At 58.7% G+C, this 69,440-nt stretch overlaps 2 protein-coding genes across 2 annotated transcripts in view; both read left to right on the forward strand.

Moving 5' to 3' along the window:
- Positions 1-17,309: 17,309 nt before the first annotated feature.
- On the forward strand, positions 17,310-52,952 carry TMC3 (transmembrane channel like 3; the record flags this gene model as incomplete). The annotated part of the gene is made up of 22 exons (XM_080651575.1): positions 17,310-17,398; positions 19,361-19,504; positions 23,866-23,941; positions 24,706-24,787; positions 25,432-25,538; positions 27,094-27,192; positions 27,289-27,431; positions 28,254-28,401; positions 30,427-30,470; positions 32,158-32,305; positions 34,810-34,919; positions 36,520-36,598; positions 38,595-38,831; positions 40,477-40,605; positions 40,839-40,906; positions 43,438-43,566; positions 45,624-45,734; positions 46,765-46,887; positions 48,479-48,557; positions 49,459-49,501; positions 51,293-51,548; positions 52,187-52,952. The coding sequence occupies 22 exons, from the start codon at positions 17,310-17,312 to the stop codon at positions 52,950-52,952; spliced, it is 3,210 nt and encodes a 1,069-aa protein (XP_080507701.1).
- Positions 52,953-59,663: 6,711 nt separating this feature from the next.
- The window catches only part of STARD5 (StAR related lipid transfer domain containing 5), a 12,061-nt gene continuing 2,284 nt past the window's right edge, over positions 59,664-69,440 (forward strand). The window contains exons 1-5 of the mRNA XM_080651483.1: positions 59,664-59,854; positions 60,440-60,489; positions 61,578-61,710; positions 65,734-65,851; positions 66,900-66,993. Of these exons, the coding sequence (XP_080507609.1) occupies positions 59,756-59,854; positions 60,440-60,489; positions 61,578-61,710; positions 65,734-65,851; positions 66,900-66,993 (494 nt within the window). The 5' untranslated portion in view covers positions 59,664-59,755. The remainder of the gene's footprint in view (positions 59,855-60,439; positions 60,490-61,577; positions 61,711-65,733; positions 65,852-66,899; positions 66,994-69,440) is intronic.

Consider the following 69,440-nt stretch of genomic DNA (forward strand, 5'->3'; position numbering starts at 1 on the left):
GAAAAAAGTCAATAAAGATGATAGAAATGGGGAGTGAGGGGAGCTGAGGGAGCTGGGACCGGCCTCCCCGGCTGCGCGGAGCATGCATGGTCCGCAGGGGTAACCACACGCCCCCTCTGGCACCACGGATGCGTGTTCCGATGGCCTCATGGCTGAGCTATGTTGCAGCCGCGGGAGAAATCGCTGCAGGAAGCGGAGCCCTGGAAAGGGAATAAAGATCGCCCCATCTGGGTCAGGCGATCGGCTATCCGTGAGGGATCCCTGCTACCCTCTCCCCTCTCCCCTCCCTCCTCCCTCCTCCCTCCTCCCTCCTCCCTGTGCTGGGCCGGCTCCGGGAAGGGCTGTTTCCAGAGCCGTGCTCACACGTGCGCTGACCGTGTTCCTCTCTCTGTGCCTTTCTGAGAGCAATAGCCCAGCTGCCGGTGCAGCCACGCAGGGACACGGAGACCGGGGCGTCCCGGGGTGGCCTTCTCTCCTTCAACTGAGCTCAGCGGGCGAGGCTGCCTGATACCCGGCCCTCACCTGGGGAGCTTGTCAGCCCCCGGATGCTTTTTAAAAAAATATATACTAGAGGCCCGGTGCACAAAATTCATGCACGGGAGCGGAGAGGGGGGAGTTCCCTCAGCGTGGCCTGCACCCTCTCCAATCTGGGACTGCTGGCTCCTAACTGCTCACCTGCCTGCCTGATCGCCCCTAACCACTCTGCCTACCTGCCTGATCACCTCTAACCACTCTGCCTGCCTCATCACCTCTAACCACTCTGCCTGCCTGCCTGATCACCCCTAACCACTCTGCCTGCCTGCCTAATTGCCCCTAACCACTCTGCCTGCCTGATCACCCCTAACCACTCTGCCTGCCTGATCACCCCTAACCACTCTGCCTGCCTGATCACCCCTAACCACTCTGCCTGCCTGATCACCCCTAACCACTCTGCCTGCCTGCCTGCCTGATTGCTTCTAACTGCTTCTGCCTTGGCACCCACTGCCGTGGCTTCATCCAGAAGGATGTACGGAATGACATCCAGAAGATCTAATTAGCATATTACTCTTTTATTATCATAGATTTTATTGATTTTTTTACAGAGAGGAAGGGAGAGGGAGAGAGAGTTAGAAACATCGATGAGAGAGAAACATCTATCAGCTGCCTCCTGCACACCCCCTACTGGGGATTTGCCTGCAACCAAGGTACATGCCCTTGACCGGAATCGAACCCGGGACCCTTCAGTCCGCAGGCCGACGCTCAGGCCTTGTCCTGGACCAATGAGACCTTGAGTGAGGCTGGTGAGCGGAGCCCTGGGAGGGGCTGAGGGACACGCCCTCTGGTGGCCACACGTCCCAGACCCAGAGCCACGGTATTTTCCAGGTCGTGGGCACAGCGTCTGCTGCTTTCACAAACTGTATCTCCTCTAACGCTGACTGCAAGCTAGGTGGTGGGCCTTATTCCCGCTGTTTTAATTTATTTTCTTTTTTAAAAATATATTTTATTGATTTTTTACAGAGAGGAAGGGAGAGGCATAGAGAGTTAGAAACATCGATGAGAGAGAAACATCCATCAGCTGCCTCCTGCACGCCCCCTACTGGGGATGTGCCCGCAATCAAGGTACATGCCCTTGACCGGAATCGAACCCGGGACCCTTCAGTCCGCAGGCCGGCGCTCTATCCACTGAGCCACACTGGTTAGGGCTAATTTATTTTCAAATCAAATGATTGATTCTTTTTTTTTTATTGGAAAGTATAATGTTTATTATTTTTTAATTTATTTATTGTCTAAAGTTTTACATATGTCTCCTTTTTCCCCGCCTGACCCTCCCCCCTGCCAAGCCATTCACACCCCAGGCAAGCCCCACCGCCCCAGTGTCAGTGTCCATCGGTTATGCCCGTGGTCGGTAAACCACGGCTCGCGAGCCACATGCGGCTCTTTGGCCCCTTGAGTGTGGCTCTTCCACAAAATACCACGGCCTGGGAGAGTCTATTTTGAAGAAGTGGCATTAGAAGAAGTTTAAGTTTAAAAAATTTGACTCTCAAAAAAAATTTCAATAGTTGTCCTGTTGATATTTGGCTCTGTTGACTAATGAGTTTGCCGACCACTGGTTATGCTCATATGCGTGCATACAAGTCCTTTGGTGGCTCTCTAACCCCCCACCCGCTCCCCTGCCATTTGTGTCTGGATCTTCTCTTGTTCATCAAATTATGTTGGTCATTATATCCCACATATGAGTGAGATCATGTGATATTTGTCAAATGATCGATTCTTTTTTAAAAAATGTATTTTATTGATTTTTTACAGAGAGGAAGGGAGAGGGAGAGAGAGTTAGAAACATTGATGAGAAACATTGATCAGCTGCCTCCTGCTCGCCCCCTACTGGAGATTGAGCCCGAAACCAAGGTACATGCCCTTGATGGGAATCGAACCCGGGACCCTTCAGTCCACAGACCGACACTCTACCCACTGAGCCAAACCGGTCAGGGCTAACTTTTTTGCTTGTTAATCCTCACCTGAGAATATTTCCCATTGATTTTTAGGGAGAGTGGAAGAGAGAGGGAGAGACAGAGAGAAACATCGATGGGAGAGAGACACATCGATGGGTCGCCTCCTGCACGCGCCCTGACCAGGGCCCGGGCCGGGGAGAAGCCTGCAACCGAGGTACTTGCCCTTGGCCGGAATCGAACCCAGGACCCTTCAGTCTGCAGGCCGACGCGCTAACCACTGAGCAACACCAGCCAGGGCTTCCCCTGTTTAACAAACGAGGAGATTAATGTTCCAATGAACCTGTGGATGTCAGACCCCGTGTGTGAAAAGCTGGGTCCCCTGAACTGGGCCCTCCCCCGGCTCCTGGGGCGGCACCCTCACCGCCCAGGCTGAGGAGCTGGGACAGGCCCCCTCAGCGTCCCTGTCTCTCCTCCTCGGACAGATCCTGTCGCTCGGAGCCGGGACTGAGTTGTTGGCAGGATCAGAATTCTTCCCAGACTCACACAATCCCTCTTGCTCGGCGGAGACACATGGCGAGAACCAACAGGATTCTAGCAACGCTCCGTTTGGGTGAGTGAGGGTGGTGGATTCTGTGATAATTCACTACGTTAGACATTTATGTTGGGCGCACTTTTCTTTTTCTTTTTTAAAAGTATTTTTTAAATTGATGTCAGAGAGGAAGGGAGAGGGGGAGAGTGAGAGAGAGGAGAGAGAGAGAGAGAGAGAGAGAGAGAGAGAGAAACATCAATAATCAGAGAATCATGGATTGGCTGCCTCTTGCACGCCCCCTGCTGGGGATCCTGGGCATGTGCCCTGACCAGGAATCGAACCCTGACCTCCTGGTTCACAGGTTGATGCTCAACCACTGAGCCACGCCAGCCGGGCCGCATTTTCCTACAATATCCATATTTCACAATCAATAGTATTTTTATTTCTTTATTTATTTTTAACCTTTTTTTTATTTCTTTATTGATTTCAGAGAAGAAGGGAGAAGGAGAGAGAGCTAGAAACATCCATGATGAGAGAGCATCATTGATCAGCTGCCTCCTGCACGCCCCCTACGGGGGATCGAGCCCACAACCCGGGCATGTGTCCTTGGCCAGGAATCGAACCCGGGACCCTTTAGTCTGCAGGCCGACGCTCTGTCCACCGAGCCAAGCCAGCCAGGGCTCAATGGTCTTTTTAATTGTCTGGGGCAGGGCACTGAACCCCAGTTCCGACTGCACTGAACCTCAGTTCCGGGCGAAACCCTGTGGACCCAGGCTCATACAGGGGGAGTTTGGACTGTCAGGTAGAGAGAAAGGCACACGGAGACTCGGAGACTCCGGAGCCGCGGTGGCAGGGGTCTGGAGGCGCGAGTGTGCACAAAGACTGACTGCGGAGGTTGCCACAGGCTTTCCCTAGCGGAAGGGAGTCAGAAGCTCCTGACTGCACTGAACCCCAGTTCCGGGCAAGCCCCTGGGGACCCATGCTCTTACGGGGGAAGTCTGGACTGTAAGGCGGAAACTCAGGAACCGCGGAGGGCGGAGGTCTGGAGACTCGCGCAAGGGTAGGGCTGATGGGAAGCCAAGACTGTCTGCTCTGCCCTGAGACTCCACCCCTTCCAAGCTGAGCACAGAGGCTATTGCAATTTGGCAAGTCTAATCCTATAAGGCTGTCTCCAGCACCAAACTTCTCCCAGTGTAGACACAGCTGATCCTCACAGCCAACTGGCCTGCAGGTCAATTCCTCCCAGTGATACCAACAACAATAAAGACTTAATTACAACAAGGCTGTACACACAGTCCACAAAGGGGTGCACCAAGAGTGTCCACCTCAGGTTAACTGGGGAGGCCGACCCACTGGGCCATATAGAAAACCTAGCACACAGAGCTACCCTACCAACTCAGGGAAGCAGTGAAAAATGGGGAGACGAAGAAACAGATCACAAATGAAAGAAATGGAGGAAAACAAACGACTGGATATAGAATTCAAAACCACGGTTATAAGGCTTTTCAAGAATATCCTAGAAAAGGCCAATAAATATAACGAGACCCTCGAAGATATGAAAAAGGACCAACTAGAAATTAAACATACACTGACTGAAATAAAAAATATTATACAGAGACCCAGAAACAGAATAGAGGAACGCAAGAATCAAGTCAAAGATTTGAAATAAAAAGAAGCAAAAAACACTCAACTGGAAAAGCAAAAAAAAGAAAAAAGAATCCAAAAAGTTGAAGATAGTGTAAGGAGCCTCTGGGACAACCTCAAGCGTACCAACATCAGAATTATGGGGGTGCCAGAAGAAGAGAGAGAGCAAGATACTGAAAACCTATTGGAAGAAATAATGACCGAAAACTTCCCCACCTGGTGAAAGAAATAGACTTACAAGTCCAGGAAGCGCACAGAACCCCAAACAAAAGGAATCCAAAGAGGACCACACCAAGACACATCATTATTAAAATGCCAAGAGCAAAAGACAAAGAGAGAATATTAAAAGCAGCAAGAGAAAAACAGTTAGTTACCTACAAGGGAGCACCCATACGACTGTCAGCTGTTTTCTCAACAGAAACTATGCAGGCCAGACGGGAGTGGCAAGAAATTTTCAATGTGATGAATAGCAAGAACCTACAACCAAGATTACTCTACCCAGCAAAGCTATCATTCAGAATTGAAGGGCAGATAAAGAGCTTCACAGATAAGAAAAAGCTAAAGGAGTTCATCACCACCAAACCAGTATTATATGAAATGCTGAAAGGTATTCTTAAAGAAGAGGAAGAAGAAAAAAGTAAAGAGAAAAATTATGAACAACAAATACATATCTATCAACAAGTGAACCTAAAAATCAAGTGAATTAAAAATCTGATGAACAGAATAAACTGGTGAATATAATAGAATCAGGGGCATAGAAAGGGAGTGAAATGATAATTCTCAGGGGGAAAGGGGTGTGGGGGGTTCAGGAAGAGACTGGACAAAAAAAATCTCACACCTATGGATGAGGACAGTGTGGGGGGAGGTAAGGGCAGAGGTGGGGTGGGAACCGGGTGGAGGGGAGCTATGGGGGGAAAAAGGAGAAACAATTGTAATAATCTGAACAATAAAGATTTATTAAATTAAAAAAATAAAAAATAAAAAAATAAAGATGGAGATACTAAAATAATAATAATAATAATAATAATAATAATAATAATTGTCTGGGGGAGGGAGAGGGGGGATCCATGAATTAGATGCACTTCTGTTTCCTTAATCATTTCCATAATTGTTGATATTTCTCTGCCTCCAACTTTTCATTATCCTTAACAACATCACAATTAACATTCTTTTTTTTTTTAAATATATTTTATTTATTTTTTACAGAGAGGAAGGGAGAGGGATAGAGAGCTAGAAACATCGATGAGAGAGAAACATCGATCAGCTGCCTCCTGCACACCTCCTACTGGGGATGTGCCCGCAACCAAGGTACATGCCCTTGACCGGAATCGAACCCGGGACCCTTCAGTCCGCAGGCTGACGCTCTATCCACTGAGCCAAACCGGTTTCGGCATAATTAACATTCTTGTGTGAAAATCAGTTTCCAGATTTTTTTATTAGGAACGTGGGCTAGATTCATCCTGGTGGGACGACAGAGTCGAGGGAGTCGGATAGTTTGCAATTTGGTACTCACCCCTCAACTATGGCTTGTCTTTTGTTGTTGTGAATCCTCCCCCGAGGATATTTTTCCATGGATTTGTAGGGAGAGTGGAAGGGAGAGGGAGAGACAGAGAGAAACATTGATGGGAGAGAGACACATGCGTGGGTTGTCTCCTGCACGCGCCCCGACCAGGGCCCGGGCCAGGGAGGAGCCTGCAACCCAGGTACGTGCCCTTGACCGGAATCGAACCCGGGACCCTTCGGTCTGCAGGCCGACGCTCTAGCCACTGAGCCACACCGGCCAGGGCAGCAGTGAACTCTTAAAGCCACAGTGCACTGGATCCCCCTGTCCGATGACGACACCCAGGCCCCTCCCAACAACACAGACCGGCACGTGCCAGTGTGGCCTTCAGCCTGGTCCGCGCGGGGCCGGGGCGCTGGGACAGCTGGTCCAGGAGCCGGTCCAGGGACGCAGGTCATTGGGGATGCGGGAATGAACCTGCTCATGGATGGAAATCTGCACCGTGTCCCCACAGGGTGGTTTTAAAGGAAAGCAATTTTTGGAGTGACCTTTGGACCAAACAGGAATACCCAAGCGAGCCTGTAACTTTAATATCTGGGTTCTGAATCACGTGGTCACCGCCCTGGCCGGTGTGGCTCACTGGATGGAGCGCCGGCATGCAGACCGAAGGGTCCCGGGTTCGATTCCCGGTCACGGGCACGGACCTCGGTGACAGGCCCCTCCTTGGCCCGGGCCCTGGTCAGGGCGCGTGCAGGAGGCAACCCATCGCTGGTCTCTCTCATGTCGATGTGTCTCTCTTCTCTCTCCCTCCCTCTCCCTTCCACTCTCTCTAAGAATCAATGGGAAAATATCCTCAGGTGGGGAGTTAAAAAAATAAAAGATGAAGAAGAATAAATGCAATGGATTGGAATCCATCCAATTTGTTGAGTTCATAGTGAATAAAAAAAAAAAAAAACAATAAAAAAAGCTCCTTGAGAAAATCCTAAGGGACTGACGGATTGTTCTGAAAACTGGTAAAGAAAGAAAAAGAATCAAAAGAATCAAATTTAAAAAAAAAAAAAGAAATTAATCCCCTTTCCAACGGCTGGCGGAGCTGCCCTGCTGGACGAAGTTAACAAGGTGTGTGCGTGCGTGTGTATGTGTGCGCGTGTGCCATGCATGTGTGTGCGCGTGTGCCATGCATGTGTGTGTGCGCGTGTGCATGTGTGTCCCATGACAGGCAGTGACCGCGGAGTAGACCTGCAGGGGCCTTCCGTTCCCCCATGTGCAGCGGCTGCAGTACTGGCTTCAGCCGCCAGATGGCGCCATTGTCCCAGTCCTGGGGCATCGCGGCCAGGAACCTCCTGTGCTTAGAGCTTTGGGAGAAAGGCCTTCCCCGAAGGTCAAGGCCAGCCTCCCTGGGCTGTCACATGGAGGCCGGAGCCCCGGGGGGCGCACAGGCTCCGTTTCCGCCGAGCTTCAGTGACCGCCTGTGGGCAGGGCCGGGCAGGGCCGGAGGGGCAGACTCCCCAGGGGTGTCGGCTGGAGTGGGAGGAGTTCCAGCCGCTGGGGCCTCACGGGGTAGAGCTGAGAGCACCATTCAGTCTCTTTTAACATACACACACACACACACACACACACACACACACACACACACACACACGGAGTGGCCAGATGACGATGATCTCTGAACGCATAATAATCTGGCCACTCCGTGTCTATCCTATAGAATAAAAGGCTAATATGCACATTGTCCCCTCGACCAGGAGTTCGACCAGCAGGCAGGCCAGCCAACCGCCCATGTCCACTCCCCCTGGCCAGGCTGGCTGGACCCAACCCATGCATGAATTCATGCTCCAGGCCTTTAATATACACACACACACACACACACACACACACACACACACACACACTGAGTAGCCAGATTATTATGTGTTCAGAGATCATACTAATCTGGCCAATCAGTGTATATAGACTAGAGGCCCGATGCACAAAATTTGTGCAAGAAGAGGCCTTGCTTCCCCTGGCTGCGGGCAGGCACCGGCTTCCCTCTGGCACCTGGGACCCGGGCTTCCCTCTCAGCCCCGCTTTGTCCAGAAGGCCGTCCGGAAGGACGTCCGATCTAATGAGCATATTACGCTTTTATTATTATAGATTTTTATTGATTTCAGAGAAGAAGGGAGAGGCAGAGAGAGAGATAGAAACATCCATGGTGAGAGAGAATCATGGATTGGCTGCTTCCTGCACGCCCCACACTGGGGATTGAGCCCGCAACCCGGCATGTGCCCTTGACCGGAATCGAACCCAGGACCCTTCAGTCCACAAGCCGGCGCTCTACCCACTGAGCAACACCAGCCAGGGCCCATTCGGTCTCTGGAACAAGGTGGCTCGGTCCCTCCGGGACTGAGTAGGGGGCTGAATAGCAGGCGGCAGGCAGGCAGGGGTGGGGGGCCATCCCTATGTGCTCCGGCTCTTACACCCCAGGCGCCCCTCCTACCTGCCCACCCCCGCGTGGGCGAGGCCTGGGCACAGGTGGCAATCGCAGGAGCATCTTTCCAGTCGGACGGTGAAGGCGAGGAGATGGTCCGGCTCTGTACCCCAGGACCAATTTCTCCGATGGCTCTCGTCGGGGTCCCGGTCAGGGGAGCCCCTGCCTCTGTCCTCACAGCATCAGAGGACCAGGAGGCGGTTCCTGCATCTCCACTTCGGCTTCTCCCTCGAGAGCTCTGATGTCTGCAACCTGGAGATTGGGGGTGCAGCCTGGGGGTCCCCCCGGGGCCCAGCACGCTGTCCCGGTCCCTTAGTTCTCATGGCGGTGAATCTCTGATGGCCCACGCAGCCCGCCCCCCCCCCCAGTGTGCCAAGTCAGGAGTGCTGTCCCCCCAGGGGCTGAGCCCCGGCCGGATCCCAGGTCCCCGTCGCACAGGGGTGGGGGTGACAGGGAGGGGGGCTGTGGCCTGCAGACCCAGTGCCTTGATCATTCCCTCACTGGGAGTCAGGATTCTCCTGCAAACTGGGGGGTGGGGGGGCTCATGATGTCACTGAGCGAGGCTGTCCCGTGGCCCCCAGCCCCAATCCCCACCCCCCTCCAGTTCTTCCGGTTCCCACACCGAACTCAGCGGGTGGGGCATCTGTCCATTTCCTGTGGGGTTCACAGCCAGGTCACGAGGCCGCAGGGGAGGACCGGGGTGGGGGTGCGTGAGACGGGCCTGGGTGGGTGTAGGCAGCCGTCGGGGTTCAAGGACCAGAAAGGCCCACTCCGGGGACCCACAGGAGGGTGGGGGGCGAGCATCCCCGAGCCAGGACTTCCCAGGAGGCGTGGGTCACAGAACGGGCCGGGGCCACCGGTCACGTCAGTAAAGACTGCATGGCCCGGCCGGCGGGGCTCAGGGATGGAGCGTCGACCTAAGAACCAGGAGGTCAGGGTTCGATTCCTGGTCAGGGCACACGCCCGGGTTGCCGGCTCGATCCCCAGTGGGGGGTGTGGAGGAGGCACCTGATCAATGATTCTCTCTCATCATGGATGTTTTTCTCTCTCTCTCCCTCTCCCTTCATCTCTGACATCAATAAAAATATATTTAAAAAATAACAACCCAGCCCTAACCGGTGTGGCTCAGTGGATAGAGCATCAGCCTGTGGACTGAAGGGTCCCGGGTTCGATTCCGGTCAAGGGCATGGACCTTGGTTGCGGGCACATCCCCAGTAGGGGGCGTGCAGGAGGCAGCCGATGGATGTTTCTCTCTCATCGATGTTTCTAACTCTCTATCCCTCTCCCTTCCTCTCTGTAAAAAATCAATAAAATATATTTAAAAAAAATAAAAATAATGATCCAGAGGGCTGTCTTAGTGAACAGCCACAAACAGCCACCAGGGGGCGCTCAATAGCCCCGGCTTCCGTCACCGTCACCGTTATTCCAGGTCACCACAGTCAACATGTCATTTGAACAAAAGACATCGCATAAAGGATTTGCTATGAGAAAGGCAGCTTAGAGCTTTTTTCCCCTCCTGCAATGGACACTGCTATATTTTCAAATACCCTTTCTTTTTATACTAGGTTAGCTTTTAATTTTTAATTTTTATTTAAAAATAGAGATAGAGAGGGATAGTTAGAAACATCGATGAGAGAGAAACATCGATCAGCTGCCTCCTGCACGCCCCCTACTGGGGATGTGGCCGCAACCAAGGTCCATGCCCTTGACCGGAATCGAACCTGGGACCCTTCAGTCCACAGGCCGATGCTCTATCCACTGAGCCAAACCGCTTAGGGCTTAATTTTTTATTTTTATTGTTTTGTGAATACTCCCCTGAGGATATTTCTCCACTGATTTTTTAGAGAGAGCAGAAGAGAGAGGGGGAGACAGAGAGAAACATCGATGTGAGAGAGCCACATCAATGGGTTGCCTCCTGCACGTGCCCCGACCAGGGCCTGGGCCGGGGAGGAGCCTGCATCCCAGGTACGTGGCCTTGACCTTGACCGGAATCGAACCCGGGTCTGCCCAGCGCCCACAATCCTCATCTCCAGCCGCCTGACCTCCACCCCTTTCTTTTTTTCTTTTCCTTTTGGTTAATCCTCACCCAAGGATATTTTCCCATGGATTTTGTCATTTTTTATTTCTTTTTTGTTTCTTACTTTCTGTTTGTTTTTTTCCATTGATGTTTAGAGAGAGTGGAAGGGAGAGGGAGAGACAGAGAGAAACATTGATGGGAGGGAGACACATCGATGGGTTGCCTCCTGCACGCACCCCGACCAGGGCCCGGGCTGGGGAGGAGCCTGCCACCGAGGCACCTGCCCTTGATGGGACTCGAACCCGGGACCTTCCAGGAGGACTAGAGGTTTTTCTTGAAGGTGTAAGGCCCCCTGCTGTGGGCCGACAGGAGGGAGGAACAGGGAAGGGGCCCCCAGCTTCCAGAGTAAGCGGGTCCCAGGCCGGGCCAGCAAACCTCGTGTGTTTGTCGGCTGCCTCTCCGCTCCCTGGCCACTTGGGGCCATCGGAAGCCGCTCCCTAATGGCTCTCCTGCGCAGCGGCCTTTATGCAGAAAAATGATAATGCGTTTAGGATGCTCTCAGAGGTCCCCCGGGGGAGTTAATTTGTTTACAGGGTTGTGGATGGCAGGGGAGCCGGCAGGGGAAGCAGAGGCCTCTGCCAGTCCTGCGGGGGAGGTCACCAGGTCACGGGTGGCAGTGTCTGCAGGCCCAGCCAGCCCGCGGGGCCACCCGGACCCACGCCACCGGGCCCTGCTCTCGGGGGTCGCTCTCACACCACCCACCCGGGGGCCATCCCGGCCACACTCACTCAGCTGTGTGCTCTGGGCCTGTTACCTAGCGATGCCTTCACTTAAAATTCCCAATCAACAGCCCTGGCTGGTGTGGCTCAGTGGATAGAGCATCGGCCTGTGGACTGAAGGGTCCCAGGTTTGATTCCCGGGGGGCACATGCCTGGGGTGTGGGCTTGATCCCCAGTAGGGGGCGTGCAGGAGGCAGCCGATCCATGATTCTCTCTCATCATGGATGTTTCTATCTCCCTCTCCCTCTCCCTTCTTCTCTGAAATCAATCTACACTAATAAAAGAGAAATATGCAAATTGACTGTCACTTCGTGACGTCCACCAGCCAATCAGGAGTGAGTATGCAAATTAACCCAACAAAGATGGCGGTGTCCGCGCCCCCAGCCGCTTGCTCTAGGCCTCTGAGCAGCACACATGCAGGCGCAGAGCAGTTGGGTGGGCTGGGACGCCTGCTATGAGGGGGAGGGCGGGGGGTGGGGGCGGAGAGAGCCACAGGAGTGGTGCTCCGGCTGGAGCGAAGACTGAAGGTGTCAGCCGGAGCGAAGGCCTGCGTCCCGGGTGCTGGAGGAAAACCGGTGCTGGCAGCCAGGGGAAGGAAGGCCTCTAGTACAATTATATATATATTTTTTAATTTCCAATCAACAAACAGCTTTCAAACCTAGGTGTTAATTGCCTACGACAGTTCCCAGGTCTGCAGGATCCCAGTCTCCAGACTGGCAGGGTAGGCAGTCCTAAGACCCTCTCACCATCAGGGGCAGTTCAGCTTCCTCTTTTCTTTCTTTCTTTCTTTTTTTATTTTATTATATTTTTATTGATCTCAGAGAGGAGGAGAGAGAGAGAGAGAGAGAGAGAGAGAGAGAGAGAGAGAGAGAGAGAGAGAGGAGAGAAACGTCCATGATGAGAGAGAATCCTGGATTGGCTGCCTCCTGCACGCCTCCTACTGGGGATCGAGCCCACAACCCAGGCATGTGCCCTTGACTGGAATCGAACCCGGGACCCTTTAGTTTGCAGGCCGACGCTCTATCCATGAGCCACACCAGATAGGGCACCTTCATCTTTTCACCGCATGGAAGACACCCCTGACCAAGCTTCCTTGTTCAAGGACAGCGCAGTCTTCTCGGGACCGGCCTGCTTCCCCAGGGCCCTCCGGGGACCTCCCACCCCCCACCCGTGTCTCTGGGCCTCACAGCCCAGATGACTAGGTGAACACAGCCCCCCATTAAGTTCCCTGTGTCTATCGGCTGCTGTTCAGGTTTGGTTCATGGATGCCCGGCTCTTAGAAGACGGAGGCCTTTTCAGAACGTTTCTCGCAGCCGATCGACGAGCACACAGTGGGTCTGCACGCACCTAGACATGCATAGACTTCCTTTCGGACGCTCTGCCTGATCAGGTTGGCTCTCAGAAATGCCTTCAAAGCCGGCTTTCACGGTGAAGTCTAAACGAAGCGAATGATGGCCGTGACGGTAGATCTTATGAAGTCACTGAGACCAGCCCTGGCTGGTGTGGCTCAGTGGATAGAGCGTTGGCCTGCGGACGGAAGGGTCCCGGGTTCGATTCCTGGTCAGGGCACATGCCCCGGTTGCGGGCTTGACCCCAGTGTGGGGCGAGCAGGAGGCAGCTGATCCATGATTCTCATCACGGATGTTTCTCTCTCTCTCTCTCTCTCTCTCTCTCTCTCCCTCTCCCTTCCTCTCTGAAATCAATACAAATATATATTTTAAATAAAAAGAAATCACTAAGCTAAGTGAATAGGAGCATTATGTGGCCCCAGCGCTCAGGACGTCTGCCCAGGTTCAAACTGCTGGTTTTGGGGAAAATTCAACAACAAAATCACTCGTTCTCGCGTCTCCACCAATGACGTTGCTGTCCACATGCTTGGACAGTCTATTTTTAAAAATATATATATATTATTGATTTTTTTACAGAGAGGAAGGGAGAGGGATAGAGAGTTAGAAACATGGATGAGAGAGAAACATTGGTCAGCTGCCTCCTGCACACCCCCCACTGGGGATGTGCCCGCAACCAAGATACATGCCCTTGACCGCAATCGAACCCAGGACCCCTCAGTCTGCAGGCCGACGCTCTATCCACTGAGCCACACCGGTTAGGGCGGAAACATTTTATTCCAGAGCCTCTTCCCTGAAGAGCATTTTCCAGACCCCAAACCCATCTGTAACCGTCCAACGGAAGCTTTTAGGGCCGCGGGGACCCTGTAATGGGCGTGCACACACATTTCTGAGATGGGCAAGTCGGCCTTGTAAAACCCAGAGCTATGCCCTTGGTGTCTCAGGCAAGGGCGCCGGGCGTGGCCGGCGGGGCCGGGCTGTGCTGGGACCATCCGCGTCTCGGGGTAGAATTCACTTAGCGACGGGAAAAGGCTGGTGTAACTGATGATGCGGGGCGTGGATGTCTGTGTTCTGTAAGCTAAGCCCTCGGCCGGTGTCTGTTCCAACCTCCTGGGACTGATAACGAAATTTTACCCATTTTTTTTTTTTCAAACTGAAAGGGATTTGTGTGTCGTACAAACAGGTTTATCCTGTGACTCCCTCCCCCCTCCTCCTCCTCCTTCTCCTGCCACAGCATCCCGTCCCCAGTTGGTCGGGAAAACCATAGTGTTCGCTCACTTTGACGTTGGACCCTGAGTTTTTAAAAAATGTGCCACTTGTCAGCCTTTGAGGGATTTTTAGTCGTTTTATCTATGGACACATACTGGTCCCGGCTGGTGTGGCTCAGTGGATAGAGCGTCGGCCTGCGGAGCAAAGGGTCCCGGGTTCGATTCCGGTCAAGGGCACATACCTGGGTTGCAGGCTCTTCCCCAGCCCGGGCCCTGGTTGGGGTGCGTGCAGGAGGCAACCCATCCATGTGTCTCTCTCACATCGATGTTTCTCTCTGTCTCTCCCTCTCTCTCCCACTCTCCCTAAAAATCAATGGGAAAACATCCTCGGGGAGGATCAACAACAACAAATTATATAGACACCAGAAGCCCGGTGCACGAAATTCGTGCACTGGGGGTGGGGGTTCCCCTCAGCCCAGCCTGCACCCTCTCACAGTCCCCCCAGCAGAGGGAGGCCCCGCCCACCCTGTGCAGCCCCTGGTCGGTGGCCTGGGCCTCCCTCTTTGGGGTGAACAGGGAGCCCCCTGATTGATCGTCCTGCTGGCAGGTGGCCTGTGCCTCCCTCTGTGGGGCGATCATGGGGTGATGGCCAGGCCCCTGACCAATCGCATTGCACCCTCCTAGGCTGGCCCGGTGCCAGTGGGTGTCGTAGCGTGGCTGTCTGGACGGTCGTTCCACTGTTCGGCCGTTCGGTTGATTTGCATATTACGCTTTTGTTATTATAGACTAGAGGCCCAGTGCATGAAATTCATGCATGGGGGGAGGGGTGTGTCCCTCAGCCCAGCCTGCACCCTCTCCAATCTGGGGCCCCTCTCACAATCCAGGACTGCTGGCTCCCAACCGCTCGCCTGCTTGCCTGCCTGATCACCCCCTAACCACTCCCCTGCCAGCCTGATCACCCCCAACCACTCCCCTGCCAGCCTGATCGATGCCTAACTGCTCCCCTGCTGGCCTGATTGCCCCAACTGCCCTCCCTTGCCGGCCTGGGTTCCCCCCAACTGCCCTCTCCTGCTGGCCTGGTTACCCACAACTGCCCTCCCCAGCAGGCCTGTTCACCCCCAACTGCCCTCCCCTGCTGGCCTGATCACCCACAACTGCCCTCCCCCGCTGGCCATCTTGTGGCAGCCATCTTGTGTCTGCATGGGGGTGGCCATCTTTGACCACATGGGGGTGGCCATCTTGTGTGTTGGAGTGACGGTCAATTTGCATATTACCTCTTTATTATATAGAACTAGAGGCCTGGTGCATGAAATTCGTGCACGGAGCGGGAGGGGGGTGTCCCTCAGCCCAGCCTGCACCCTCTCCAATCTGGGACCCTTGGGGGATGTCTGACTGCTGGTTTAGGCCTGATACCACCTAAACAGGCCATCAGACATCACTCTCACAATCCAGGACCACTGGCTCCTAACCACTCACCTGCCTGCCTGACTAATGCCCCCAACTGCCCTTCCCTGTTGGCCTGATCGCCCCTAACCCCCTGCCAGCCTGATCTCACCCCTAACTGCTCTCCCCTGCTGGCCTGATGGCCCCTAACTGCCTCTTCCTTGGCCCCCACCACCATGGCCTTGTCCGGAAGGAAGTTGGACATCCGGAAGATGGCCGGTCTAATTAGCATATTACGCTTTTATTATTACAGATTATTACAGATGTGCTGGCTTAAGTTAAAATCATCCAGCATATCTGAAGCCTCTACCCAGATCGAGAGAGGAAGTCCCGTGCGTGCGGGAGATTTGCCCCTGGCATCCCCCACCCTCCCTTCCTCTTGCCTGGGCCCTGGGAGCCCAAGGACCCGGAGCCAGGGAGGTGCCAGGGAAGGGAACTGGGGTCCCGCGCCCACGGCCTCGCCTTACACCTGGGCACCTGGCCGACTTCAGAGGGAATTTCTGACAATGAGACCGAGGAACCCATCAACAGCCCACAGACAAATATGATCACGTTCAGAACCCCTCTTCCCAGTCATCTTCAAAACTCCTCACCTCAATAGCTTGTGAAGAGTAACTTTCTTGCCCTGGCTGGTGTTGCTCAGTGGATAGCGCACCTGCCTGTGGACTGAAGGGTCCCGGGTTTGATTCCGGTCAAGGGCACATGCCCGGGTTGTGGGCTCAATCCCCAGTAGGGGGCATGCAGGAGGCAGACGATCAATGATTCTCTCTCATCATGGATGTTTCTAACTCTCTCTCCCTCTCCCTTACTCTCTGAAATCAATAAAAAATTTTTAAAAAAAGAGGAACTTTCTTTTATCAACATACAGAGGCCCAGTGCACAAAATTCATTCACGAATAGGGTCCCTAGGCCTGGCCAGCGATCAGGGCTGATCGGGGCCTTCCGGCTGCCGGGTGGGGACTTCCTTCATTCCACGCCACCCCCTGGTGGTCAGTGCACGTCATAGCGAGCGATCGAATTCCTGGTCTCCCGGTTGAACTCCTGAGGGGACAATTTGCATATTAGGCTTTTATATAGAGAATTTAGTTTTTTTTAAATGATAATCCCTTTGCCCAGTAATTCCACTTCTAGAAAACTAAATCTAAAGAAACAATGTTTTGCCCAGCCCATGAGGCTCAGTGGTTGAGCGTCGACCTAGGAGCCAGGAGGTCAGGGTTCGATTCCCGGTCAAGGGCACACGCCCGAGTGACGGGCTTCATCCCCAGTGTGGGGCGTGCAGGAGGCAGCCGGTCCGTGATTCTCTCTCATCATGGATGTTTCTCTCTCTCCCTCTCCCTCTCCCTTCCTCTCTGAAATCAATTAAAAAAAAAAAAAACAGATAAAAATGTATAACAACACGTTTTGGCTGTATCTCTCGCGGACGATGTTGGCAAAGGCGGCCAGACTCTGACATGTTCCAGCCTCTTTCTCGAGAGGAAACTGGGGGGAAACAAGCTACGCGTTGCCTTGTCCCTCGGTGTTTTGTGGACACCAGTCGTGGTAACCGGTGTGTGGTGCTTTGCAAACCCAGATGTGAATCCTGGGTGACGTCTACATCACCTGGCCACGCCCACCCCCTGGGCTGCTAGACTCAGGCCAGTGTCTGCTGCTGCCCCCACATTAACATTCATATTCGTGATAAACATTCATATTCATGAGTAACGTTAATATTCATGAGCAATAGTCATATTCATGAGAAGTATGCATACTCATGAACAATATTTGTGATGATATGCATATTCATGAGGAGCATGCATATTCATAGCTGGCCTCTGGCCTCTCCCTGCCCAGCCCCAGCCGCAGGCAGTCCTGCTCTGGGAAAAGACGGGGAGCAGCTGGCAGCCGGTCCAGAAACTTCCTGAGCAGACCCTGCCCGTCCCTAGGCATCCCCGCCACCTCTCTGCTCCATGACACCCTCCAGGGCGTCCCAGTGCCCCAGAGGCACCCGGAGAAATGCCAGCCAGCACTACCTGTGCCCGGAGTCCCTGCTGCTCAGGTGAGCCGGGCAGCATGGGGGCAGCCAAGGCAGAGGTGTGGGGTGGAGGGGGGCAGGGCTTGCTAGCATCTGACCTGAGGGCTGAGTCCCCATCCTGCTCAGTCCGACACCCCCTCCTCCAGGTTCCCGTGCACCTGCCACCGGGGCAGCCTCCGCAGGTGCAGGCGGGGGAGTGCGGGGGGCGGGGGGCGGGGGGACAGCGCTGCCCGCTTCCTAGCCAGGGGCCCGGATCCCCACACCTGCGCCCCCCTGGCTCCCTGCCGGCCAGGCCACAGGCGCCCGGGGTCCCTCCCCTGAGCCCAGGCAGCGGCGGCCGCAGAGAGAAGATAATAATATCTGTCTTCATAAAGCCGTGTCTGCTGGCAGAGGCTGCGGGCTGCTGAGGAGCCGAGTCTGTTCGCACTTGTTACGTATTTGCAGAGTAGATGAGCCCTCCATGCGCTCAGAGGACTTGGGCACAGCTGTTCTTCCAACAGGGAAACCCTCTAAACTGGGGGGAAGCGGAGGGATGGCTTTGTCTTCCTGTTTTAAAGCGTATCCCTGGGGCCCTGGCCCGTGTGGCTCAGTGGATAGAGCGCCGGCCTGCAGACCGCAGGGTCCCGGGTTCGATTCCGGTCAAGGGCATGGACCTCGGTGGCAGGCTCCTCCCCGGCCTGGGCCCTGATCCGGGCGCGTGCAGGAGGCAACCCATGGATGTGTTTCTCTTCCATCGATGTCTCTGCCTCTCCCCCTCCCATCCACTCTCTCTAAAACCAATGGGAAAATAGCCTCGGCTGGGATTAACAATGATAGTGATAATGAAATAATAGTGAAGCGTATCCCTGATGAAGCAGCAGTGGCGGAACGCACAGATGCCACCTGAGAGGGGCACTCACTGGCGCCCCCAGGTGTCCCTGGGATGGAGCGGGCGCACGTGGAGCAATCCCTCTCCCAAAGAGCCGGTTCTCTGAATGCTCGCCCATGTTCATTCGCTGAGCGTCTCCTGTTCGCGGAGACCGCTCCTACGCTGCCTCCGTGAGGTCAGATTTCAAATGAATCCAATGGGACGGCAGCGAGGGGGTCTCTGGGGCCAGCGTTTGGTTTCTATTTTATTTTATTTTTTATTTTATTTCATTGTTAGATATTCACTGAGTGGCCAGATTCTGATTATCGCTGAACGCATAATAATCTGGCCACTTAGTGTGTGTGTGTGTCTATATATATATATATTAGAGGCCCGGTGCATGAATTTGTGCATGGCCAGGGGGAGGGGACACGGGTGGTTGGCCAGCCTGCCTGCTGGTCGAACTCCTGGCTGAGGGGACAATGTGCATATCAGCCTTTTATTCTATAGGATAGACACGGAGTGGCCAGGTTATTATGCGTTCAGAGATCATCGTCATCTGGCCACTCAGTGTGTATTTTTATTGATTTCAGAGGGGAAGGGAGAGGGGGAGAGAGAGAGAAACATCCATGATGAGACTCATGGATCAGCCGCCTCCTGCACGCCCCCCATTGGAGATGGAGCCCGCCACCCAGGCATGTGCCCCGACGGGGACTCGAACCCTGACCTCCTGGTTCCTGGGGGAACGCTCAGCCGCGGAGCCACGAGGCCGGGCTCCATGTACTTTACACCAGAGTCGGGGGCGAGGGGAGTCCTGTCGCTGCGATCAGCTGGCCCTCTCGGGGCCTGGGAGAGACTGCGGTGCCACGGAAGATGCTGTTCGCAGCGTCGCTCTGAGCCGCCTCTGTCTCCTTCCATGGCGCCTTCGGGAACCTCTCTCATCCCGAGACAGGGTGCCCTCGCTGACCCCCAGTGAGGGAGTGCCTGGCTGCTGGCTGCAGGTGCTCCTCCTCCCGCCCTCCCCTCCTCCCTCCGGGCAGGCTGCACAGACTCCGCAGCGACCCCTGGCGGCAGGAGGGCGTTGCTGGACACAGCCCCTGACAGCCCCCCTCCCTCCCCCCCTCCCTCCCTCCATGCAGCGGCGGGGAGGACGGCCTGCCTGCCGACGTGGGGGACAGCAGTGACCCCGAGCAGATCTTCCAGAGCCTGCAGTTCCAGAAGGACCTCATGGCCAACATCCGCTGCCGGCCCTGGGCCATGCGCCAGAAGCTGCGGGCGCTCAGGTGAGGCGGCTGTGACGGACAGACGGACTGACGGTCGGGTTGTGATGGACAGCTGGGGCTGTGATGGAGGCGGGGCTGTGATGGAGGCGGGCTGTGATGGACAGCAGGAGCCAGACCATGTGCGATGGGCCGGCAGAGCCTCTGGGGTGTCACCTCCTTTTTGTGTGTCTGGGTCCCGTGTGTGTGTGTGTGTGTGTGTGTTACGTGTGTGTGTTACATGTGTGTGTGTCTGGGTTACGTGTGTGTGTCTGGGTTACATGTGTGTGTGTGTGTGTGTATCTGGGTTACGTGTGTGTGTTGTGGGGGGTTACGTGTGTGTGTTGTGGGGGGTTACGTGTGTGTGTGTAGCTGGGTTTTATGTGGGGGGGGTTACGTGTGTGTGTATAGCTGGGTTATATGTGTGTGTGGGTTGTGTGTATAGCTGGGTTATATGTGTGTGTGGGTTACGTGTGTGTGTGTGTAGCTGGGTTATATGTGTGTGTGGGTTACGTGTGTGTGTGTGTAGCTGGGTTATATGTGTGTGTGGGTTACGTGTGTGTGTGTAGCTGGGTTATATGTGTGTGTGGGTTACGTGTGTGTGTGTATAGCTGGGTTATATGTGTGTGTGGGTTACGTGTATGTGTATAGCTGGGTTATATGTGTGTGTGGGTTACGTGTGTGTGTGTAGCTGGGTTTTATGTGGGGGGGGTTACGTGTGTGTGTATAGCTGGGTTATATGTGTGTGTGGGTTATGTGTGTGTGTGTAGCTGGGTTATATGTGTGTGTGGGTTGTGTGTATAGCTGGGTTATATGTGTGTGTGGGTTACGTGTGTGTGTATCTGGGTTACGTGTGTGTGTTGTGGGGGGTTACGTGTGTGTGTTGTGGGGGGTTACGTGTGTGTGTATAGCTGGGTTATATGTGTGTGTGGGTTATGTGTGTGTGTGTAGCTGGGTTATATGTGTGTGTGGGTTGTGTGTATAGCTGGGTTATATGTGTGTGTGGGTTACGTGTGTGTGTATAGCTGGGTTATATGTGTGTGTGGGTTACGTGTGTGTGTATAGCTGGGTTATGTGTGTGGGTTACGTGTGTGTGTGTAGCTGGGTTATATGTGGGGGGGGTTACGTGTGTGTGTGTAGCTGGGTTATATGTGTGGGGGGGTTACGTGTGTGTGTGCCGGAGGGAAGAGGTGGGTCCCCTCTCCTTTCCCAGCCTGGCCTCTAGCCCTGTGGCGGGAGGTGAGCCGTGAGCAGCTCACAGAGGCGGGGATCCCCCATCGACCTGCCTGGGAGGTGCCCTGCTGTCAGCTCTCCCTCCGCAGGGAGCCGCCCTGCAGCCCGAGGCCTCCTGGGAGGGAGATGCCAGCGGGGGCGGGAAAGGTCGCGGGGTCAGACAGGGGGCTGACCACCCGCTCCGCACTGGCTGGCTTCCTGCTTCTCCACCTGCGGCTCCTCGTTCTCTCACGCTGACCTGACGGGGAGGCCCCGGGGCCCCCAGATGCCAGGGAGGGGGTTGGAGTTAGGGCCGCTCACCCGAGCGCCTGCATTTGAAATCCCTCATCCCGCCGGCCGGTGTGGCTCAGTGGATAGAGCGCCAGCCTGTGGACTGAAGGGTCCCAAGTTCGATTCCGGTCAAGGGCACGGACCTCGCTGCAGGCTCCCCGGCCCTGGTTGGGGCGCGTGCAGGAGGCAGCCAATGGATGTCTCTCTCTCACATCCATGTTTCTGTCTCTCCCTCTTCCTTCCACTCTCTCTAAAAATCAATGGGAAAGTATCCTGGGGAGGATTAAAAAAAAACAACAGAAAAAGAATCCTTTGTTGCCACGTCCTCCTCCTCCTCCTCCTCGTCACCTGGAGAAGCTACGGCAGCCGAACAATGACCCCTGACCCCTGTCGGCAGGGACCCAGATGGGAGCGGGGAGTCGGGCTCTGGGCCTGGGGCAGCGGCCCCTGCCTGGGGGGCTGTCGCCCACATCTCGGAGCCTGTGGTCAGTCCCCGGAATGGGCACTGGTCCGTGGCTCCCCTGCCCCACGGGTGGGCTCACCCTCCTCCCGGCACTCAACACGCCTGCTCTCTGGGCCTCAGGGCGCTCTCCTCCCTGATGGCTCCGGGCCCTCCGCAGGGCATGTCAGGCGTTTGTGGGTGTGAACACACACCCCTCTGCTCGCTCGCATTAAGCATTAAGCAGACAGCGCCTTTTTCTGGAAGGAGGTGCTCTGAGTGCAGGGGGCGGGTGGGGAGGGCCAGGGAGGGGCGAGGCACTGTCCGCTTCCAGGAATTCCAGAGGAGTGATCCCGCCTGCCCCCAGGGGAATGGGGGGAGGGGCCGGAGGACACTCCCTTGGGGTGTGGCCCCAACTTTGGCTGCAAGGTCAGTAAGGGACTCGCTGACTGGGGGCATGAGCAGGGAAGCTGGGATCCACCCCAAGGGCTCTGATCCAGGCATCTGTGGTCTTCGTGTCCCCATCGGATGGGTGTTAGCGGGACCTACTGTGTGTTATCGTCACAACACTCAAACCCGTAGAGAATTTCTGCGAGTTTATTGGAGCCAAACTGCCCACAATCGCCGGGAAGCAGAACCTCAACGGATGGGGGTGATGCTCCGGAGAATGGGGGTTCCATCTGTGTTTACACATGGCCATCGAAGGAGGGACGGAGGTGGGTGACATGAAATCCATTGGGGACGGACCAGAGAGGCGGGAGCAAGCAAAGCGGGAAACCCCTGGGATTGGATAAAAATGAAATGATGGACACACACTTGGGTGGGTGCAGGGACAATTCACATGACAATGAGGGGATCTGTGGTCTCTGTCCTGGCACCCAGCACATCAGGCTGTGCCCCGAGGGGTCCGGAAAAAGGGGAGTTACAAGGTACCCAGACATTTCAAGGGTGTGTTATCCTAGATGCCAAAAGACAGCCAGGCTCCGTGAAGGTAAAGGCTGTTCTTGTCAGGGAAGATGCCGGCCTAGGAGGTGACCCCCCACCATCCCTGCTTCTCGTTCACGTTTAATTTCAGACCGTCCTGTGGGGTGACCTTAGGTCTCTGAGTTTGCAAGGCCGCCACGCAGGCCTCCCCGGAGCGGTCAGGTCAGCACGTGGCCCCTCTCGTCCTCACTGGTCAAGGCACAGGCCTGGGTGGTGGGCTCGATCGCCAGTGGGGGGCGCGCAGGAGGCAGCCGATTCATGATTCTCTCTCATCATTGATGCTTCTCTCTCTCTTCCTCTCCCTTCCTCTATCTGAAATCAATAAAAGTATGTATTTTTTTAAAAAGTATTTTCTGAGAGATCAGACCTGTGGTTACCCGAGATGGAGGGCGGAGGAGGAGGGAGGTGGTCAACATAGATGTCAATCAAACCGTCGGGCTGTACGTCTTACACTGACCCCGTGGGGTCTCTGTCCACTGTTTCTCCACAAAACTAGGAAGATGTATCTCCTTTATCATTTAATCGAAGTTAAACCACGGTTCTTCGGTTTCATTGGGAGATAACTGGGAGACGATTTCCACGTGTGGACGAGAGGGGCCACGTGCTGACCTGACGGCTCCGGGGAGGCCTGCGTGGCGGCCTTGCAAACTCAGACACCTAAGGTCACCCCACAGGACGGTCTGAAATTAAACTTGAACGAGAAGCAGGGATGGTGGGGGGTCACCTCCTAGGCCGGCATCTTCCCTGACAAGAACAGCCTTTACCTTCAGGGAGCCTGGCTGTCCTTTGGCATCTAGGATAACACACCCTTGAAATGTCTGGGTACCTTGTAACTCCCCTTTTTCCGGACCCCTCGGGGCACAGCCTGATGTGCTGGGCGCCAGGACAGAGACCACAGGTCCCCTCATTGTCATGTGAATTGTCCCTGCACCCACCCAAGTGTGTGTCCATCATTTTACTTTTATCCAATCCCAGGGGTTTCCCGCTTTGCTTGCTCCCGCCTCTCTGGTCCGTCCCCAATGGATTTCCTGTCACCCACCTCTGTCCCTCCTTCGATGGCAACGTGTAAACACAGATGGAACCCCATTCTCCGAAGCATCATCCCCATCCGTTGAGGTTCTGCTTCCTGGCGATTGTGGGCAGTTTGGCTCCAATAAACTCACAGAAATTCTTTACAGGTTTCCATGTTTTTTTACATTAACACCAGGAATCGATCCCGGGACCCTTCGGTCCACAGGCCGAGGCTCTATCCACTTAGCCACACCGGCCAGGGCTCAGAACATCCTTCTTAAGGGTTTTCCAGTTACCAGAACCTGGGAGATGCGAGCCCTGCATGGCTGCACGCCCCAACCCCCAGCAGCCATCCCGCGTGGTCGGGCCCTGTGCCTGCTGGACGGTCACGCCTTTTGCGAGACGGTGACTGTGATGCAGGCGCTCAGGGCCACGTCTGTCCCCACAGGCGGGCGAAGGAGATCGTGCTGCGGTTCGAGGGGCGGCTGACCAGGACTCGCGGCTACCAGGCCGCGGGCGCGGAGGTAAGGACCTTGTGAGGGCGCCCCGCCTGGTCTTGGCCCGGGCACCCGCCCCTGCAGCTGGATGTGGGCACAGTCGTGAGCCGTCAGCTGGGCGGGGAGGTCTGCGTGGCCCCAAACCTCAGCTCCAGTCCCGGAAGCGGTCTGCTGGGCAGGGAGGTCTGCGTGGCCCCAAACCTCAGCTCCAGTCCCGGACACTGCCACGTACCTGTCACGTGGCCTGAGGAAGCCTAAGCCATAGTAACGGTCTCGCCCCCTGAGACCGATCCCGCCACTTCCTGACTCATCCACCTCGCGTGGGGCTCTCCCTCACCATGCGCTCTTGTAAAGAGAAAGATACAGCCCTGGCCGGTGTGGCTCAGTGGATAGGGCGTCGGCCTGCGGACCGAAGGGTCCTGGGTTCGATCCTGGGCAAGGGCACGTACCTCGGTCGCAGGCTCCTCCCCAGCCCCAGCCCTGGTCAGGGCACGTGCAGGAGGCAACCCATCCATGTGTCTCTCTCACATCCATGTTTCTGTCTCTCCCCCTCCCTTCCACGCTCCCTAAAAATCAATGGGAAAATGTCCTCGGGGGAGGATTAAAAACAAACAATAAACCACACATCTTGGAACGTTTAGCAGTTGCATCTTACAGGTGAAGTCCTAGCTAAAGGCATAAGGTGGTGCCGGGAGCCCCACCTCCGGGTGGGACCCTGGTGCCCGAGGTCAGAGGTCAGAGGTCATCGACCGAGTAACGAAGGCCAGCTCTGACCCTGTCCCTCCTCCCAGCTCTGGCGGAAGTTCGCGCGCCTGGCCTGTAACTGCGCGGCGCTCTTCATTCCCTGGGAGACGAGGATCAAGAAGATCGAGAGTGAGTGGGCGCTGGGCGGAGCGGATGGGCAGCGGGATGGGGGGGGGGGTGGGCTGGCGGCCTGGGCCTCACGCTGCACGGCCGGGGGCACCGCACCCGGGCTGACCCCGCTGGACACGGGACGGCCGTGGGGGACAGGCGTCCCTCCCACCAGCCCCGGGTGACACTGCCCACCCCCACTGTGACTCGGGTGTCCCATCCGCTCATTCCCTGGACACAACACACACCCAAAAGGGTGGGGTGAAAACTGTAGCTTGCCCGGCCGGTGTGGCTCAGTGGGTAGAGTGTCGGCCTGCGGACGGAAGGGTCCTGGGTTCGATTCCCCGTCGGGGCACACGCCTGGTTGTGGGTTCCATCCCCAATGGGGGGCGTGCAGGAGGCAGCCGATCCATGAGTCTCTCTCATCATGGATGTTTCTCTCTCTCTCTCCCTCTCCCTTCCTCTCTGAAATCAATAAAATGTATTTTTTAAAAAACACAAACTATAGGTCCATCAGAGAGGAAGGTGGGCGATTGGAAAACAGAAACACACCATCCCACGCTGCTCGGGGAGACCTGTCGCTGCGGGGGCACGTGACTGGGCTCTCGCTCTCTCGCTCGCTCTCTCTCGCTCTCTCTCTCTCGCTCTCTCCCCCCCCCCCCCAGGTCACTTTGGCTCCGGCGTAGCCTCCTACTTCATCTTCCTGCGGTGGCTCTTTGGGATCAACATCGCGCTCACGGTCATGACGGGGGCTTTTATCGTCGCCCCAGAGGTGAGACCCGTCCGGAAATCATTCGTCCTTCAATGAAGAGAAAGGGCCCCTTAGAAAAATGCTGGAAATGCTCCAGACGGCGACCAATACATAAGACGCACAGAATTGTGCAGCTTTTGAGAGAGAAAAAGGTGCCATTTGTTCAAAAGAGCCGTTAAAGCCCTGGCCGGTGTGGCTCAGTGGGTAGAGCGTCGGCCTGAAGACCAAAGCTCCCGGGTTCGATTCCGGTCAAGGGCACGGACCTGGGTGGCAGGCTCCTCCCCGCCCCGGGCCCTGGTCGGCGTGTGCAGGAGGCAACCCATGGATGTGTCTCTCCCATCGATGTTTCTGTCTGTCTCTCCCTCTCCCTTCCACTCTCCCTAAGAATCAATGGAAAAATACCCTCGGGTGAGGATGAACAAAACATAAATAAGAAAAATAAATAAAAAATAAAGAGCCGGGAGCCCTACCGTGAGACGCTCGCCCTCCCCGTGGGGGGAGGGTCCTGGGAGGAGCGGGCATAGCACGGCTCACAGGTTCTGACATCAGCCCCATACAATTCTTGTGTCGCAAGACATTGTTCTTCTTTGGAGTTTTCCCACCGTTTTAATTAATTTAACTTTGTGAATCCTCACCCGAGGATATTTCCCCATTGATTTTTAGGGAGCGTGAACAGAGAGGGAGAGAGAGAGAGAAACATCGATGGGAGAGACACCTCGATGGGTTGCCTCCTGCACGCGCCCGACCAGGGGCCTGGGCCGGAATCGAACCCGGGACCCTTCGGTCCGCAGGCCTGCGCTCTACCCACTGAGCCGCCCCGGCCAGGGCGACTGCCCCTCCCCCCACCACCATTTCAATAAAGGGAAGCGCATTCAGTTCTCAGTCCCTCCAGGAGGTGCCAGGCTGGACTGGCCTGCGGGCCAGGGGGCCGACACCCCGTTCACATCAAACCTCCTTCCCAACTCACCTCTAACCTCAGGAAGTGGGTGAAAACAAGAGGAAAGGGGCCACTTCCCGAGCCATCAGGGAACCCTGGGACCTCAGCAGTCCCCAGAGAGGGCACAGGCGGGCTGACCCGGCAGGAAGGAAATCCGGTCCACGCGGCTCATTTCCGGCCAGCCAGAAACCCGCCCCCGCCCCCGGGACCTCTGGGGCTACGTCCTCTCGCGAGACGTCCCTTCACCTGACGACCCCTCGCCTGACGTCCCCTCACGCCACGTCCCCTCGCCTGACATCCTCACACGATGTCCCCTCGCCTGACGTCCTCTCACGTGACGTCCTCTCTCATGATGTCTTCTCACGCCACGTCCCCTCGCCTGACATCCCCTCACGCCACGTCCCCTCACGCCACATCCCCTCACGCCACGTTCCCTCGCCTGACGTCCCCTCACGCCACATCCCCTCACGCCACGTCCCCTCGCCTGACGTCCCCTCACGCCACGTCCCCTCACGCCACGTCCCCTCACGCCACGTCCCCTCGCATGACGTCCCCTCGCATGACGTCCCCTCACGTGACGTCCTCTCGCGCGACGTCCTCCCGCGCCACGTCCTCTCGCGTGCTGTCCTCTCTCTCCAGCTCATCGCAGGCCAGCCCTTCGGAAGCACCGCCAGCAAGAGCATCCCCGAGGCCCAGGCCGCCTCCGCCCAGGACCTGGACACCGTCTGGTCCCTGGGGGTGAGCCGTGCCGTCAGGAGGGCGGGGCGGGGGGGGTGGACAGGCCCGGTTCCGGGCCCCAGTCGGAGCTGACAGGGTGGGGTGCGGTCCCTGCAGGGCTACCTCCAGTCCTCCGTCCTCTTCTACGGCTTCTACGGCCGCGAGCGGCGGATCGGGAGAGCGGGCTACCGGCTGCCCCTGGCGTACTTCCTGGTGGGGATGGCCGTGTTCGCCTACAGCTTCATCGTCCTCTTGAAAAAGTACGGCTGCTCGGTTTCTCACAGTCCGCGCCAAGCGTAACGGGCGATCCATCGCATTGGATCTCGTCCCTCAGCCCGTCCCGCGAAGGCCCATTGCCCAATGACACCAGGGGAGATATCTGTATGGATTCCAGAGAGGAAGTGAGAGGGAGAGAGAGAAACATCGATGAGGAGAGAGAATCATGGACTGGCTGCCTCCTGCACGCCCCCTACTGGGGATGGAGCCCTGACCCGGAAGCAAACCGTGACCTCCAGGTTCATAGGTCAGCGCTCAACCAGCTCTCGCTGGGCAGCTCCCGTGTGGGTGCAGAGGGACCACAATAAAACGGACTTAGCGGGTTCGTGTCATTTTGGACAAAGGGGGGTGGGGGTACCCTCTGGGCAGAGGCCGCAGGAAGACTGATAAACTCCAAGGGAAGAATTTTATTTCACAGGAGCCCGGCCGGCGTGGCTCAGTGGTTGAGTGTTGAGGATGACCCAGGAGGTCAGGGTTCGCTTCAGGGTCAGGGCACAGGCCCGGGTTGCGGGCTCCATCCCCAGTGTGGGGCGTGCAGGAGGCAGCTGATCCATGATTCTCTCATCATGGATGTTTCTCTGTCTCCCTATCTCTTCCTCTCGGAGATCAATAAAAAAATATATATGATTTCACAGTCACAGCTGCAGGAGGTGGCACGGGCCGGCTCAGTGCCCCCCCCCCCCCCCCCGCATGACCAGACCACAGACCTCGGCCCTGTCCCCGGGGTCGGGTGGGGCGGGGCGGGGCCGGGTGATGCTCCGGCTCCCACCGGGGCGGCACCTGGCAGCCTTGCGGTCCGTTGGCAGGATGGCCAAGAACTCCCGCATGAGCCTCGCCAGCGCCTCCAGCGACAACTACACCTTCTGCTGGCGGGTGTTCTGCGCCTGGGACTACCTCATCGGGAACCCCGAGGCCGCCGAGAGCAAGGCGGCCGCCATCGTGAACAGCATCCGGGTGAGTCGGCTGGGCAGGCCATGGGGGGCGGGGGTTGGGGGGTGGGTGGGAGCAGGGCATGGGGTCCTGGGCACAGAGTCCCTGCTGTTCAGACAGCGCAGCCAGAGCGAGTGACATCGGACGTGCCCCGCCCTGCCCCACCGTCCAGCTGAAACAGGAAGAAAGTATTGAACTCCTTTTATTTTTAAAATATGTTTTTATTGATTTCAGAGAAGGGAGAGGGAGAGGGAGAGAGAGAAACATCCGTGAGGAGAGGGGATCATGGATCGGCTGCCTCCTGCACGCCCCACATGGGGGATCGGGCCCACCCCCCAGGTGGGTTCCCTGGACCGGAATCAAACCCTGACCTCCTGGGTCCTAGGTCGATGCTCAACCACCAAACCACTCCGGACGGGCTTTTTTTTTAGTTCCTCTCTAAAATGTTAACGTGCGTATTCTGGGTCATTTGCATAACGGATTGCTGCTGTGCTGCACGCGGACACGGTGGACGGATGAGCAGCTGAATGTGGGGCATCGGCTTTGGCGGTGAGCTCGGAAGGCCGTTCGGAGTCCAGGTCTGCTGGGCAAGCAGCCCGCCGAGTGGTGCCCCCTTTTGAGAAAAACGTGATTCAGATCAGGTCGCACGTCCGAAGAGTTCACCCCCCATCTCCCCTTCCCAACCCCCAGTTTTCTGTTTGACCCATTTATTGTGACTTAAAGCATCCATACCGACAGAATTGTACAGTGAAGTCTAGACTTCAAGCCACGATGTCGCATACTCACTCGACCAAGCGTGTCACACGCAGAGGCTAACACGGGCCAGATAAACAAGGTTTGCGTGGATGTGGCCACAAAAGAACAAAAGCTTCTGTTTTCATAGACACGTAGGTTTGTTTCGATGGAGACACGCCGAATACAAAGGGCTGAAATGAATGAGTCATCGTGAACATAAAATAATAGAACGTTTTAATAAAGATTAATATTTTTTCTTGAACATTAACTTACCAGACCCTGAATAACTGCACAAATGAGTAAGCATCACGCAAACAAACCCATTTTTCTTGTTCTCTGAAAGCAAGATATTTCCTGTTGCACACACCAAGCCGGTCAGTCCGAGACTAAGGACGTGGCCATCGGCTGCTAGAACATTCGCTGCCGGTGTCCGTGGAGAGAAATGGTCTGCCTGCGCGTAAGGCGTGTGAGGGACGTGAATGCAACTCGATGACAGTCATCGGTCATTAGCGAACGTTGTAGTTAATTATTAATGACTAGTGGCCCGTACACGAAATTTGTGCACATTAAAAGGGAATTAATTAGAGGCAATATTTTAATATTGCTATTTACCCTTTCTCTATAATAGAAGTGTTAGAGATGAAAGAAAATTAGTAAAATGTTTATGAAAATCTTCCTCCTCTCAGAGTCTGGGGCGCGTTACGGGAACCAGAGTCAAGTCCCCGCCCACCCACATGCGCTTTGAAATCGCCCGAGACCCGGACCGGGACCCGGCTGGCCCCACCCCCATTGGGTTAGATCCAGACTCGGTTGGCCCCACCCCCATCAAGCCCTTCTGGGTGGCACAGCCTCAGGTCACCTGGCCTGGCAGCAGGGCAGGGGGCACGCCTGAGGTCCCCCATCAAGCCCTGCCGGGCAAGGGACGCGGCCTGAGGTCCCCTGCCCCGGCCCAGTGCCATGCAGCCTTAGGTCCCTGCTGATTGCTTGTTAAGGCTCTTTGGGAACTCGGCCTCCGCTGTGGGTACAGCCATCTTGTGTTATGGTGTGACAGTCAATTTGCATATCCCCTCTTTATTAGATAGGATTGCCCCTAACCACTATGCCCCTAACAGGATATTGTAAAAATTAAGTTACGACATTTTTATTAGAACGTTTCTTATGTACCATTGTATTGGCTGGGCTGCAAAAATATTCACTGTGGGCCGCATGCGGCCCATGGCCCGCGAGTTTGACGTGCTTGCACTAAATCATTTCTTATCATGGAATACATGTCAAGGTTTATAATTAAAATGCTTTATGGGTCTCTCCCTGCAGGAGGCAATCCTGGAAGAACAGGAAAAGAAGAAAAGAAAAAACCTGTAGGTGCCCAGGCCCCACGGGAGAGCGTTGCTAAGCTGGTGTAATCTGGTGCAGAAATCGCCAGGCTGGCTCTATCTTGTTTTCACACACCGCCAGGCAGCTCATCTGTGTCCTTAAAACCTAGGCTTCTGCACTGTGACATGTGTTTTCCATTGATTTTTAGGGGAGAGTGGAAGGGAGAGGGAGAGACAGAGAGAAACATCGATGAGAGAGAGAGACATCGATTGGTTGCCTCCTGCACGAGCCCCAACCATGGCCTGCAACCGAGGTACGTACCCTTGATCAGAATTGAACCTGGACCCTTTGGTCCACAGGCCAGTGCTCTATCCACTGAGCCACATCAGCTAGGGCTCAGATTACTTGTATTTAGCAACAACATTCTTCTAAGTCATAGGACACAAACAGTACTGAATTTTATTTATGTATACACACACACACACACTAGAGACCCAGTGCACGGAATTCGTGCACGGGGGGGGGGGGTGTCCCTCAGCCCAGCCTGCACCCTCTCCAATCTGGGACCCCTCAAGGGATGTCTGACTGCCCGTTTAGGTCCGATCCCACCAGGATCAGGCCTAAACGGGCAGTGGGACATCCCTCTCACAATCCAGGACTGCTGGCTCCCAACCGCTCGCCTGCCTGCCTGCCTGATTGCCCCTAACCACTTCTGCCTGCCAGCCTGATCACCCCCTAATCACGCCCCTGCCAGCCTGATCGACGCCTAACTGCTCCCCTGCTGGCCCGATTGCTCCTAACTGCCCTCCCCTGCAGGCCTGGTCCCTCCCGACTGCCCTCCTCTGCTGGCCTGATTGTCCACAACTGCCCTCCCCTGCCGGCCATCTTGTGGCGGCCATCTTGTTTCCACATGGGGGTGGCCATCTTGTGTGTTGGAGTGATGGTCAATTTGCATATTACCTCTTTATTATATAGGATACTAGAGACCTGGTGCACAAAATTTTTACACGGGGGGAGGGGTCCATCAGCTGGCCTGCACCCTCTCGCAATCTGGGACTGCTGGCTCCTAACCACTTGCCTGCCTGCCTGATCACCCCTAACTGCTCACCTGCCTGCCTGATCGCCCCTAACTGCTCACCTGCCTGCCTGATCGCCCCTAACTGCTCACCTGCCTGCCTGATCACCCCTAATGACGCTGCCTGCCTGGCTGATTGCCCCTCACTGCTCACCTGCCTGCCTGATCACCCCTAACCACCTCTGCCCCATCCACAAGGATGTCCAGAAGGTTGTTCAGCTGTCCGGTCTAATTAGTATATTACACTTTTATTATTACAGGTTTTTATTGAATTCAGAGAGAAGGAGAGAGAAACGTCCATGATGAGATGGATCGGCTGCCTCCTACATGTCCCCTACTGGGGATTGAGCCCACAACCTGGGCATGTGCCCTGACCAGAAATCAAACCTGGGACCCTTTAGTCCGCAGCCACACCAGCCAGGGCGTTCGGTACCAAATTCTTGTTGACACGCCTTCCAGGGTGAAGTCTCAGATCTGGGGTTCTTCTCAAGGTTTGGGGGCCATGTTGGGAGGTGGGGCCCTTCAGCTAGAGAACCAATGACACAGGGTGGTCCCCAGGAGAAGGCATGTCCCCGCGGACAGACGCACCTGCTCACAGATGCCCCCACGGGCCTCAGCCCTGCGGCGGGCGCCCCCTCACACCCGCCTCTGTGCAGGGCGGTGACCATCTGCCTGCGGGTCGTGGCCAACATCCTGGTGCTGCTGTCGCTGGCGGGGAGCATCTACCTCATCTACTTTGTGGTGGAGCGGTCGCAGCGGCTGGAGCAGTCCAAGAAGGAGCTGACACTCTGGGAGAAGAACGAGGTACCGTGGTGCCCCCCCCCTTTCCCAGTGTGCCTTCCGTGGGGCATAGAGATGCTGGGGGGATCCCAGCTGCTAGTCCCAGAGCAGGAGCTGGGCCGGGCCGTGGGCAGGGCTGAAGTGTCTCATGGGTCTCAGTCGGGAAGATATTCATTCAAAACAGCCTCATGCCCTGGCCAGTGTGGCTCAGTGGATAGAGCGTTGGCCTGTGGACCAAAGGGCCCTGGGTTTGATTCCGGTCAAGGGCAGGACCTTGGTGGCAGGCTCCTCCCTGGCCCGGGCCCTGGTTGGGGCGCGTGCAGGGGCAACCAATTGATGTGTCTCTCTCACATCGATGTTTCTCTCTGTCTCTCCTTCTCTCTTCCGCTCTCCCTGAAAATCAATGGGAAAATATCCTCAGGTGAGGATTAATGACAATAAAACAGCTTTATGGCCCTAACCAGTTTGGCTCAGTGGACAGAGCGTTGGCCTGCGGACTGAAGGGTCCCAGGTTCGATTCTGGTCAAGGGCATGGACCTTGGTTGCGGGCACATCCCCAGTAGGAGGTGTGCAGGAGGCAGCTGATGGATGTTTCTCTCTCATCGATGTTTCTAGCTCTCTCTCCCTCTCCCTTCCTCTCTGTAAAAAGTCAGTAAAATATATATTTTTTTAAAAAAACAAAACAGCTTCATGCATGTGCATGTTCTTTACCTTTGACTTTTTTTTTTTTTTTTTGCCTGTGCACTCCTTCCCACAGATGGTCTTTCCTCACTGACATGTTTCCAGACATGGATCTCGCTACAGCCTGCATTATGGCTGCGTGGTCAGCCAGGATGTGTGTCAGCCCTGAGCCAAACCTGGAGCACTCATGTGGCCTCTGTCTTTTTTTTTTTTGTTAGTCCTCACCCAGGAATAGTTTTCCATTGATTTTTAGGGAGAGTGGAAGAGAGAGGGAGAGACGCAGAGAGAGAAATATCAATGGGAGAGAAACACATCGATGGGTTGCCTCCTGCACATGCCCCAACCAGGACCCGAGCCAGGAAGGAGCCCACAACCGAGGTATGTGCCCTTGACCAGGAATAGAACCCAGGACCCTTCAGTCCACAGGCAACGCTCTATCCACTGAGCCACACCGGCCAGGGCCTGGCTTCCACGTTTCTAAACACAGGTCGTGCCTCCTGAACCAACTCCATGTCACTGCCTTTAAGAAAACCCCACCATATTTTCCTCTCCGTTTATGTGAAGACTAGAGACCCGGTGCATGAATTTGTGCACGGGTGGGGTCCCTCGGCCTGGCCAGCGATCAGGGCTGATCGGGGCCCATCTCTCCCAGTCCCGATTAGGGCCCATTGGGGCTGGCCGGAGGGACGGGGGGAGGTTGGCTGGCCACGGGAGGTTGGCTGTGGGGGCGCACTGACCACCAGGGAGCAGTTCCTGCATTGAGCATCTGCCCCCTGGTGGTCAGTGTGCATCATAGCGACCGGTTGTAACAGTCGCTTAGGCTTTTATATATATAGATTCCCATGACTAGAAAATCATTGAGGAAGGTTACAATTTCCTAATTCTTTCCCCAGTGGGGGGCGTGCAGGAGGCAGCCAATCTGTGATTCTCTCTCCTCAATGATGTTTCTCTCTCTCTCCTCTCTGAAATCAGTAAAATATATTTTTTAAAAAAAACATATTTTATTGATTTTTTACAGAGAGGAAGGGAGAGGGAGAGAGAGCTAGAAACATCGATGAGAGAGAAACATCCATCAGCTGCCTCCTGCACACCTCCTACTGGGGATGTGCCCGCAACCAAGGTACATGCCGTTGACCGGAATCGAACCCGGGACCCTTCAGTCCGCAGGCCGGCACTCTATCCACTGAGCCAAACCGGTCAGGGCAGTAAATATATATATATATATATATATATATATATATATATATATATATATATATATAATATATGTATATATTTTTAAAAGGATCATCAGTTCGCTCTCTGCCATCCCTTTTCTGTCGTTCCTAGTCGCTGGGATGTCTCACTCGCTCCCACCGCAGGTCAGGGCAGCAGGAACAGGAAGACATGGCCATTGGAAACGGGGCGGAAATGCTGGGGAAGGGCCCGTGTGGGGCGTTCAGTGTAAGCACAGTGGCGACACCGTGGCCTTTTGCAAAAAGCTAAGAAGCAGCCCTGGCTTGTGTGGCTCAGTGGATAGAGCGCGGCCTGCAGACTGAAGGGTCCCGGGTTCCATTCCCGGTCAGGGCACAGGCCCGGGTTGGGGGCTTGATCCCCAGTGGGGGGCATGCAGGAGGCAGCCGATCCTTCATTCTCTCTCATCATGGATGTTTCTCTCTCTCTCTCTCCCTCTCCCTGCCTCTCTGACGTCAATAGAAATATATTTAAAAAGTAAAAAAAGCTAACTAGCAGAGCTTCGGGGGTGGCCTCCGGTATAAGAGCCGAGTGGCCCCAGGCCGGGCTGAGGGCAGATGACAGCGGGGGAGGCTGAGGTGTGGCCCGGGCCCTCTGCAGCTCTGTCTCCGCAGGTGAGCGTGGTGGTCTCCCTGGTGACCATGATGGCGCCCTCCGCCTTCGACCTCATCTCCGCCTTGGAACGGTACCACCCGCGGACCACGCTGCGCTTCCAGCTGGCCAGGTACGTGCCTGCAGGAGGCGCCGGGGGCGGGCCCCCCTGTGCCCCACGGCGGGAACCCCAGTCCATCGAGAGCCCAGGCTGCTTCACTGTCCCCAAACTTAGCACAGCCCGGCCGGCGTGGCTCAGCCGTTGAGCGTCGACCTAGGAACCAGGTCAGGGTTTGATTCCCGGTCAGGGCACAGGCCCGGGTTGTGGGCTCCATCCCCAGTGTGGGGCATGCAGGAGGCGGCCGATCCATGATTCTCTCTCCTCATGGATGTTTCTCTCCCTCTCCCTTCCTCTCTGACATCAATAAAAGTTTATTAAAAATAAAAGAACTTAGCAGAGCTTCCCTGGGATGCATCCAAGATGAGCAGGATGTACAGGAGAGAAGGGGGAAGGAGGGGGAGAAAGAAGTGAGGAGGAGAGAAGGGGGGAGAAGAAAGAGAGGGGGAGAGAGAGAAGGAGGGGGGAGGAGCAGGGGAAGGAGAAAGAGAGGAGGGAGGAGGAGAGGGGGAAGGAGAGAGAGAAGGAGGGGGGAGGAGCAGGGGAAGGAGAAAGAGAGAAGGAGGGGGGAGGAGAGAAGGGGGAGGGGAAAGAGAGAGAGAAGGAGGGGGGAGGAGAGAAGGGGGAGGGGGAAGAGAGAGAGAACTGAGGTGAGGAGCATGTGTTGGTCCCGCCCTGCTGGGTCCGCGTGGCCTGATGGGAGGTGAGGTCACCCACGTGCATTTTAAGCTTTGCTTACAGCTTCCACCAGCGTGGACTGTGGGGTTCCTGTGGCTAAGCCAGGGGGCCGGGTCGGGTTGGGGGGGTCACAGGCTGAGCAACAGCAGGCGGGGAGCCCGAGGGGGCGTCCTGGGCTCCCCGTGGGGTCAGAGCAGCCACCACAAGTCCAGCTGCGAAGCCACTTCCCCACCCGGCCTCTCTCTGTAAACAAAAGCAGGAGGTTTCGGGGAGGGCTCGGGGTCAGGGCCTGCCCCCACCTTGGCCCCGTCCCAGGCCCTGGCCCACTGGCCAGGGTCGCTTCCTCTGTGACACTGAGCTGCCCCACCACCACGTCGGGGGCCAGGCTGTCCCTCTTCAAGGTCGGCAAGTTTTTTAAAAATTTGTATTGATTTCAGAGAGGAAGGGAGAGGGAGAGAGAGAGGAACATCTATGATGAGAGAGAATCACTGATCGGCTGCCTCCTGCACGCCCCCTACTGGGGATCGAGCCCGCAACCCGGGCATGTGCCCTGACGGGGAATCGAACCCGGGACCCTTGAGTCGCTGGCTGAGCTCTATCCACTGAGCCACACCAGCTGGGGCCGAAAAAGCCGTTTTAAACCAGACGCGTGACAGGCACACGGAGTGTCTGCACTCACCTCGGAGCAGCGCCGGCCCCGACCTCGGCTGCTCTGTGTGTGATGCTAAGGGAGGACACGGCACCCCAGGGGGAGGGCGCCCAGAGGCCCCGGGCCCCGATGGCTGAGGGGGGCCCTGGCACTCTGTGTTTCATCCCCCTGTAAGGCTCTGAGGGACCCCGCAAGGCAGCCACTGCCCCAGCCTCCCCGGCACGGCCCCCACGGGGCAGGTCTGGGACGTGGGCGTCGGGGTTGCGTCTCACGGGCCTCGCCTCTCAGGGTGCTGGTGCTGTACCTGGGGAACCTCTACAGCCTCATCATCGCCCTCCTGGACAAGGTCAACAGCATGAGCACCGAGGTGAGTGCCCCCCGCAGCCCCCTAACCGCGCCACAGACGGACAGACGGACGGACAGACACACACACAGACAGACACACAGATACACAGATATATATACAGACAGACAGATATACACATAGATATACAGATACATAGATACACAGATGTATATACAGACACATAAATACACACAGACACACATACACATAGATATACACACACAGATACACAGATACAGATAAATATACATATAGATATATACACAGATACACAGATACACACACAGGCACATATATACACACAGACACACAGATGTACACACAGACACATATATACACACAGACACACAGACAGATATACACATAGATATACAGACACACATATACACAAATATAGACAAATATACATATAGATATACACACAGATACACAGATATACATACAGACACATATATACATACACAGACATATAGACACACAAACATAAAGACACAGACACACAGCCCTGACCGGTGTGGCTCGGTGGATAGAGCGTCGGCCTGCGGACTGAAGGGTCCCGGGTTCGATTCCAGTCGAGGGCATGTACCTTGGTTGCGGGCACATCCCCAGTGGGGGGCGTGCAGGAGGTGGCTGATCGATGTTTCTCTCTCATCGATGTTTCTAGCTCTCTCTCCCTCTCCCTTCCTCTCTGTAAAAAATCAATAAAGTATATATTTTTAAAAGACACAGACACACAGATGGACGCAGGCACACAGACACACAGACAGATCTGCAGGGACAGACAGACACACAGGCTGATATATAAACAGACACAGACACCCCCCCACCCCCCGGGTGTCATGGCCAGCACCACTGCCATGTTCACACTCCCTGCGTCTCATCAACCCTCGCTCACTGCGGGCTCAGGCCAGTGGGAAAATTAGCCCCTTTACGGGAAAGACACTGAGGCCAGTGTGGCTGCAGGACAGCCTGAGCGAGAGCTGACGGGGGGATGGGCAGCCGGGGGGTGGGCAGCCGGGAGGGTGGGCAGCCAGAGGATGGGCAGCCGGGGGGTGGGCGGCCGGGAGGGTGGGCAGCCGGAGGATGGGCGGCCGGGGGGTGGGCAGCCGGGGGATGGGTGGCCGGAGGGTGGGCGGCCAGGGGGTGGGCGGCCGGGGGGTGGGCGGCCGGGGGGTGGGCAGCTGGGAGGGTGGGCAGCCGGGACAGCCTTAGAGAGCTGGGAGGAAAGAAGCGTTCCAGTAGGAACAGGTCACCGGGAGCCGCCGTGGCCCTGCCCCCCGTGAGGACGCCCACATGGCGGGGAGGGCAGGGCGGGAGGACCCTCAGGGCGTCTCTCCGGCGGCACTGCAGGAGCGGCGCCAGGACCGCGGCTCTGTGTCCCGGCCGTGGGTGCACAGACTGGCCTGGCCTGAGCACGGGGACTCGGACCTGGGGCCTCAGCGGGCGGAGCTCAGTCCGTCTGTGACGGGCAGCCGTGAGGACAAGGGGACACCACGCGTGTTAGCCCAGCGCAGCCTGGGCAGCTGCTGAGAACCACAATACACCCTCCACAGCTCTGTTCCCGATGGGGCCTGGGGCCGCTCCTCGCAGGTGGCTTTCTCCCAGGCTAGAGCGAGACAGAGGGACAGAGAGACGGGGGGACAGGGGGACAGGGAGCCAGAGGGACAGGGGGACAGAAGGACGGGGGGACAGCGGGACAGGGGGACAGAAGGACGGGGGGACAGAGGGACGGGGGGACAGAGACGGGGGGACAGAGGGACGGAGCCAGAGGGACGGGGACAGAGAGAGGGGGGGACAGAGAGACATGACAGAGGGACAGAGAGGGATGGGGACAGAGGGACGTGGGGACAGAGGGACAGAGGGACGGGGACAGAGAGACAGAGGGACAGCGACAGGCACAAAGGGACAGAGAGAGGGACAGAAGAGCTGATCCCTGAGCCGTGCAGTGACGAGGGGTTCTTACAGACTCATGGACAACCCCTTTCCTTCCCTCCCCTCCCCATCCCCGTCTCCGCAGGAAGCTGCCACCAGTGGTAACAGGAGTCACTGGCTGGGGGACCCCGTCCCCTCCACCCCCAGGACGGCCCCCGAGGGGGAGAAGTGGCCCACGCTGGGGCCGGGGCTCGGGAGGAACGGCTCGTGGGCCCTGGGGCTAGCCGGCGCCCCCGCGTACGCCTCTGCACTCTCAGCGGCCAACCGGACCGCCAGCACCCCGAGCCTGCAGGACCAGTGCTGGGAGACCTACGTGGGGCAGGTGCGTCCCCTCCGAGGCCCCAGATCCATCCGCACTCGCCAGCAGCTCTGGTGTCATCACCCCCATTCTACAGGAAAGAAAAGTGAGGCTCGGTGACGGCTTCGGGCTTTCCTGTCTCACAATCCGTCAGGGAGCCCTGGCCGGTGTGGCTCAGTGGATAGAGCTCGGCCTGTGGACTGAAGGGTCCGGGGTTCGATTCCCAGTCAGGGCACGTGCCCGGGTTGCAGGCTCCATCCCTCAAGTGGGGGGCGTGCAGGAGGCAGCCGATCCATGATTCTCTCTCATCATGGATGTGTCTCTCTCCCTCTCCCTCTCCCTTCCTCTCTGACACCAATAAAATATTTTTAAGAAAATTAGACCTCTGCAGCGTGGCCTGTGCGCTTGGCCCTGTTCCAAGGGCTTGTCCTCGTCAGATCCTATTGTCACCCTCCTGTAGGTGCAGGTGAGGAAACTGAGGCACAGGGCGTGCAGGCCCCGCCAGGCACCTGCCCTGCCCCTGTGCCCTGCCCCTGTGCCCCGCCTCCTGTGCTCTGCCCCTGTGCCCTGCCCCTGTGCCCCGCCTTCTATGCCCTGCCCCTGTGCCCCGCCTTCTATGCCCTGCCCCTGTGCCCCGCCTTCTATGCCCTGCCCCTGTGCCCCGCCTCCTGTGCCCCGCCTTCTATGCCCTGCCCCTGTGCCCCGCCTTCTATGCCCTGCCCCTGTGCCCCGCCTTCTATGCCCTGCCCCTGTGCCCCGCCTTCTATGCTCTGCCCCTGTGCCCCGCCTTCTATGCCCTGCCCCTGTGCCCCGCCTTCTATGCCCTGCCCCTGTGCCCTGCCTTCTATGCTCTGCCCCTGTGCCCTGCCTTCTATGCTCTGCCCCTGTGCCCCGCCTTCTATGCCCTGCCCCTGTGCCCCGCCCCTGTGCCCCGCCTTCTATGCCCTGCCCCTGTGCCCCGCCCCTGTGCCCCGCCTTCTATGCTCTGCCCCGGTGCCCTGCCTTCTATGCTCTGCCCCTGTGCCCCGCCTTCTATGCCCTGCCCCTGTGCCCCGCCCCTGTGCCCCGCCTTCTATGCCCTGCCCCTGTGCCCCGCCCCTGTGCCCCGCCTTCTATGCTCTGCCCCTGTGCCCTGCCTTCTATGCTCTGCCCTTGTGCCCTGCCTTCTATGCTCTGCCCCTGTGCCCCGCCCCTGTGCCCCGCCTTCTATGCTCTGCCCCTGTGCCCTGCCTTCTATGCTCTGCCCCTGTGCCCCACCCCCTGTGCCCCGCCCCCTGTGCCCTGCCTTCTATGCTGTGCCCCTGTGCCCTGCCCCTGTGCCCCACCCCTATGCCCTGCCTTCTGTGCCTACCCCTGTGCCCCACCCCCTGTGCCCCGCCTTCTATGCTCTGCCCCTGTGCCCGCCCCTGTGCCCCACCCCATCCCCCCATACTAACTGCCTGCTGAGAGTGAGTCAGGGCCCGGAGTGGTCCATCTCCTGCGGCTCAGACCGCTGTGTGTCCCTGTCCTGCTGGCCGTGGAAGTCCAAGTCCACATGAACAAATCCTGAGCCCCCGTGTGAGCCGGCGTGAATCAGAGGGGCCCGGTCTGCAGCCACGGGAAGGGCGGGGCGGGCAGGGCGGCGTGGTGGCCCGGGACACTGCGCTCACTGAGCCCCCCACGCTCCCAGGAGATGCTCAAGCTGTCCATCATCGACATGCTCTTCACCGTGGCCAGCGTCCTGCTCATCGACTTCTTCCGCGGCCTCTTCGTCCGGTACCTGAGCGACTACTGGTGCTGGGACCTGGAGAGCAAGTTTGTGAGGAGACGCAGCCTCCCCGGGGGCGTGGGGTGGCTGGACCCATCCTCCCTGGCGTGGGGGCTGGAGCCAGTGGGGCCCAGAGGGAAGGCCTGAGGCAGGGGAGGGAAAGGGGAGGGGGAGGGGGTGCAGGGCCAAGCCTCCCTGGGAGCAGAGGCTTCTCTGCGGGAGCTGCTTCCTGCCGGGCGGGGGGGGGGGGGCGCGTAGGTCACAGAAGCCCATTTTCTCTGCAGCCTGAATACGGGGAGTTCAAAATCGCGGAGAACGTGTTGCATTTGATCTACAACCAAGGCATGATCTGGTGGGTGTGCGGCTCTCAGCTGCTGCTTTTTAAGAGATATACACTAGAGGCCCGGTGCACGGATGCGTGCAGTGGTGGGGGGCGTGGCCTGCGGGGATGGGCCTGCTGTGGGAGTGACACTCATCCCAGTCAGCGGAGTGGCTGTGGACCCGCCCTGAGTGGCTGCTCCCACTGTGGGAGCGCACTGACCACCGGGGGGGCGGGGGGGGGGGCAGCTCATGCATTGAGCGTCTGCCCCCCGGTGGTCAGTGCGCATCATAGTGACTCGTTGACTGGTCGTTCTGGTCGTCCCGCCGTCTGGTTGCTGGGCTTTTATATATATAGACTGGAGGCCCGATGCATGACATTCATGCATGGGTAGGGTTCCTAGGCCTGGCTGGTGATCAGGGCCAATCTGTGGGGTGACTGGTGGGGCAGTTGGGGGGGCCCCCCACTGGCACCCACCTTGGCTGGCCTGGGGCCTGCAGGCCGGAGGCAGCTCCTGCGTTGAGCATCTGCCCCCTGGTGGTCAGTGTGCGTCATAGCACCCATCATTCTACTGGTAGTTCTGCCGTTTGGTCGACTGGCATATTAGGCTTTTATTATGTAGGATTTTTTTATTGATTTTTCAGAAAGGGAGAGAGAGAGAAACATCAATGATGAGAAAGAATCATGGATCGGCTGCCTCCTGCGCGCCCCACACTGGGGATTGAGCCCACAACCCGGCATGTGCCCTGACTGGGAATCGAACCGTGACCTCGTGGTTCATAGGTCGATGCTCAGCCACGGAGCCACGCCGGCCGGGCTCAGCTGCTTCCGGCCTTTGCTCACATCTCTCTCATCTGGGAAGATGGTCATGTGCTTTGTCTGGGCGGGCCGTGACCGTGATAGGTCCCTGGGGTGGCCCAGTTCTTGCCGACCGACCCAGACCCTGTCCCTCTCAAAAGCATCTCCATCTGGGAATTCAGGGTCGCCCCTCCTTCATCAGCCGCATGTGTGGGTGAATCCCTCAATCTCCCGCCCGGTGGCTAGAACCTGCATGGCTACCCATTTTCCCACGACTGCGGAGATTAAATGAGCGGAACTGTGCGAGGTCCGGCAACAGCGGCCGCGCCACGCGCCGATGAAACTTGAAGCTGGAAGTTCACTCACCAGCCTCCCACACACCAGCACTCTCACCCTTCCCCGTCTCACGGACATAAACAAGGCCTGAATTCCGCGGCACCAGAGAGAGTTTTGCTGACCTGACCAAAACATAGGTCTAGTTTGTATTCGGTCACACCGGACGGCCATTAGTGTGTTGGCTCTTGTCCCTTCCTTCCTTCCTTCCTTCCTTCCTTCCTTCCTTCCTTCCTTCCTTCCTTCCTCCTTCCTTCCTTCCTTCCTTCCTTCCTTCCTTCCTTCCTTCCTTCCTTCCTGTACACCTTTATTGATGTCAGAGAGGAAGGGAGAGGGAGAGAGAGAGGAACATCCATGATGAGAGAGAATCATCGATCGGCTGCCTCCTGCATGCCCCCTACTGGGGATCGAGCCCGCAACCCAGGCATGTGCCCTGACTGGAATCGAACCTCGACCTCGTAGTTCCTAGGTCGATGCTCAACCACTGAGCCACGCCGGCCGGGCCATCTTTTTTCTTTCTTTCTTTTTTTTTAAATATATTTTATTGATTTTTTACAGAGAGGAAGGGAGAGGGAGAGAGAGTCAGAAACATCGATGAGAGAGAAACATCGATCAGCCGCCTCCTGCACACCCCCCACTGGGGATGTGCCCGCAACCAAGGTACATGCCCTTGACCGGAATAGAACCTGGGACCCTCCAGTCCTCAGGCCGATGCTCTATCCACTGAGCCAAACTAGTTAGGGCTATTTTTTCTTTTGAGATGCTAAGGCAAGCATGTCAGACTCGTGGCATTTATTTCAACAAGGCATGCGGCCCGCGGGCCCGAGTTTGACATGCTTGTGGGAAAGGCGGTCAGGCCCCCGGCTAAGCAGCCAGGTGTGGCATCTGTGAAATTCTTGGTTGAAAACCCCTGCTGTGTCACCCTAGCTTGTGTGGCTCAGTGGATAGAGCGTCGGCCTGTGGACTGAAGGGTCCCGGGTTCGATTCCGGTCAAGGGCACATGCCCGGGTTGCGGGCTTGATCCCCAGTAGGGGGCGTGCAGGAGGCAGCCAGTCAATGATTCTCTCACATCATTGATGTTTCTCTCTCTCTCCCTCCCTCTCCCTTCCTCCCTGAAATCAATAAAAAAGGTAAAAAAAAAAAAAAAGAAAGAAAGAAAACCGCTGCCCTGACAGACGTGGAGAGCGTGCCCCAAACTGCACTTGCCTGTTATGTCCCGGGTCCGGGTGAGGGCCTCCCCGGCCACGTGTGCGGAGAGGGACGCAGAGGGTCTGGGAAACAGGGCCACCTCTCACCTCCAGGAGGGGGGGGTGGGGCCTGGGGTCTCAGATCTCAGGGCTTCCCCCCAGTTCCTCGAGCGCGGCGTTGGACCCCCCCAGGGGCTCAGGGCCACGGCAGACGAGGCACGCGTTCACGGCCCCTCCCGGTTCCAGGATGGGCTCCTTCTTCTCGCCGTGTCTCCCCGCCTTCAACGTCCTCAAGCTGATCGGGCTCATGTACCTGCGGAGCTGGGCGGTGCTCACCTGCAACGTGCCCCACCAGCAGGTCTTCCGGGCGTCCAGGTGGGTGGGGCCCGGCCTGGGGGGCGCAGAGAGCCTGTCCCCGGCCATCGCTGGCCCCATCCGGGTCCCCTGCGGCCAGGGCACAGCCCCCCCCCCGCCCCCCGCCCCCGGCCTGTCCTGGTTCATTCCCTCCCCGGGCCTTCCAGGGCCCAGCCTGGAATTAACCATCGCTCCCCGAGAGCTCCCGACACATTTTTATAAACTTTTTTTTTCTTTTTTAATCCTCCCCCGAGGATATTTTTCCACTGATTTTTAGAGAGAGAGGGAAGAGAGAGGGAGAGACAGAGAGAAACATCGATGTAGGGAGACACAGCGATGGGTTGCCTCCTGCCCGTGCCCTGACCAGGGCCCGGGCTGGGGAGGAGCCTGCCACCGAGGTCTGTGCCCTTGACCGGAACCAAACCCAGGGCCCTGTGGTCCACAGGCCGGCACCCTATCCACTGAGCCACACTGGCCCGGGCTTAAGAACTTTTACTGGAGTTTAATCACCAGTGGGAAGTGGCTTCATCAATACCCTGTTTGGATAGTGTTCACAAACTGAACGCCAGGGTGTCACAGCACCGAGGAGGAAGGGACGGGGTCTGACGTGGCCCATGGGTTATGCTCAGTAGCTGAGGGCTGAGGGCTGTGGGCTGGCCTCTCCTGGTTTGAGGGGGGCAGGCTGGGCCGGTGACCCAGGAAGTAAGTCCCTAGTTTGCTAAGCTGCTGTGAGCCCCCTGTTACCCCTCCCTGGGCAGTGGGGGGCAGATGGTGTTATGTTTGCAGAGTCAGACTGTGGGTTCTGTATCCGTCCCCGGGCGTGTGGCTGTGCTTCTGTGTCCCTGGGCGTGTGGCTGTGGGTTCTGTGTCCGTCCCGGGCGTGTGACTGTGGTTCTGTGTCCGTCCCCGGGCGTGTGGCTGTGGGTTCTGTGTCCGTCCCGGGCGTGTGACTGTGGTTCTGTGTCCGTCCCCGGGCGTGTGGCTGTGGTTCTGTGTCCGTCCCCGGGCGTGTGGCTGTGGTTCTGTCCGTCCCTGGGCGTGTGGCTGTGGTTCTGTGTGTCCCTGGGCGTGTGGCTGTGGTTCTGTGTCCGTCCCTGGGCGTGTGGCTGTGGTTCTGTGTGTCCCTGGGCGTGTGGCTGTGGTTCTGTCCGTCCCTGGGCGTGTGGCTGTGGTTCTGTGTGTCCCTGGGCGTGTGGCTGTGGCTCTGTGTCCGTCCCTGGGCGTGTGGCTGTGGTTCTGTGTGTCCCTGGGCGTGTGGCTGTGGCTCTGTGTCCGTCCCTGGGCGTGTGGCTGTGGTTCTGTGTCCCTGGGCGTGTGGCTGTGGTTCTGTCTGTCCCTGGGCGTGTGGCTGTGGTTCTATGTCCCTGGGCGTGTGGCTGTGGTTCTGTGTGTGTCCCTGGGCGTGTGGCTGTGGTTCTGTGTCCCTGGGCGTGTGGCTGTGGCTCTGTGTCCCTGGGCGTGTGGCTGTGGTTCTGTGTGTGTCCCTGGGCGTGTGGCTGTGGCTCTGTGTCCCTGGGCGTGTGGCTGTGGTTCTGTGTCCCTGGGCGTGTGGCTGTGGTTCTGTGTCTGTCCCTGAGCGTGTGGCTGTGGTTCTGTGTGTCCCTGGGCGTGTGGCTGTGGTTCTGTGTGTCCCTGGGCGTGTGGCTGTGGTTCTGTGTCCCTGGGCGTGTGGCTGTGGTTCTGTGTCCCTGGGCGTGTGGCTGTGGCTCTGTGTCCCTGGGCATGTGGCTGTGGTTCTGTGTCCGTCCCTGGGCGTGTGGCTGTGGTTCTGTGTGTCCCTGGGCGTGTGGCTGTGGTTCTGTGTGTGTCCCTGGGCGTGTGGCTGTGGTTCTGTGTCCCTGGGCGTGTGGCTGTGGTTCTGTGTGTCCCTGGGCGTGTGGCTGTGGTTCTGTGTCCCTGGGCGTGTGGCTGTGGTTCTGTGTCCCTGGGCGTGTGGCTGTGGTTCTGTGTCTGTCCCTGGGCGTGTGGCTGTGGTTCTGTGTCTGTCCCTGGGCGTGTGGCTGTGGTTCTGTGTCCCTGGGCGTGTGGCTGTGGTTCTGTGTCCCTGGCCAAGCGTGACCCGTGTGGCAGGCCTGCAGGTCCAACAACTTCTACCTGGCCATGCTGCTGTTCATGCTCTTCCTGTGCATGCTGCCCACCGTGTTCGCCATCGCGCGCTACAGGCCGTCCCTGCACTGCGGGCCCTTCAGGTGAGTGGCTCCGCCCCCAGGACGCCTGCACCTCAGCCTTCTCCTCCCGTCCCCGGTGGGCCCGATCCTCCCCCGGCGCCTTCCTGCAGCGTCTCTGCTCCTCGCTCCCTTAAGGAGGCGTGTCCCAGCCGGCACCCCAGAGGGCAGCAGCCTTGCTCGGTGCTTCAGAGAGATCCCTGCTGGTCAGGCTTCCCCCCCAGACCCAGAAGGTCCCTAAGACAGTCCTCGCCACCCCTGCTTCCACCGTATCCGTCAGGGCAGGACCGGGTCACCTGCCCCGCACGTGAGTTTTTGTTTTTGTTCCTGTTAATCCTCATCTGAGGACATTTTCCCATTGACTTTTAGAGAGCGTGGAAGGGAGGGGGAGAGACAGAGAGAAACATCGATGTGAGAGACACACTGATGGGTTGCCTCCTGCACCCGCCCCAACCGGGGCAGGGATTGAGCCTGCAGCCGAGGTCTGTGCCCTTGACCAGAATCGAACCTAGGAGCCTCAGTCCGAGGGCCGACGCTCTAACCACTGAGCCAAACAGGCCAGGGCTATAAGTCCATTTTGATACATCTATGGAACATTTAGGGTCTGGGTTTGTATACACTATTCACTCTCACACTCACACTCACATTCATACACTCTCACACTCACATGCACACACACTCATACACACTTGCACACACACACACTCGCACTCATACACACTTGCACACTCGCACACACTCTCGCTCTCACACTCGCACACGCGCACACACTCGCACACACTCGCTCTCACACACGCACACTCACACACACTCGCACACACTCTCGCTCTCACACACGCACACTCGCACACACTCACTGACACACACTGATTACAGACCCACCTCCAGCTGTGCAGTGACTGGGACTCTTCCTGGGGACCCCCCTGCCCCCCGTAGATGATGCTAGGGCCCTCCCAGCCAGGGGTGCACCCCCGCTTCCTCACTGACCTTGAGGACCGCCCTCCAGCCAACCAGGCCGCCCCCCTCTCTGTCCCCCCCCCCCCCCCCCCCGCAGCGGGCAGGAGAAGATCTACGACGTCGTGGCGGAGACGGTGGCGGACCTGCCCGCCTGGTGCGGCACGGTGGTGGGCTACGTGAGCAGCCCCGTGGTGATCCTGCCCGCCGTGCTGCTGCTCTTGTGAGTGCCCCCCTCCCCGCAGGCGGGGTCCCGCCCCCCCCAGTTCCATACAAATCAGGGCGTCTGTGCACGTCACCGCCGGGCCGAGGGCCTGAGCAGGGGCCTGGGCGGCGGGAAGGCAGCGGGAGAGGGTCCCCGCGGCCGCTGGCGTCCTGTGGGCCCACCGATGGGGCGCAGGCCATGGGCGCCTCCTGTCCCCGGGGGGTCAGCTGCCGCAGGAGGGCCCCGCTCGCTCTGGGTGGCACCGTGTGCCCTCTGGCCAGTCCCCTAGAGCCGCTCCCATCGGCGCCCACCGTAGCCCGTGCCGCGGAGGCTGCTGGGAAGAGCAAGACCAGGAGAGGGAAGCAGCCCGGCCCGGGGCTCCTGGGGCCTCGGTGCCCATGGCGGCTGCTGAGCCCTGGCGGAGGGGTGGCGCCCCCCTGGCGGGGACCTCAGCGAAGCGGGGCGGGTGGCACACCCAAGCTCTGAGCTCCCAGCCCCGAGCCCTGATCCCCGAGCCCTGATCCCTGATCCCCGAGCCCTGAGCCCCGAGCCCTGATCTCCGAGCCCCAAACCCTGAGCCCCGAGCCCCGAGCCCTGATCCCCGAGCCCTGAGCCCTGATCCCCGAGCCCTGAGCCCTGATCTCCGAGCCCTGATCCCCGAGCCCTGAGCCCCGAGCCCTGATCTCCGAGCCCTGATCCCTGATCCCCGAGCCCTGATCCCCGATCCCCGAGCCCTGATCCCTGATCCCCGAGCCCTGATCCCCGAGCCCTGATCTCCGAGCCCCGATCCCTGATCCCCGAGCCCTGAGCCCTGATCTCCAAGCCCTGAGCCCTGATCCCTGAGCCCTGATCTCCGAGCCCCGATCCCCGAGCCCTGATCTCCGAGCTCCAAACCCTGATCCCCGAGCCCTGAGCCCTGATCCCCGAGCCCTGAGCCCTGATCCCCAAGCCCTGAGCCCTGATCCCCGAGCCCTGAGCCCTGATCTCCAAGCCCTGAGCCCTGATCCCCGAGCCCTGATCTCCGAGCCCTGATCCCCGAGCCCTGAGCCCCGAGCCCTGAGCCCCGAGCCCCAAACCCTGAGCCCGAGCCCCGAGCCCTGATCCCCGAGCCCTGAGCCCTGATCTCCGAGCCCTGAGCCCTGATCTCCGAGCCCTGAGCCCCGAGCCCCGAGCCCTGATCCCGGAGCCCTGAGCCCTGATCTCCGAGCCCTGAGCCCTGATCTCCGAGCCCCGAGCCCTGAGCCCCGAGCCCCGAGCCCTGATCCCGGAGCCCTGAGCCCTGATCTCCGAGCCCTGAGCCCTGATCTCCGAGCCCCGAGCCCTGAGCCCCGAGCCCCAAGCCCTGATCCCCGAGCCCCAAACCCTGAGCCCCGAGCCCCGAGCCCTGAGCCCCGAGCCCCGAGCCCTGAGCCCTGAACTCCGAGCCCTGAGCCCCGAGCCCCGAGCCCTGAGCCCTGAGCCCTGAGCCCCGAGCGCCAAGCCCTGAGCTCTGATATCCGAGCTCCGAGCCCTGATCCCCCAGCCCGGATCCCCGAACGCTGAGCCCTGAGCCCCAAGCCCTGATCTCCGAGCCCGGAGCCCTGAGCCCTGAGCCGCCTCTCCTCCCCAGCATGCTCATCTACTACCTGCAGAGCATCGCCCGGTCCCTGAAGCTCAGCAACCGCCAGCTCCGCATGCAGATCCAGAACGCAAGTACCGCCCCTCCCCGCCGTGCAGAAGGGGCAGGTCCCGCCAGCAGGGGGCGCCCATGAGGCCTCTCATTCTCAAATCCCTGGGACTCCCGGCTTCCGCGGGGGGGTGCAAGGCCACCTCTCTGCCTCCCATTGCTGAGAGTCCCCAGGGGCAGCCCCCATTTGCCCAGGAATGAGGCTGCCCCAGCATTGGATGCCCGAGCACTTGAGCGCCATCTGGTGGCCATGCCCAGCCCTCTTCCGGGGGCTTTTCCGGGGGCTGTGCTGGGCGGGCGGGGGGAGAAAGGATTCCTGAGATCCGTGTCATCGTGGGCATCTGAGCCCAGAGGCACTATTTGGGCCCAAAGACCACCTTTTCCTTACCTTTTAGATTCTGGTGGTTCTTAAACCTTAGCTGTCAGAACAGTCAGAGGGAGCCCAGCCCCCCCCCCCCAATCCTTCCACACTCTCCACTCCTCCCACACCCAGCGGCTCCCCCAGGACCAGCACCAGCTTCACCCCGTCCCAGAACCCCACGCCAGGAACCTCCACCTCTTTAACTCTTTTAAAAAACACCTCCCATGAATATCGGTTCCGGTACAGAAGTACTAGCGCGTCCCCTAAGTCCTTTAACAAGGAGCATTTGGAGCAGCAAAAGGCGCCCCCGTGTTGCCCGGCACATTTGTCTGTGACCCAGCCACCCGTCACTGGCGGGACCTCATGGTCCATCCGGGGCTGGAATGCCCCCTGTGAGGCGTGAGCGTTAGGCCCAGGGGTCAGTGTTCGCTGCCCCGGGGGCCGGGTCACGGCCAAAGGTGGCTCATGTGGTTTCCCCGAGAACAGCACTTGCCCCTGCTTCCTGCTGCATCCAAACGAACCCCGATCCCCGATCCCCGCGTGATTACCGTCTATGTTGCAGGCGAGATCGGAAGATAAGAAGAAGGCTGCCCAGGTGGTGGAAGGTGAGTACGAAGAGCAGTGAGCGGGCGTCCTCGTGGGCGGGCGTTTAAAGACCGCGTTCCCGGCGCACGGCTGGCGAGCACTCCCGCCACTCTGCTTTCCCCGCTCACCAGGCACCCAGAAACGGACTCTGGGGACATACGTGTGGGTTTAAGTCTACAATGTTCACGGTACACCCGGGCCTGCGAGTAACCCCGGCGCAGGTGTGAAGTCGGGAGGAAAGGGCGGAGCAGGGGAGGAAACCAGAGAACGTCTCTGTCTTGTTCGCTCTTGTGCTTCTCTCCATGTCCCGTGGGTTCCTTGCAAGGCCCCCCTCAGGCCTCTGCCCAGGCCCCGCCTCCTAATTAGGCCCAGGCCCCGCCTCCTTATTAGGTCCAGGCCCCACCTCCTTAGGCCCAGGCCCCGCCTCCTTGGGCCCAGGCCCCACCTCCTTAGGCCCAGGCCCCGCCTCCTTATTAGATCCAGGCCCCTTCCTTATTAGATCCAGTCCCCTCCTTATTAGGTCCAGGCCCCACCTCCTTAGGCCCAGGCCCCGCCTCCTTAGGCCCAGGCCCCACCTCCTTAGGCCCAGGCCCCGCCTCCTTATTAGATCCAGGCCTCCTCCTTATTAGATCCAGTCCCCTCCTTATTAGGTCCAGGCCCCACCTCCTTAGGCCCAGGCCCCGCCTCCTTAGGCCCAGGCCCCACCTCCTTAGGCCCAGACCCCGCCTCCTTAGGCCCAGACCCCACCTCCTTAGGCCCAGGCCCCACCTCCTTAGGCCCAGGCCCCACCTCCTTAGGCCCAGGCCCCGCCTCCTTATTAGATCCAGGCCCCCTCCTTATTAGATCCAGTCCCCGCCTCTTTAGACCCAGGCCCCACCTCCTTATTAGGCCCAGGCCCCGCCTCCTTATGCCCAGGCCCCCTCCTTAGGCCCAGGCCCCGCCTCCTTAGGCCCCTCTGCCCACAACTGCAGGGCAGCGCCCAACCACAGTCCCGGCCGGGCCAGGGTCCTGAACAAGGAACCACACCCCATGGCACACCTCATCCCCCTTCTGTCCCCCCACCTGAGCTCAGAGGGAAGGAGAGACTCCCCAGAAACAGGGAAAGAACGAGGAGCAGGAGTCGGCCCGAAGGGGGACCGGCAGGCACAGCTGCAGGGGGGCAGTCCCGGGGCCCCTCACGGCTCAGAGGGCGGTGGCAGAACTGGCACAGGGCGCGGTGTCCCTCGGAGAAGGAGGGAGGAGACCCAGAGGGCCTGTGGGCGCTCGGTCTGCTCGCTGAGCACGTGGGAGGGGCCGTTCCCCTGGGAGGAGGCCTGCGTGAGGGCCCAGGCCCCCGACCCCGCCCGCCCACGCCTGGAGGTCCCTGTGGGGGACGCGGCTCAGGCTGTAACCCCCGCCCTGATGGTCTGGTGTGTCACTCAGGGCAGAGGCATGGCTTCCTCGGGTTCCGGTAGCATCGGCCAGGGTCCCCGTCCCAGTTCCAGGTCACGCCTTTTTCCCAGCATGCTCTGTGACTGTCCCCCAAACCTCGCCATCGCCCTGTAAGCTTTCTGCTACCCAGCCCAGAGGCAGAACCCGAGCCGGACGCTGGGGGTCACCCGCTACGCCTCCTGGGCCCCGACGGTGCGCCCCCAAAGCCTGGGGCCGGCCTGGCTCCTCCACACCCCCGCCAGCTCTCTGTGGACTAGGACGCGTGGTGGCCCGGGGGGTGCCTGCAAGGACCAGCTGTGGGAAGTCATGACACGTGCAGTCCCATCCCCCTGACCGCCCCGGCTCCCCCAGCTCACTGCTCACAGCCTCTCTCCCTGCAGCGCGGATCCAGACCCAGGAGGAGGGCCCCACGAGGCTGTCCCGCGACGGGGACCCCGGCAGCCAGCCGCCTCTGACCCCCGTGGGGACACCCCATGACAATGGCCACGCCATCAGCGTTGACTCGCCCAGCAGCAAGAGAGGCCGGGGGGACACGGCCGTCCAGCCCGCGCCCCAGAGCCCCCCGCCAGGGCCCGGCAGCCCCAGCGCCCTCCTCCCCGGCGCCCCCAGGTCCTGGCCAGAGCGCAGCGCCAGGAGGTGAGCTTGACCCCTGCCTCCTGGAGGTGGGCAGGCGCTGCGTGACCAGGGCTAGCCGTCAGCATGGCTGTGTCTGTCATGGATGGGGGGAGGGGGGAGGCGGGTCTGGGTTTGTCCCCCACACGGGGCAGGGGGAGTGTTTTTGTTTAAAGACAATGACTAAGTTAACAAAGACCCGGAGTCTCGTTGTGTGAGGGGTTGAGCGCCTGTCTCTGTGGGTCCTTGACAAGGCGCAGGTTCTGGGTGACTGTGAGGCTGGACAGTTGTGTGGCTGAGGGAGCGAGGGCATGCTTCTAACCAGTGCCGTCCCACTGTGTGCTCCTGGCCACCCCACTGTGTGCTCCTGGCCACCCCACTGTGTGCTCCTGGCATTCCCACCGTGTGTTCCTGGCCGCCCAACTATGGGCTCATTGTCATTCCCACCGTGTGTTCCTGGCTGCCCCAATGTGTGCTCCTCCTGGCCGTCCTACTGTGTGCTCCTGGACCAAGGGGCCTCGATGGGACCTATTAGCAACTCCCTGGGAGCCTCCCTGGAGATGCGCCGCGCCCTGGAGGCATTAGGGCTCTGTGAACCCCGGGGGCCCAGCGGCGGGGGCAGGAGAGCGCCGGCCATGCACGTGACCACCCCCATCCCACAGGCACCCCCGCGGTCCGCAGGCGGGCCCAGGCGACCGGCCCAGGAGCAGGCCCCGCGCCCCTGTGACGTCTGCAAAGCGCATTGAGGATGTTCACTCCGAACCGCTCTTCCAACGGTGCTGTGAGCGCATGCGCCCGGGGGGCTCGGCCTCGGGGGCCCCTGCCTCCAGGTACCACTTCGTCAATGAACGTGACTCCCACAAGAAAACCCACCCGATGCTCTGGCCAGAAGGACACTTCAAGGTCGATGCCTCCGCGGCCGTGGTGGAGGTGGAGGTGTGCCCCAGGAACGTGCGCTGTGCGTCAGGGGCCCCCCGACTTGCAGGGGAGCTGAGTGACAGCGAGGAGGAGCCCCTGAGAGGAGGCCCGAGCCTGAGGCCTCTGCACCCCCGCTCCCTGGGCGGCCTGCCCGGGGCTCCCCACTTCTATGTTGGCAACAGGTCGGGAAGCTGGGGATGGGGGCACGAGGGTTTTGGGGGTCACCTCGATGCTCCGAGGTATGTGCAGAAGAAGCCACGCCCCCGGAACGCCCCGCACCGCCACCCCCCGCTGCGGCCCAGGGGCAACCCCCAGTTCCAGCCGCCCCTGGCGGAATCGGACTCCCTGTCGGCGTCCAGCAGCGACCCCCAGGACAGCGGCGCCGACCAGTACCTGCAGGTCAGCCGCAGACACAGCCGGCCGCCGAGGTGCGCGCGCCCCGGGGGCAGGAGCCAGGCCCCGAGGCGGGAGCGCGCCGATCTGAGCGGCCTCATCTGCTCACACGTCTAGCGGGGCTCCCGGTGCTGGGGTCCCCGAGATCAGAGCCCCCCTGTCCCCGCTCCCGCGCTGGGGGCCTCCCCTCCTGAGGGCGCCTCCGGACAGCGGCTGGTCGCAGGAGACGCATGGGCTGTGTGCGGGCGTCTCCTGTGCCCACACCGCCCCTCGTTTCAAAGACTCAGCCTTTGCCCCCTCCGGTGCCCGCGACGGGAGGCCGGCCGAGGCTGTGCGAGCACAGAGGCCGCCTGGGAGGCTGACTGTCCGGATCCTGGGAAGCCTGCGGGTACCTCCATCCTCAGCTCCGCTCACCCATCAGCCCGGGAGGGAGGGGCTGCCGCGGACCGCACCGCCTCCGTAGGCTCATGACTGGGCCCTGTGCCTGTCAATCAGGCTGGACACCGAGTCTGGAGGCGGCAGGACCTGCAAGGTTTCTGGCTCCTGGAACCTGGGAGGACAGGCTTCAGGCTCAGCTGGATCCAGGACCTCAGAGGTCTCCACCCTCAGCTCTGCTCCTGCTTCTGTCTGTTCCCTCCTGCAGCCACAGGTTCCCCAGAATTCCCAGCCTCAGGAAGGCCCCCGTTACAGCCCAGCCCCTCCCACCAGGTCTTCCCTGGAAGCTGAACCCCTTCCGTGCTGTTATGGGGGGTTGGGCAGCGTGCGTCCCATTGCAGGATTAGCCAGATGGCCACCCTCTCCTGCTTCCATGGCAACCGTCACTCTTCCGTGCCTCCTGCCCCTGACTGATGCCTTGGGGACAGGGGTGGCGCACCCCAGTGACTGGCACCTAAAACAGGAAGCGATCTAGAATGCCAGGGACACCCTTCTCTGTGGGTGCCCGCAGAGTTCCGGGACCAGGTCCCCGCTTCCACACTTGTGGCGGGGCTGTGGCACGGGCTCCGGGGACACCCGGCAGTTTTGGGGGCAGCCCTGCCTCTGGGGCCTGCGGTGCAGGGTGTGTGAGGGGAGAGCGCAGGCCCAGCAGGCCCTGCAGGGTTCCTGCACGTGGGCACAGCCAGGACACACCCAGGCTGCAGCACCAATTGCCTTTCCCAACTGCTCAGCACGGGCCCCAGCGCCCAGCTCTCAGCATGGGCCCCAGCGCACCCAGCTCTCAGCACGGGCCCCAGCGCACCCAGCTCTCAGCACAGGCCCCAGCTCACCCAGCTCTCAGCACGGGGCCCAGCGCACCCAGCTCTCAGCACGGGCCCCAGCTCACCCAGCTCTCAGCACGGGGCCCAGCGCACCCAGCTCTCAGCACGGGGCCCAGCGCACCCAGCTCTCAGCACGGGCCCCAGCGCACCCAGCTCTCAGCATGGGCCCAGCTCTCAGCACACCCAGCTCTCAGCACGGGCCCAGCTCTCAGCACACCCAGCTCTCAGCACGGGCCCAGCGCACCCAGCTCTCAGCACGGGGCCCAGTGCACCCAGCTCTCAGCACGGGCCCCAGCTCACCCAGCTCTCAGCACGGGGCCCAGCACACCCAGCTCTCAGCACGGGGCCCAGCTCTCAGCACGGGCTGGTTAACACAGCGGGACAGCAGGGGGACGGGCTGGCAAGCACCCGCTTTACCTGTAATAGCAGCAGTAATAGCAGTAGCAGCAGCGATGCAGTGAGACAGTTACACAGTGTTAGCGAGACAGTGTGACAGTAATAGTGTCCCAGATGTTACAGATGTAACCAAAGTCCACGCTCACCCCTCTAGCCTCACGCCTCCCCACACCACCTCCGAGAGCTTGGTGTATATCCAGTTTGTGGAGTATAGTTATATACATGTGTAAGTGTATGTTATGTGTGTGTGGAAATGCATGCTATGTACATGTGTGAAAGTGTATGTTATATATGTGTGTGTGTGAAAAATGTATCTCATAGACATGAGTGTAAATGTATGCTATATATGTGTGTAGATGTACACGTTATATGTGTGTATAAATGTACGTTATATAAGTGTGTAAATTTACATGTTATATAAGTGTGTAAATGTACATGTTATATATGTGTGTAAATGTACATGTTATATATGTGTGTAAATGTATGCTATATATGTGTGTAGATGTACATGTTATATGTGTGTATAAATGTACGTTATATAAGTATGTGTAAATGTATGCCATATACGTATGTAGATGTACATGTTATATGCATGTGTATAAATGTACATGTTGTATAAGTATGTGTACATATATGCTATATGTGTGTAGATGTACATGTTATATGTGTGTATAAATGTACGTTATATGTGCGTATAAATGTACATGCTATATGTGTGTGTGCATGTTATGCGTGTACATGTTATATACATATGTGTGTAAACGTACCTGTATGTGCAGAGGCATCCGTAAACAGCACCTGTGTTTAGCTCAGCAGATCTGTCACACGCACTACACTGCCTGCACACACGTGTGTGGGGCCTGCTGGGGACATACAAAGCAGCTCATTCACGCGCTGCATGGCGTCCATCCTGTGGATAAAGTGCCCACTGCCCACCGCTTCCCATCGACAGGCATGGAAATCACCTGCGCAGGTGCCAGCGCCGACCCGGAGGCCCTGGCTCCGCGGACGGGCAGGGCCAGCTTCGCCCCGCGCTGCCCTGCTGCCCCCGGGTCCAGCCCCCGACAGACGCGCGGGCAGGGGATGGGGGACCATTTCTCTCGCGACCTCGCCAGCGCTTCTGATCGCCCACGAGGCCGGTGTGGCCAGCCGGGTGGGACATGCATCCACGTGGTTTGAACGAACGTGCGTTTCCTGGATCCGCACCCCGCCCGGCTGGGTCCGCAGCAGCCACAGCGCAGGGAGCAGAAGGCACGCACCTGCGCTCCCCATAAGCCCATGCGCGGGGGGAGGGGGGAGGGTAGAGAGGGGGGGCTGCACAGGTCCCTCCTGCTGTCCGGTCGGCGTGCCGGGAGCAGGGGCGGGAGGGAGTCAGAGGCAGTGAGGGTGGGAGCCACCTGTTCGGATCTCTCCCTAAACGCCTGGGGGACACGCTCCCCCGGGACTCAGATCAGCACAGGCGCCCCCATTCATAGGAAGGGTGGGTCCTTGCTTAGGGGGCCCCCCCGGGTCACTCCCGCGTTTTGGAATTCGTGTAGGGCAGCAGCTGCAGAGAAAAACCCTCTGTGGGTCCCTAAGACTCCCTTCCCTGGTCTGGGTGCTCCGGTCGCCCAGCCACCGTGTGTGTATGTGTGCGGGGGTGGAGGGCGTTTCTGATTTACTTTTTAAAAATATATTTTTATTGATTGAGGGAGACAGAGAAACATCCATGATGAGAGAGAACCATGGATTGGCTGCCCCCTGCACGCCCCCCACCGGGGATCCAGCCCACAACCCGGGCCTGTGCCCTGACCGGGAATCAGGAATCGAACCCGGGACCCTTCAGTCCACAGGCCGACGCTCTACCCACTGGGCAACACCGGCCAGGGCTGCTTCGCCCTTTGCCGGTTCCACGGTAAACACGGCATTTCCTTGGAGGAAGCAGGAGGCAGTAAGGACACGAGCAAACGTGAACCAGAAGCGGGGCATGTCCGCTTGTGTGAGTTTCCTGGCCCGAGAAATGGGGTGTGGTCTCTGCCTCCTGGTGCCGGGGGGGCGGGGCCCTGAGGGGGCGGGGCGGGGCCCTGAGGGGGCGTGGCATCCTAGGGGTCAGGTGCTGGGGGAGTGACAGCGTTGCTAAGGGAAGAGCAGGCAAACACACTCCCCTCCCAGCACAGCCGCCCCAGCACCTGCCTGAGCTCCCCAGGAAGCAGCCGCAGGTCCTCCCCCCTCCCCCGCCCCGAGTCTGCGCACAACACGGGCTCCATCCAGGGGTCTGCGCTGTTACTGTTCACGTAGCATCGCGGCTTGTGGACACGAGTCCATCCGCTCCGTGAGCCCGGCTCCCCATGCCTTATCCATCTTTTTTTAAAATATATATTTTATTGATGTCAGAGAGGAAGGGAGAGGGAGAGAGAGGAACAGCCATGATGAGGGAGCATCAGGGATCGGCTGCCTTCTGCACCCCCCCCCCCACTGGGGATCCAGCCCGCAACCCGGGCCTGTGCCCTGACCGGAATCGAACCCTGACCTCCTGGCTCCTAGGCCGACGCTCCACCACGGAGCCACGCGGGCAAAGGAGCCCAGGGAGCTGAAAACAGCTTTAAACCCACGCTCCGCTCTGCTGAGCATACACACGTCTTCCGTGTTTGCTGTCTAAGGACCGTCACCTCCACAGCAGGACCCACTGCCCCCCGCTGTGGCCAGAGCTTTGTCCCCAGACCAAACTGCAGCTTCGTGGGAGTGTTTGAGATGGATACCAGAGGCCCGGTGCACGAAATTCGTGCGCGGGGCTTGGCCCTCACAGCCCCTCACAGCCCTGGCTTCATCTGGAAGGACGTCCTGAAGGTCGTTCCGCTGGTCGGTCTAATTAGCATAATAGCTTTTCATTAGATAGGATTTTCCCAGAGGTTTTTTAAAAAAATATTTTTTATTGATTTTTTTTTTTACAGAGAGGAAGGGAGAGAGATAGTCAGAAACATCAATGAGAGAGAAACATCGATCAGCTGCCTCCTGCACACCTCCTACTGGGGATGTGCCACAACCAAGGTACGTGCCCTTGACCGGAATCGAACCCGGGACCTTTCAGTCCGCAGGCCGACGCTCTATCTACTGAGCCACACCGGTTTCGGCCCCAGAGGTTTTTTTTTTAGTTTAAAAGTTCCTACGTGTTAGCAGTTAAACCGATTCAGTGATACATGATGATAGAACATGATAAGGAGCCCTGGCTGGTGTGGCTCAGTGGCTAGAGTATTGGCCTGCGGACCAAAGGGTCCCAGGTTTGATTCCGGTCAAGGGCATGTAGCTCGGTTGCAGGCTCGCCCCCCACCCGGCCCGGGCCCTGGTCGGGGCACATGCAGGAGGCAACCCATCGACGTGTTTCTCTCACGTCGATGTTTCTCTCTGTCTCTCCCTCTCTCTGTCACCCTCTCTAAACATCACTGGAAACATACTTGGGTGACGATTAACAACAAAAGATAATAATAAAGAAAATGATAGGGAAATACACTTAGCCTTACTCCCTACTGTCAACAGCTCCTTCTATACCTCCCTGGTATACATATGTAAACATATGAGCACATGTCTAGTTATTTCCCACTCCACGTACACACATAACCTGTAACACACGTGTGGCATTACACACATTGATTGTTATGCCGGCACCATTCTCATGGCTGTCCATTTGTCAACTCCAACCTGGAGGCCCGCCGCCTGAATGAGCGCTGTTACTGTCCTCACTGTGCAAATGAGGAAGCTAAGGTGTGCAGTGGCCCGTCCCTCCCCAGGTCACACCAAGGTGGGGATGCCGAGATGTGAACTGAGCTGGGGAGTGACCGGGCCAAGGTGGGGATGCCGAGATGTGAGCTGAGCCGGGAGTGACCGGGCCAAGGTGGGGATGCCGAGATGTGAGCTGAGCCGGGAGTGACCGTGTAGGTCACAGCCAAGGTGGGGATGCCGAGATGTGAGCTGAGCCGGGGAGTGACCGTGTCACCTGCCCCCCCCGCTGACCTCCGGCTGACATTCCCTCCCTCAGGTATCCTTGTCACACACACCGCTCCTCGTCAGCACATTCGATTTAGAGAGGAGAAAGGGGCAGGGGATTTAGAAAATATGAAGTTATTTTTATGGATTTCTTCATTTTCTGTTACTCCTCACTCAGGGACATTTTCCCGTTGATTTTTAGAGAGAGGGCGAGACAGAGAGAAACATCGATGTGAGAGAGACTCATGGATGGGCTGCCTCCTGCCCGTGTCCCGACCAGGGCCCTGGCTGGGCAGGAGCCCGCCCCCGAGGTCTGTGTCCTTGACCCGAATCGAACCGGGGACCCTTCAGTTCCCGGGCCCACGCTCTATCCACTGAGCCACACCGGCCAGGGCTATGAAGTCATTTTTAAAGTTAAATGTAAAATACCACTTACCTCCTCTATAGAGAGTAAACCGCCCCGGTTAGAATAGTCTGCCCCCCTCAGCTCCTCTTTCTAGCCTGTCCTCGCTGCACCGAGCACCTCGGGGCGCCAGCTCCCGTGCCCCCCATCCACGCCACGGGGTGGCCACTAGGGAATATCCCGTATCCACAACGAGGGCGTCTCCAGTTGCAAGTCGTGCCTTTGTGCAGGAATTACTGGGTGAAAAAAAACAAAACACGGAAGTTACCATTTTAAAAATAATGTTACTCTTAGAAAGTTCATGAAGCATACACGCTCACGCACAGCGCATATGCTTCTCCCATTGAAAAGGCCCCCCTTGTTTTGATACGGGGTTCCCTCCGCGGGAGGAGGCGCCGCACCCTCGGTAGCCCGGTTCCTGCCAGGGGTGTGTGCACGCCCGCCCAGGCCTCCTTGTCTGCCGGGTGGCCTGACGTCCTCCTGATCTGCAGGAGCACTTTGCGCACTAACACGAGTGACTTTTAGTTCAAACAGGCTCCGGTTCTTCTCCCCGATCTGATTTTTTTCAATGTTTGATGAGCTTCATTGTTGGTGCTTTTACGGCTCCCGGCTCTCCGCCCGGGCCCTCGCAGGCCCCGCCCCCGGGGCCCCGCCCAGCGCCGTGTGGGCGGAGCCGGGCTTTGCCGGACCCGCCCTGGGGTGATGTGTGCTGCGGTGCCCGTCCTGCCAATCTCAGCGCGGGGCGGGGCCGGCCTGGGGGGCCTGGACCAATCCGAGGGCAGGAGCGGGGCGGGGGCGTGGCTCCGCGCGCTCTGCCCTGGGTCGGGGCGTTTCGGCTTCCGCAGAGCGTTCCCCCCGCTGCAACCCGAAGCCTGGACCCCGAGCCTCGCGCAGCCCCCGGCGCGATGGACCCCGCGCTGGCGGCGCAGACGAGCGAGGCGGTGGCCGAGAAGATGCTGCGGTACCGGCGAGACGCGTCGGGCTGGAAGACTTGCCGGGAAGGCGTGAGTGTTGGCGGGCGGGAGGGTCCTGGGATTGCCCCCTGGTGCTGGGGTCCCCTAGGCCCGCCGGCTCCTCCTCTCCCTGCTGCTTTGCGTGCTCCCAGCCCTGGCGCTGGATCGAGGAGACGGGGGTGGGGGGTGGGGGGTACGGGGTGGGTAGGGGACAGGGAGGGGTTTCCCTGAAAACAAATACTGGGTCATTGTGCTTGCAAAGGAGGTACCTGCCCTTTCCTGGCTGAACTTGTCCTAGGTCACCTGACTGGAGCTGTCCATCACAGTGTGAGCCCCGCCCGCTGTGTTCCCAGGAGGGTGACACTTCTGATGTTTATTTAACAGCAGGGCCTCAACTGTTCAAAGAAACGAAACGGTGGCTTTTAAGGTGGTTTTAAAGCCGCTCGGAGCTCCTGGGGTCAGCCCGTTCGGACCCTCTCTCCGGGGTCCCGCCCAGCCTCAGCCTCAGCCCCCCCCCGCCCTCCCCCCGCCCCGTCTCGGAGCAGTGGGCTCCCCTGGGCGAACCCCATCGCCTCGGGCTCCGGCCCTCGCCTCCTCTCCTTGCCCTGAATCCCGCGGTTCTTTGCCTTTTGACAGAACGGAGTTACAGTCTCCTGGAGGCCATCCATGGAGTTCCCAGGGAACCTGTAAGTGCTCGCTGCTCGCAGCCCGTCCGGGCGCCGCACCTCCCGGGGACTCGGGGTTCCTTCCTAGCAGGTGCCAGTCAGCCCCGGCCGGTGTGGCTCAGTGGATAGAGCACCGGCCTGTGGACCGAAGGGTCCCGGGTTCGATTCCGGTCAAGGGCCCATGCCCCGGGTTGCGGGCTCGATCCCCAGTGTGGGGCGTTGGCAGGAGGCAGCCGATCCGTGATTCTCTCTGCTTTTTAAAAAAATTAATTTATTTATATATATTTTTTATTGATTATTTTTTTACAGAGAGGAAGGGAGAGGGATAGAGAGTTAGAAACATCGATGAGAGAGAAACATCCATCAGCTGCCTCCTGCACACCTCCCACTGGGGATGTGCCCGCAACCAAGGTACATGCCCTTGACTGGAATCGAACCCGGGACCCTTCAGTCCGCAGGCCGACGCTCTATCCATTGAGCCACACTGGTTAGGGCTATTTGTATATTTCTTGTTAATCCTCAGCCAAGGATATTTTTCCATCGATTTTTAGGGAGAGAGGGAGAGATAGAGAGAAACGTCAATGTGAGAGAAACACATTGATGGGTTGCCTCCTGCACATGCCCCGACCAGGGCCCGGTCCGGGGAGGGGCCTGCAACCAACGTACGTGCCCTTGACCGGAATCGAACCCGGGACCCTTTGGTCCACAGGCCAGTGCGCTACCCACTGAGCAAAACCGGCTAGGGCTCATCATTGATGTTTCTCTCTCCCTCTCCCTTCCTCTCTGAAATCAATAAAAATACGTTTAAACACACACACACACACACACACACACACACACACACACAGGTGCCAGTCGGCCCAGCACCCAGCAGCGGACTCGCCAGCTCTCTCCAGAAAAGCCCAGTTCTACTAACTCATTCCCAGCAGCTACGTCCCCGGGAACACGCAGCCCATGTCTGCAGGCCCGTGGGCCGGAGCTGGCGGCTCAGCCCGCTTCCCTGCAAGGCTGGCCGGAGTGGAGATGGACGCGGCCCCGGTCCTCCGGGTCCTCCGGGGCTAGATGGGCTGATGGGGGCCGCCCTGGTCAGCCCCCTGTCTGTGCCGCAGGTACCGAGGGGAAGGCGTGGTGGATGCGGCCCCGCGGGACGTGTGGGCCTACGTGAAGCCGCTTCCCGGGAGCCTGCGGGAGACATGGGATGAGAACGTGAGCAGCTTTGAAGTCATCGAGAGCATCACGGATGTGAGTGTCCCCGGACACCGCCCGGGAGTGCCTGCCCGCCCGCTGGAGGGGCTGTCCCAATTATGCCCCAATTAATTAATTATCCGCCTAGACTAATTGGACATACGCAGGTGACCAGCCGTCAGCAATAATGGCCTGTCCCCTGGTGCTTCAATGTCTAGACAGCTGAGCTGAACCGTAACACATGAACACACAAGACAATTAGTATGCAATCACACAGGGTTTATTTACCTACTAGCGGCCCGGTGCACGAAATTCGTGCATGGAAGGGGTTCCTCATCCCGGCCTGCACCCTCTCCAATCTGGGACCCCTCAGGGGATCTCCGACTGCCGGTTTAGGCCCAATCCCTGGGATCGGGCCTAAACCGGCAGTTGGACATCCCTCTCACAATCCGGGACTGCTGGCTCCTAACCACTCACCTGCCTGCCTGCCTGATCACCCCTAACCCCTCTGCCTGCTGACCTGATCACCCCTACCTTGCCCCCCTGCCTGCCTGATCTCCCCTAACCTCTCTGCCTGCCTGCCTTATCACCCCTAACTGCTCTCCCCTGCCAGCCTGATTGCCCCTAACTGCTCTCCCCTGCTGGCCTGATTGCCCCTAACTGCCCTCCCCTGCCGGCCTGGTCTCGCCCCCAACTGCTCTCCCCTGCCTGCCTGATCTCACCCCTAACTGCCCTCCCCTGCCGGCCTGATCGCCCCTAACTGCCTCTGCCTCAGCCCCCACCATCATGGCTTTGTCTGGAAGGAAGTTGGATGTCTGGAAGATGGCCGGTTGACCCGGTCTAATTAGCATATTACCCTTTTATTAGTATAGATTCCTAGCGGGTCCTAGACTCCGGCAAAGGCCACCCGGCGATGCACACTGAAAGATGGACGACGAAGACGGAGACAGACAGGCGGCCGCAGTGGGTGCAGGCTCGCACAGCAGAGCAGTCAGTCAGGGGCTCGTCGCAGGGAGCGACGTGGAGCCCTCCTCTATCAGGCAGGCGACGTGGACTGAGGAAGGTCCGGTGCTTATATAGCCGGTAGTCAACAACGTGTGTCTCATCGGTGTGGGCCAGACGGTGTGCCTTATGCTAGGAGCAGGGCGTTCACACTTTAAGGGCCCAGGGCGTTCACATCAAGATAGTGGGGCGTTCACCAATTTGGAAGTTACTGAGTATTGGGGTCTCCACACAGCAAACATTTCACATAATAATCATTTCACACATTAGAGGGGTTTCCTTATGACCATCCTATATAATCCTATATTGTAAAGAGGTAATATGAAAATTGACCATCACTCCAACACACAAGGTGGCCACCCCCATGTGGTCAAAGATGGCTGGCAGGGGAGGGCAGTTAGGGGCAATCAGGCCGGCAGGAGAGGGCAGTTAGGGGCCACCAGGCTGGTAAGGGAGGGCAGTTAGGGGTGACCAGGCCTGCAGGGGAGGGCAGTTAGGGGCAATCAGGCTGGCAGGGGAGCAGTTAGGCGTCAACCAGGCTGGCAGGGGAGTGGTTAGGGGCTGATCAGGCTGGCAGGCAGAAGTGGTTAGGGGCAATCAGGACAGCAGGCAGGCAAGCAGTTGGAAGCCAGCAGTCCTGGATTGTGAGAGGGATGTCCCAGATTGGAGAGGGTGCAGGCTGGGCTGAGGGACACACACACACCCCCATGCACGAATTTCATGCACCGGGCCTCTAGTAACATTATAACGGGCTAGTGGCACCTTGTGGCAATGGGGGGAGGGACTCTGTGCCCCCCCCTCAGTGCCCACCCAGGTACAGGCAGGAAGCAGGTGACCCCAGAGCTGAGAGAGCAGTGGAGGCTGTGAGGGCGGGAGGCAGGGCCGGGACGTGACCACAGGCTGTCGTGTGAATTGTCCCTGCCCCCCACCCTGGGGCCACAGGGTCAGGGTTCCCTGCCAGCGAGCATCGGGCTCGGCCAGGGGCAGCTCCTGGGTGACCGTTTCTCCCCCGGTCGAATGTGGGTCACTAGGCCAGCCCCGCTGGTTAGAACTTTCTGGAAATGTTCCCTTTCCCTGTTCAGTAGTAGCCGCTGGCCCGTGTGGCCCGAGAGCGTTTGGAAGGAAGAGAATGGTTTGTTTGATTCCGTCACTGTCCGTGTAAATTTATTTTATTTACTAGAAGCCCGGTGCACAGATTCGTGCACCAGTGGGGCCCCTCGGCCTGGCCTGCACCCTCTCGCCATCCGGGACGCCTTGGGGGATGTCGGAGAGCTGGTTTCAGACCGATCCCCACTGTCCAGGCTGAGGGACCCCACCACTGCACGAATCTGTGCACCGGGCCTCTAGGATGCATGTAAGTTCTTTGGTTAATCTCTTCCCACTCTCCCCCGACCCCTCCCCTCTGAGATTCATCAGTCTGTTCCATGTTTCTATGCCTGTGCGTTGAGTGTCTGCCCCCTGGTGGTCAGTGCGCGTCATAGCTACCGGTTGAACGGTTGAATGGTCAGACAGTTGCTTAGGCTTTTATATATATAGATTTTTAATATATATTCTTATTGATGTCAGAGAGGAAGGGAGAGGGAGAGGGAGAGAGAGAGACATCCATGAGGAGAGAGCATCACGGATCGGCCGCCTCCTGCACGCCCCCCACTGGGGATGGAGCCTGCAACCCAGGCATGTGCCCTGACTGGGAATCGAACCCTGACCTCCTGGTTCCTAGGTGGATGCTCCACCCCTGAGCCACGCCGGCCGGGCTCATTTTTAACATGTCACACGCCTGGCAGTTTGGAACAAAACAGGACGTCATGCTTTAGCTGCACGTAAATAACGTGATGCTGTTGCCAGCATCCGCTCCAGTAAACTCCTCGGTCAGAAATGGTCCATGTGAGTCTGTTACCAGGAACCCCAGTGTCCATTCCAAGCAGCCCACGCATTTACCCTAATCATTTATCCTTTTAAAAAAAAAAAATATATATATATATATATATATATATATATTCATTTATTTATTGATTTTTTCACAGAGAGGAAGGGAGAAGGAGAGGGACAGAGACTTAGAAACATTGATCAGCTGCCTCCTGTCCACTCCCTACTGGGGATGTGCCTGCAACCAAGGTCCATGCCCTTGACCGGAATCGAACCCGGGACCCTTCAGTCCGCAGGCCGACGCTCTATCCACTGAGCCACACCGGTCAGGGCCTAATCATTTATCCTTGAAAACAGTCATCCTGCATCATAACTATGGATGTAAGGGCTGAAACGAAATATTTTTTTAAAAAAATATTTTTATTGATTTCAGAGAAGAAGGGAGAGGGAGAGAAGCACCCATGATGAGAGAGAATCATGGATCGGCTGCCTCCTGCACGCCCCCTACTGGCGATGGAGCCCGCAACCCGGGCATGTGCCCTGACCAGGAATCGAACCCAGGACCCTTCAGTCCTCAGGCTGATGACACTCTATCCACTGAGCCACACCAGCCAGGCCTGAAACGAAATATTGAAAACTCACCTGCTCCCTGTAACCACAAGACTAAGTGAGGAGCAGTTGTGGCTCGCGCTGCTGGTTGTAATTGACTAAAACCACCGTGTCGTTTGGCCCTGACCGGTGTGGCTCAGTGGCTAGAGCATCGGCCTGTGGACTGAAGGGTCCCGGGTTCGATCCCGGTCAAGGGGATGGACCTTGGTTGCGGGCACATCCCCAGTAGGGGGTGAGCAGGAGGCAGCTGATGGATGTTTCTCTCTCATCGATGTTTCTAGCTCTCTCTCCCTCTCCCTTCCTCTCTGTAAAAAATCAATAAAATATATATACATATTTTTTTAAATATATTTTATTGATTTTTCACAGAGAGGAAGGGAGAGGGAGAGAGAGAAACATCGATGAGAGAGAAACATCGATCAGCCGCCTCCTGCACACCTCCCACTGGGGATGTGCCCGCAACCAAGGCACATGCCCTTGACCGGAATCGAACCCGGGGCCCTTCAGTCCGCAGGCCAACGCTCCATCCACTGGGCCAAACCGGTTAGGGCAATAAAATATATTTTTTAAAAAATAAATAAAACCACCGTGTTGGCTCCGCAGACCTTGTGTGTGACCAGGACCGCCACGCCCTCGGCCGCCATGAAGCTCATCTCCCCAAGGGACTTTGTGGACCTGGCGCTGGCCATAGTGCAGGAGGACGGGACCCTCATCTCCAGCGGTGAGTGACCGACAGGCCGGGCTGCGGGCCTCGGGGGCGGCCTGGGCTGCCTCTGCTCCCACCCACTCACTCCCGGTCGCCCTGCTCTGTCCCGTGGGGGCAGGTGCCACCGCCTCAGAGACAGGCCGGTCCAAGGTCGTCGTTTTATTATTTTATTTTTAAAGTATATATATATTTTTAATTTATTTCAGAGAGGAAGGGAGAAGGAGAGAGAGAGAGAGAAACATCAATGATGAGAGAGGATCATGGATCGGCTGCCTCCTGCATGCCCCCCACTGGGGATTGAACCTGGGACCCCTCTGTCCGCAGGCTAACGCTCTATCCACTGAGCCAAACTGGCTAGAGCAGTGGTCGGCAAACTGCGGCTCACGAGCCACATGCGGCTCTTTGGCCCCTTGAGTGTGGCTCTTCCACAAAATACCACGGCCTGGGTGAGTCTGTTTTGAAGAAGTGTCGTTAGAAGAAGTTTAAGTTTAAAAAATTTGGCTCTCCAAAGAAATTTCAATCATTGTCCTGTTGGTATTTGGCTCTGTTGACGAATGAGTTTGCCGACCACTGGGCTAGGGCATATTATTTTATTTTATTATTATTTTTGTTAAGCTTCGCCCGAGGAGGATGTTTTTCCATCGATTTTTAGAGAGGAAGAAAGAGGGAGAGACACAGAGAAACGTCAATGTAAGAGAGAATCATGGGTCAGCTGCCTCCTGCACGCCCCCTGCTGGGGATCGAGCCCACAACCCGGGCCTGTGCCCTTGACCGGGAATCGAACCCGGGACCCTTAAGTCTGCAGGCCGACGCTCTATCCACTGAGCCACACCGGCCAGGGCTGACATGTTTTCTTGCTCTCCTTGGCGGGATGGCGGGGAAAGCTGTGTGGGAAGGGCCAGTGGGTGGGGTCGCGGGGGCTCGGGGCCAGGGAGCAGGTCCCTGGCTTCCTCCTGGGCCCCAGGTGGGGATGCGCACTGCGGGGCTGGGGGGGTGCTGGGGGGCGTGCCGGGGGCCCCACCGTCTGCCACGGCGGCTCACGGCCCTGCGCCCTGTCTTCCAGCTGCCAACCTGGAGCACCCGCTGTGCCCCCCGAGGCCGGGCTACGTGAGGGGACGGAACCACCCTTGTGGCTGCTTCTGCGAACCAGTGCCAGGGTGAGGGCGGGCTTCTGGGCCGGGGGCCAGGGAGGGGGGCCAGGGAGGGGGGCCAGGCAGGAGGGACAGGGAGGAGGGACAGGCAGGGGGGACAGGCAGGGGGGACAGGCAGGGGGGACAGGGAGGGGGGACAGGCAGGGGGGACAAGGAGGAGGGACAGGCAGGGGGGACAGGGGAGAGGGACAAGCAGGGGGCACAGGGATGGGGGACAGGGGAGAGGGACGAACAGGAGGGACGGGCAGGAGGGACAGGCAGGAGGGACAGACAGGGGGGACAGGGAGGGGGGACAGGGAGGAGGGACAGGGAGGAGGGACAGGCAGGGGGGACAGGGAGTGGGGACAGGGGAGAGGGACGAACAGGAGGGACGGGCAGGAGGGACGGGCAGGAGGGACAGGCAGGAGGGACAGACAGGGGGGACAGAGAGGGGGGACAGGGAGGAGGGACAGGGGAGAGGGACAGGGGAGAGGGACAGGGAGGGGGGAAAGGGAGGGGGGACAGGCAGGGGGGACAGGGGAGAGGGACAGGCAGGGGGGACAGGGAGGGGGGACAGGCAGGGGGGACAGGGGAGAGGGACAGGGAGGGAGGACAGACAGGAGGGACAGGGAGGGGGACAGGCAGGAGGGACAGGCAGGGGGGACAGGGAGGAGGGACAGGCAGGGGGGACAGGCAGGAGGGACAGGCAGGGGGGACAGGCAGGAGGGACAGGCAGGGGGGACAGGCGGGGGGACAGGCAGGGGGACAGGCAGGGGGGACAGGCAGGGGGGACAGGGAGGAGGGACAGGCAGGGGGGACAGGCAGGGGGACAGGCAGGGGGGACAGGCAGGAGGGACAGGCAGGGGGGACAGGCAGGGGGGACAGGCGGGGGGGACAGGCAGGAGGGACAGGCAGGGGGGACAGGCAGGGGGGACAGGGAGGAGGGACAGACAGGAGGGACAGGGAGGGGGGACAGGCAGGGGGGACAGGGAGGAGGGACAGGCAGGGGGGACAGGCAGGGGGGACAGGCAGGGGGGACAGGCAGGAGGGACAGGCAGGGGGGACAGGCAGGAGGGACAGGCAGGGGGGACAGGCAGGAGGGACAGGCAGGGGGGACAGGCAGGGGAGACAGGCAGGGGGGACAGGGAGCGGGGACAGGGAGGGGGGACAGGCAGGAGGGACAGGCAGGGGGGACAGGCAGGGGGCACAGGCAGGAGGCACAGGCAGGAGGGGACAGGCAGGGGGGACAGGGAGGAGGGACAGGGAGGGGGGACAGGCAGGGGGGACAGGGAGGAGGCACAGGCAGGAGGGACAGGCAGGGGGGACAGGGAGGAGGCACAGGCAGGGGGGACAGGCAGGAGGCACAGGCAGGGGGGACAGGCAGGGGGGACAGGCAGGAGGCACAGGCAGGGGGGATGGAGGAGGGACAGGCAGGGGGGACAGGGAGGAGGCACAGGCAGGGGGGACAGGCAGGGGGGACAGGCAGGAGGGACAGGCAGGAGGCACAGGCAGGGGGGACAGGGAGGAGGGACAGGCAGGAGGGACAGGCAGGGGGGACAGTGGCTCGAGTGGGATCTGCTCACAGCTACTCAGCCCCGCCCTGTCCCCTCAGTGATGTGCCCAGAGGCCTGGGCACGGGAGAGGCTGTGGGGGCGTTATTCTCCGTGTGGAAGTGGGGACCCTCCCTCTGGCCCAGGTAGCTGGTCCCACAGCGCAGATGCAAGCTGAGGCCGGGGGAGGGTCAGGGATGTGTGTGGGGTCCTCTCTGTGTCCTCTGAGCCCCGCCTCCCAGCCTGGGAGGCCTGTCCCCCAGGTGGGCTCTGAACGCACCCACTGTGTGTCGCCCAGCTCGGGCGGAGTGGCCCCTGCGCTCACAGGGGGTGGTAGGTTTGCACCAGGAGGTTCTGGGTAATAACCTGAGGTCACTGGGCCATCCCCGGCACCTCCCAGGCTGACAGCCGACGGGCGGGTCAGAGGCCCCGAGTGGGGCGGGGTGCGTCCAGGGAGCCTCAGAGGGTGTTGGGTGGAGTGGGGGTGGAGGAGGTAGGGGGTCTGGGCATCGAGGAGCAGAGGCCACACTGTAGGGTCTGGGGCCCTGTGCGGACTTGGCGCCAAAGAGGAGGCCCCTGTGGGGATCAGTGCTGTGGTGGATCGAGGACAGGCGGTCAGAGGGCGGTCAGCCGTTCTCTCAGCGGGCCGCACACTTTGTCCTCACATGTTAACTGACCTCAGAGGCGTGGGTTTGTTTCTGGACGCTCTGCTCTGTCCCATGGGTCTGCGTGTCTGTGTGTAGGCCAGGGTCAGGCCGTTAGAGGGCCCTGGCCTTGTGGTGCTGGAGGTCAGGCAGGGAGACTCCTCCAGCTCTGTTCTTCTTTCTCAAGATCTCGTGGCTCTTCGGGCCCTTCTGTGGTTCCTATCAATTTTTGGGGTATTCGTTCCAATTCGGTGAAATATGCCGTTGGTTATATTGGTAG

The sequence above is a fragment of the Plecotus auritus genome (genome assembly GCF_963455305.1).
Source record: "Plecotus auritus genome assembly, chromosome: 15".
NCBI lineage: Eukaryota > Metazoa > Chordata > Mammalia > Chiroptera > Vespertilionidae > Plecotus > Plecotus auritus.